Below are 72,089 nucleotides of genomic sequence, written 5' to 3'. Positions count from 1 at the left end.
CTCCTCAAAAATCTTAATACGAAGTTGTTCTTTATTTCTCTAAAAGCTAATGCAAACTTCCCTATTGGTACCCAACCCTAAAAAAAGCAATGTTATTAATTCTAGAGTGCATAAACCAGGTAACAATAGGTTTGATGATGTGTGCAATTACATTTTAATATATAAACTAGACCAAGATCTGTATTTTACCATGTTCAACATTATATACAACTACATTATATGAAATTAATGATTAAAGTTCAAACAAATCCTTCAACTCATATAGAGGTTAAGTTAAGCCATCGACAACTGTATTTGTGTCTCTACATTCCAAAAAAATAAGATTATATGCATAAAAATCAAAATCCAACAAAAACTATCAAATTCGTCACTCCATAGAAACCGACCATCAAAATATAACAATATAAGTACAAGAACTTTCTAGAATAAACAATGATATTATAGAGAAAACAAGCCTAGGCAACCCTCTAAAAGGACCCATTTCCTCTTAAACAAAAATGGGTGACAGCTCTATTGGGCCAGCCATGAGTTTTGTAGAACTCACAGTTGGTGACTCTTTTTAGGTTAAACCATTTAGATTTGTACACAAGTATGGGCTCAACTCTTTCACCGGCCTAGAAATAGAAATTCAAGAGTTCTTTGAATAAGGAGAGGGAAGGGGTTAGGCACCCCTCTCCTTAGTTGCAAACACAATCCAGTTTGAGGTCTATCTAGGCTTCTAAGAAAAAAAAAACTTGATTTACTTAATCAACAAATAAAATTAGAACACAAGAAAGGTTAAAGGAATTTAAGGTTCAGAAGGATTCTTTAGTTTTATCAGCCATGGTACTTAAGGGAGAGAGGTGAGGGGTTTGGGGAATTCAGTACCCACTCCCTTAAAATATCCCCATTAAACCATGGTTGACATTTTTTGAAGAAATCATTTTCCATGAACTTTACAGTTCTTCAACCCTTTTTTGTGTTATAGTCTTGTTTGTTGACTGAGTAAATATAGTTTTTTTTTCTTATAAGCCTAGATAGACCTCAAACTGGGTTGTGTTTGCAAATAAGGAGAGGTGTGCCTAACCCCTTCCCTCTCCTTATTTTGGTTAACTTAAGAGAAAAATTAATAGCTAATCAAATCAACCGGTGTTATATTCATTATATAGTTAAATATAAATCTATATCACATTTTTAGTCTATTTATAATATATTAAATAAATTATATATTTATAGTATTTATAATATAATATACATATTTATATAATTTTTTATAATACATATATTAAAATATATAAAAAACAAGAAAACTGAAAAAACTGAATCGGTTAAAAGTGTTGAGTTATTGCCTAAACTAAAAAACCGAATCAGTCAAAAGTGTTGAGTTATTGCCTTTCTTTTCTTGTATTTGGTGTTGTATTGTAGTTGTGGTGGTTAGAGTCCATCATTTTTCGTATGCTCTATAGTTGGTTTTGATGTTTATTCCTTTTTTGTATGATTGGGATCGGTTTTTTGTTTTGAATTTTCTTTTCTCTGTGTGGTTAATCGGGATTGGTTTTGTTTGTATTGGTTGTTTAGCGAGTGAGGTTCTTAATTACCAAAATAAACATACACAATTGAGTAGCCCACCCCTTAAATCCCCAAACCCCTGGACCTTGATTGAGGTGGGATTCAATCCTAAGTCTCCACTATGATCAGCCAGCCATAAGCTTTACTATCTGAGCTCATTAGCACCTTGAGGAATATGTAATTTAAGTTGTCCAACTTGAATTTCAACTACATTAGGCCTAGTTTTAGTTTCAAATCCATTTAAAATTTGACAAATCCTAAACCCAACCTAACCCAAATTATCCTAATTTAGGTTGTGCTTGGTTGCAATGCAAATAAATTTGCCCTTATGCAAAACTATGGCAATGCAAATGGCTTGATTGTAAATTCTGCCATATTTTTGTTTAAAATTTTAGCTTATTTTGTTTGATTGCAGTACGTGTGAAGTGAATTAAGGCATGAAGCAAAATAAAGTAAAACCCAACACAAAATTAGATGAGAAATTGTATTTTGTTTTTTTTTTTTTTTTTTTAATTTGAACTCCCTTGCATTTGTACTAGTGCAAATAAAATACTCTTCAACCAAAAACAACCTTAGGAACACGGATTGTGCTCTAGATATTTTCCGGGTCATAAGGGATGGTCTCCAAAAGTAAGAAACCTGATCTTAAGGCTGTAATCGACTTAGATTCAGATCAGATCCAGCTATATCCACATCTGATAATATTATCAAAACTATAGACTAGAATCCAAATAGTAAATTCAGACATCTCCACTCAGATCATATTCAAATCCTTATTCATGCCAATATGCTTAAAATGGAAAAAAAGAAAAATAAAGAAAAACTAATTAAATATAAAATATTATAATTATTAGTTATAATAATAATAATAAATAGTAAGCTTTTATGGGACTCAACTTTTAATTGGATGGATGTTGAATCGGGTAACAGACTTTGGAGTCCATTAACAACCCTACCCAATTTGGCATTTTCATTTTATTACTCGCATTCAACTGATGTGGATTTCACTCACATCCAATTTGATTAAAACCCAAATCCAAATAATATATAAGATAGTAAAGAAGGTCTAATATAAAAATATAAAATATATAAGCATATACAATAAATTCAATATTTTATATTTATATAATCTTTTATATTCATATAAGAAGTATTCTTTTTAAATAAAACAACATTGGAAAGAATCCAAACCAACTAATTTCTTAAATTCTTAAAGCACACAGCTTTCGAAGCAATGTTGGTTTGAATTACATAAATTATTAGAAGAATATAATTTCTTATGTTGGAGATAATCCTTCTACCGGTGCAAAAGAGAACGCAGCCCCACGTGAGGAACAACTCCCTATTAATGTCACAAAATGTAAACGAGATGTGTGAACATAGGGTGTTGTGACCGGTTCATATGAATGCAATTCAATCTCCTACATTTATTGCGTTTGTACTAGGCATATACTAAAAAATTAAAATTTATCCCAATTCATGCGGGTACTATTAACTCACATATTTCAGAATGCGTGAGAAAGAAACATCTTCATTTGAGAATTTGGCCGATCAAAAATCACCCCGTGAGCTTTGATAAATTTTTATTGGTTATGACTTAGTACAAGACGTATGTGTGTAGGAGGTTTGGAATAGTGTTGTTAATGGTTATTAAATCTATACTACCGGAGGCCCGTGCGATGCATGGGATGGGGCATTTTTCTTTGTCCCTCACCCTCGTAAGTCAAGGCATTCTACTTCATTCCCATCTCGATCTCAATGACGGGGCTGGTTCGGGGCAAGGCACTCATTCCCCATTGGGAATAGAGAATCCCCAAAATTTTCTCACTTTGTGGCAATAATAAAAAAAAAAAATCTAATTTATGGATATTTTATAAATAAAATTATGGGATCCTAAGATTATAAGAATATGAGGAAAACTTAGAGATATTTTAAAAATCAATATTAAATCTACGAATATTTTACTAATTTACTATCAGCTTTGGGGAATTATATGCAAACCCCATCCCTAATTTGGGGAAAAAATATTTTTCTTGTCCTCCACCCCGTCTCTACCCCGTCCCCATTTAAGATTTGAGAAAACTTGCCCCATTTGGGATGGGGTAGGGTAGGGCCCTAGTTTTGTAGGGAAATTTGTCATCCCTATAATTCTAAAAAATTTCTATAACTAATTAACTAACAATAGATTACAATATTTTGTGATAATTTCCAAAAAATTATTGAAATTTCTATTGATTAGTAGTAATGTATAGTAAATTAATTATTTACAATAACAATAAATTAATGTAAATTATTTACTTTTTAATCCTAAATTGTTTACTATTAATCAAAATAAATGTAATTATGATAAAGTACATTATTTTTAATTAAAAGTAAACCATTTATTGTTAATTAATGTAAAACCAAAGTATGTTCTAAGTCAACCAAGTGGTCAAGATTGGTGTGGATAGACTTAATAATTTTCTTAAATTATTTAAAATTTATTTATTGAAATAATAATAATAATAACAATTATTGATTGTTATTTAAATAATTATGAAATGACTCTGAAAGATTAATTTCTTAATTTAATTTTCCTAAATTTTTAATAATTATTTGTTGAATAATAATAATTGATTATTATTTAAATAGTTTTGGAGAATATTTTTTCATAGATCAATTTCTTAATTTTTAATTATTTTTAAAAAAATAATTATGGATTATTAGTTAAAGAGTTCCCTTAAATTATTCGATATTTGTTAACTATAATTATTGATTTTATAGAAACTATTAAATTACGCTAATTAGTAGTATCTTTTATCAATAAATTATTATTGTAAAAATTTAATGAATTTTTATTAATTACAATGGTTAATGTAAATTACGCTAAATGTTGAAAATTTGAACATTTATTAATAACCAATAATTATTAAATAATGGATTATTTATTAATTTTCGGTAGAGTACTACATTATTTAATATTTGTTAAATGATGAATTATCTCTAAAATAATTATTTCATAATTTTTTATTAAATATTTTCAGAAATTTTTAATAATTTTCATAACTAATGGATTATTTAACAAATAATTATTTAACAACAATGGAAGATGCCATTGATATATAAGAAACATCGAATTCCCCTTATTCCCCTTTCTTTGCTTGAAATCACGTCTATAGATATAAATATTGTTTGAATTGGAAAACCATATCTTAATAAATTATGGCCCTATTTTATGGGAAAGTGGAGAGAATATATAGTAATTAGAGATAGAAGTGAAGAAGAGGATAAAACATGTATTTAGCTAATTAAGGAGAGAAGTTAGGTTGTTATAGAAAGTGAGAGATGTGAGTTGTGGGGGGAGAAAGGAAACCCAATGGGAAGGGAGAGGAATGAAGAGACAGAGGAGAAAGAGTCAAGGAGAATGCAGGGTTGGGGTAATGGAGCAAGGAGAAGCAAGGTGACATGGACTGATCTGACACAAATTTCTTTTTTGCAATACAAAAATAACAATAATTAATTTTAGCTAGGGTTGTTCATGAAATTTAAGAAACTAACCAATTTGACCCAATTCGACATGAGCTTGTTGGTTTCTAATATTTCCGGTCGGCTTTGGTTCAACAATTTCCCAACCTGATCAGGTTGGATAAGTTTTGGTTTGGCTATTTGTAAACCAACCAAAACTGAACTAACCTGCATATATATATATATATATATATATATATATATTTTATATTTTAAATATATTTTTGACAGGAAAAGTGGTAAAAGTCATGTATTCCTTAGTCTAAAATATTTTGTATCATAAATTTATTTTTTAATAATATCACTATAATTTATTAAATTTAAATTTAATTATTAAGTTTAAATCTTTTGAACAAACATACCAAACCAAAAATAGACCCAAACCAATATAACACGAGTTTGAAGGTTTTCACCAATCCTTCAATAGGTTGATTTGGTCAAGTTGACTAAATTCGAGTGACAAAATCCTGACTTGTCCAAGTCGATTTGGTTAGCAAAATAGCCTACAACTGAACTAAACCAATACTTGAACACTCCTAATTTCAACTAAATTAATAGTTTAATATCTAATAAATAACAATAGTTTAATATCTAATAATTATTGAAAATTTATAACAAAAGTACACAATAATTGAAAAATAAATTTATAATGAAAATATAATCAATATCTAATAAAAATACAATAATTACAAAAATACAATAAATAATGAAAATATATTAAATTATTCAATAAATAGTGTAATCTAAAATAATAGTATAATCTCTAATAAATATTAATCTATAAATCATAAAAAACATATAACTACTAAAAATAAATTTATAAGAAAAATACAATAAATATGATAAATTAAATTTCAAAAGTTAAAATAGTTGTTTAATCTCCAATAATTATTGACAATTTTCTGTTAAATAACAAAACAAAAATAGATTTATAAATAATTATTGAAAACATATCTATCAAAAAATACAATAAATAATTACTGAAAATAAAATAAATATTAATTTTATTTTTTATAAATATATAATTCATATACACTATTATTTTAAAATTATTAATAATAACTATTAATTTTTTGAAGGTTATTATCTATAATTATTAATTATATAATTCATATACACTATTATTTTAAAATTATTAATAATAACTATTAATTTTTTGATATAAGTGAAATTAGTTATTTAGAATATTGTTTAGTTATTTAAATAATATTGTTATTTAAAATTTTTAAATATTAGTTATTTATTGAACTTAATAATCCATAAAATTATAATTAGTACTATTATACATAATTTGTTATTAATTGTGTAAAATATTATATTATTATTAATATGAATATTATGAGATCTATTATAATTAATTTTCTATTTTATGAAATCTCTTAAATTTATTACATAATTTCATTATTTTAACTATTTAAAATTTAGTCATTTTAAATATTTTGTTATTGAAATATTTAAATAATATTTTATTTTTAATGTTAAATTTTTATTATTTGAATGTTATTTAAATTGAATAATTCATAAAATTATAATTTATATTGTTACTACATAATTTGATGATGAATTTTGTAAAAATATATAATTATCAATAATATGAATATTATTAAATCTATTATAATTTTTTTTGTTTTGAATAAATATTTTAAATTTAGGATATAATTTTATTATAATATTTAAATAATCTAAAATTTTTTAATTGAAACTTTCTTTAGATAAATATAAATAAAAAGTGAGGGAGAGGATAAATTGGAAATAGAGATAATCACTCTACTAAATTAGAGATAATTTAAGAGATAAATAGGATTCAAAGACAATTTAGGAGATAAATAGGAAATATAGTCAATTTAGGAGAATGTGGGGGAGGGAAATGGTGCCACTTGGCTAAACATTAGAAAAGCAAATCCTCTTTCTTTATGGTTTTTATAAATAGTTAGGTCTATGTGATTTCCTTATTGGCTTAATGGGTAATTATGTGGAATTAAAAAAAATAAAAAATTCAAAAAAAGGGAAATTAGGGAGGGGGGTTTGGAGCAAGGAGAGGCATGGTGACGTTGATTGTATTTCTAGTGGGGACCCATGTGATGTATGGGCTTTGTTAAGCAAAAGTTAAACAATAGAAATATATAAGAGTATATAATTGTTTTTATATTTTAACTTTTTAATAACTAATCATAACAAACTCGACTTGAGTTTGTCGGTTTTCTAGTATTTTTTATTGGCTTTGGCTTAGCAATTTTCCAACTCAACCTAGGGCTCATTTGGTGCATCTTTCTGCACGGTCTTTCGGCTGTTTACAAACCAAGAAGAGCGATTTTCGGTCTATTCCCGTTTGGCTCACGGAAGATCTAGCCGCCAAAAGACAATGTGTCGAAAAGACGCGAAAAGCCCATAAAGACGAGTGTCTGCCAAATTGTCTTCGGGCTGTCCATATCTTATGCCAAAAGCTCAATGCATCCGTTGACTGTTAGAGTTACAAGAAGATTTCTCAAAAAGATGCGCCAAACGGGCCCCTAGTTAGCTCAGTTCGATTTGTCCATTTATAAATTGACCAAAATTGAACCGACCTGACTATAGATATATGTCATTATTTTATATTTTAAATATTTTATATCATAATTTTAATATATATTTTTTTATTTTTTAATAATATAATTTTAATTTATTAAATTTAATTTTAAATTTTCAGTTAAAATCTTTCGAACAAACAAACCAAACTAGAAATAGACCCAAATTGATGCGACTCGAATTGGCAGGTTTTCACTAATGGTCAATCGATTTCAGGTGACAAACTCCTGACCAGACCAAGTCGATTTGGTTGGTGAAATAGCCTGCAACTGAACTAAACTAATCCTTGAACACTTCTAATTTCAATTAAATTAATAGTCTAATATTTATTAAACAACAATAGTGTAATTTCCAATAATTATTGAAAATAAATTTATAATTAAAATACAATAGATATCTCATAAAAATATAATAAATACTGAAAACATATTAAATTAGTCAATAAATAGTGTAATCCCAAACAATAGTTTAACCTCTAATAAATATTAATCAATAAATTATAAAAATTCATAATTACTAAAAATAAATTTTTAACAAAAATACAATAAGTACGATAAATTAAATTTAAAAAGTTAAATAATAGTTGTTTAATCTCCAATAATTACTGTCGATTTACTATTAAATAACAAAACAAAAATTGATTTATAAATATTTATTGAAAACATATTTTTCAAAATAATACAATAGATAATTACTGAAAATAAAATAAATATCAAATTTAGTATATAAATAAATATATAATGACTATACACTTTTATTGTAAAATTATTACTAATAAATATTATTTTTTAAGTTATTTTATATAATTATTAATTGATTTAATAGAATTATTTATTTACAATGTTATATAGTTATTTAAATAATGTTGTTATTTAAATTTTTAAAATATTAATTATTTACTGAATTTTATAATCCAGAAAACCATAATTAGTACTATTACTACCTAACTCATCATTAATTCTGTAAAATATTAAATTATTATTAATATGAATATTATGAAATCTATTATAATTATTTTTCTATATATTTTTAATTTATTACATTATTTCGTTATTTTAAGTATTTAAAATCTAGTCATGTTAAATATTTCGTTATTTAAATAATATGTAAATTATTTAATTTTTTTCATCATTTGAGTTTTATTTATTTTAATTTTTTACGTAATATTAAATATTTTGTTATATAATTATTTAGCTATTTTTAATGTTTTGTTATTTAAGATATTTAGTTGTTGAAATATTTAAATAATATTTTATTTTTTAATGTTAATTTTTTATTATTTGAATAACATTTAAATTAAATAATTTGTAAAATTATATTTTATATTGTTACTACGCAATTCGATGATGAATTTTGTAAAAATATAGAATTATTAACAATATGAATATTATTAAATCCATTATAGTTAATTTTTATATTTTGAATAAATATTTTAAAATAGTATATAATTTCGTTATAATATTTAAATAATTCTAAAATTTTTTAGTTGAAACTTTCTTTAGATAGATTTAGATAAAAAGTGGGGGAGAGGATAAATAGGAATTTGAGATAGTTTAGGAGGGAATCTTTCTACTAAATTAGATATAATTTAAGAGATAAGTAGGAGTTAGAGATAATTTAGGTGATAAATTGGAATTATTGACAATGTAGGAGAAAGTGGTGCCACTTGGCTATACGTTAGAAAAACAAATCCTTTTTTCTTTATAGTTGTTTGAAATAGTTAAGCCTATGTTATTTCCTTATTGGTTAATGGGTAATTATGTGAAATTAAAAATGAAAAATCTAAAAAAACAGGAATTAGGAAGGGGGTTTGGAGCAAGGACAGGCATGGTGACGTGTACCGCCTTGCTATATATATAGATAGATATAGATTACTCATTTAAAATGTATGGATGCATCCTCTTCGTTTTTTTTTTTGTGCCTAAAATGTCATTTGTTGTTAACTTATCCCATATTAGGGTTGTCAATGGACCAGATATTGGTCCAACTTGACATGGTTTCATCTGAGTCCATTATAAATGAACCAAGTCCAGTCCAATTTGATAAATACTTTGGATTGACTGGTCCAATTCAATATGTTTTATAGGGCCGATCAATCTATTTAAATTGGTTTTAATTCAGATTGGATCCAACCCAAACTTGGTCCATTGGCATCCCTATTCTTATCTTAATGTCAATAGACCTTATATAGGTCCCATACAATCTAGTTCAATATAAATTCATTATAGATGGACCAGCTCCAATACAATTCAATAAATAGTTGAATTCAATATATCTTATTGGATGTCCATTTCAAATTGATTTTAATTTGGGCATGTCCAATTCAAACTCAGTCCATTTGACACCCCTACTCCGTTTTATTCACCACTTGGACATTGGACCTTAACAAACTTCCCTCTTAAATTCAAAAACATGCAAAATAATCGAAATGAGCATATAAAATAGGGTAAAATATAAAAAATCTCCCATGGAGTTTCTAACAATCATAATAACCTCCCTTGATATTTCACTTTAACAAAAAACCTCCTCTACAATCTCACAAAAGCATTAGATTACTTCCTTTCTATTTTGTCTCAGTGATGAATATTTCAAAGTTACAAAATTACCCTTACAACTTAGTATGGCATCTTCCAATATAATTCAAAATGTTAGATTTGCCATTTTAAACTTCACTAGGCCTAACATTTTTATAGAGTAAAATTACTTTATTCTTTTCAATCCAACTTAGAGATTTTTTTTTTTTAATTAAAAGTGAAAAATTCTTGTAGGGGTATTTTAATAAGTTTTCATTTGAATTGATAGATATAACGGTAAAATGGATAATTTTGAAAAATTAATGCATTTGGCCAACGTTTTTAATCAAAGACAATAATAAAAGGGAGGTAATTGCCTGTTTGTTCATTACTATAGAGGAGGTTTTTGTGAAAATAAGACCTTAAGGGAGGTTTTTGTATTTTGCCCTATAAATTAATCCAATGAGTGTCCCAAGTCATAATTAGCAATCTTAAATTATTAATTAGTTAATAAGTGCATCAAAACTAGTGACTCTCATAAGTAGGTAAGGCTTTTGGATAAACTAAATACCTAAAGGAAAAAAAAAGGATTTGGATAAGCTTGACCTTTGGGATGTTAAAATTAAAATTGAACCAAGAAAATGTTTTTGGGTGCTTTGAAGACATTATGATATGAAGTCAAAATATATTTTAACTCCAAAAGCACAAAGCCTATAGTTGGCACTTTATGCATTTGTGGCAGCAAGGGGTGAGCATTTGGTTTATTCGGTTCAAAACAAATAAAAATTATTTTTTTACAACCGATTTATCATAGGCTAAAATCAAATTGAAACCAAAATTGATTAAAATCAATCAAATTGAACCAAAAATTTATTCGGTTATTTTGGTTAAAAACCAAAATAGAAATACACCCCAATCAAAACAGAGAAGAAGAAGAAGAAGAAGATCTCTGAAGATGATTGCAGGTTGCAGCCTCTCTCGCTCATGGTCTATCTGTAGTCTTCACTCTTCACTCTAGGTCGATTATGACTTAGGAGACTTGGATTCTTTGAAAGTTTGAGAGTTTGAGATTGGAGGCAGAGGAGTTTGAGGAAGAGAAGAAGAAGACAAAGAGGAGAAGGTTAGAGTCTAGAGAGTATAGACTAATGTGCTCAAGAAGAAAAAGACTATGTAGACCACACTCTAAAGAGTAGAGACTGACGTACTTAAGAAGAAAATGAAGGCTTGAAAAGTTTTTTTTTTATTTTTATTTTATTTTTTATTTACTCTTTTTAGGTTTTCCTTTTTAGTTAAACTTTATATCTTGTCATAGTCTCAATTCCTCTACCACAATCCACAATCTATTTAGGAAATAATGATATATTTGATACATGTGCAAATAAGCCCTCCCTACGGCTCATCGTGAGTAGTGCGATTGCCTCTAGGGTCCATTTGTTTGTCAGCCCATAGAAAATGAATTTTCTTTGCAATAAATTTTTGTACAATTTTATCGGGTTAGTTTTACCCTTATCTGAAATGAATAAAATCACTTACCCATTGAGGAGTCAAATTAAACAATCTATCTTGACAGTAAAATGCCTGTAATATAACACACAAGCGAATTATTTTGGAAAATCATCTTATTTATCCAACTAATATTTCTCAGCAAAAAACACAGATAAATTACCTCGTTAAACAACACGAACGAGTCCTAAATTCAACTGGGTTGGGTAAATCATGTCATGCATTTGTTGAAAAGTTTGGGCTGGTTTGGGCCATGCTCAGCTGATAGCCGGAATCCAAACGAGGTAGACCAGGATGAGGTCTAGAGTCTAAGTCTAGACTGAGATTGGGCTGCCCCCAGCTTGCTCGTATCTAACCATTGGGGTTTCAGCGGATGTGCAGTACTGAGTAGTAGTAGAAGATACGGATCACTCTCAAGAATAAAAATGGTTTATACCCAGTCAACAAATCTGATGGCCTGGAATCATTTAATCATGCTGATAGTTGTTCTAGTCTCTCGTACATGGCAACAAAGTTCCAATAGGATCGACCCATATGATATAACTGATAAGTTCATAAGGGCACCTTTCTTTGCAACACTTTTTCGTAAGGTGGTTTAACTCGGAAGTCGGAACTCGGTCCAGGCAGAGAGACGGAGTCACATTTTCGGACAGACCCAATTTGATCATAATCTTATCTGTTAATGGAGGCAAACGTGTTTGTGCTAAGGTGTGTACCTCCTCCAGGTCCCGCTTCAAACTTCACAGGGACAAAAGTCATTTCAACTTCAAGGGCGGCTGCTTTGAAGACGAACTCTAAACCTGGTAGAGGTAGCATTCAGCACATAACGAACATTCGGAGCTCTTGGACTCGTGTATTCTTCCTGAGTTTTCTTAGTTGCCATCTCTCGCCGGCTCTTTTCTTTCTTATTGTTTTTAATTTCCCTATTCCTCTTTTCTTTTCTTCTTTTTCTTGATACTTGATAGTCTTGCGGAAGAACAAGAGCAAGGAGGAACAAGACTTATACGGGCTGCTCCCCAACGAGTATTACGACGACGTATGTTGATTCTCAATTTTCTAATAGCTTACTACATTTTTGATTCTGTGCTTTTGCTTGTTCGGATTTAATATGATTTGATGTGCAGTCTCCATGCCACTATGTTTCAACTAGTTCATTTTGCTGCATGGTCTATTTGGAATATTAGCGTTAACTTGATCTGCTTTAGGAATGGCAAGCCCGACAATGGGAAAAGACAAAGGAGTTGCATCGAAGACGGCAACAGGAGGATGAAGAAGAGGAGAGGAAGATTGAAGAGTATCGTGAAATTGGTACACGATTGAAGGGGTACCCTGAGGAGGAAGTTCGAAAAGCAAGAAAATTGATTTCAAGTTTTATTAGATCTGCTGAGGAAGTCGAAGAGGTAACTTGTCATAGAGGGTTTGTTTTCATTTCACAATGAAGTTTTAACTTTCTTTCCTGCTGAAGCAGTCTGCAGAAAATAAAAATCTTTAGCTTGTCTTGGAGAGTGGATAAGCACAAGAGCTTTTCAATTGAGCCTTAGCTTAGAACGTTTCTTCTTCTATTGAATGCGGAGAGATTGTTTTTCTTTGAGTCAACTTGCTTTCCTACATTATATTAGTAAGGTCTATTTTTGTGAGTTAGACATGTAAAATAAAAGCAAGAATTTTGACTAAAACTTAAAAGCATGCATGAGTGCTATAATGATTTTATACATATCATTATTTACCTTACATTTAAGCACCTCCTTAGATGGTATTTGACATTGATGTGTTTCTTGTCTGATGCATTTAAATAACTTGCCAGGTCTGTATTTTAGCATAAGCCGACAAAAATCATGTTTATTAATGTCTATTAGGCAAAAATGTCAATGCAATGGTAGTGCATAGATTTCTATAATGTGGCACATTGAAAAATGAAAAGCAGAATGCTTTTCTGAGATGTTATATTCTAAATTCAACAAACTTTTTTAATGAAAAACCAGAATACTTTAAAGTTTAAACACCTAGTCAGCACATGTTTCTACTAAATAATTTGCACAAGCAAGAAGGGGGTTACATTGCTGATTATGCTCAAATGCTGTGGCAAAAAACACCATGATGCCAAACGCCATCTTAATTATGTACTTCCTTACTCATCCTGGGGAGATCCTTCCCTTATCCTTGCATCTACAAATGTTCTGTAAGAATGATTTAGATCCCACTCATCCCAGTGTTGTAACACTTATCAGAATGCTTTGGCTACATTCTTTGTCTTTCTTTCTTTTGTCCTTATTATCAACACACTTTTCAAATTTGTAGAATGTTTTATTTATCTCAATGCCTACTCTATTTATTACCCAAAAAGTGCAAAATAATGGAGAAAGAGAAGCAAAACAAGTAAATTTTACTCTCCTCAGCTAGGTTATGCAGGATTTTTTGTTTGTATTTTTGTTTTGATATGAGCAAGTTCTCTTACTTTATCATACTTGCATCATTACCATGCCTTTTGAATCTTGTATTTTAGATAGAAAGTAATTTGTTAGTTATTTGTGCCTTTCTATTTGATGTAGTTAACTTTCATGTCCATTGTTTTGCTTCTATATATGTAGAAAATTGAGGAGGCTGCAGAAAAGGGCGAACTAACTGAACTTGTTCTACTGGTGTTATGGAATCGCCTTGATCTTGCTCGACGTGATGTACGTCTTTCTTTCCCTCATTCTTTCTTAATTTGTTTATTGTATATGCCTTTGCCTTTGTCAATTTTATTACTCCTTCCCTGGCTAATTTGCGTTATCATATTTTATGATGCAATTGAAGGTTTATCTAGTTCTTATAAAGTTAAAAGTCTATATCTTGGTTGGTTTGTATTGTTTATAAATTCCATAGGAGATGCCTTTGAAAATTCGGCCCTATGGGGAAGGGAGGAAAACACTGTTGCCCTTTCTACTTTCTATTTAAGTCGTGTGGCACTCATTTGGTCCTCCAAGCAAGTCAGCCAAATTGCACGTCCAAGACCCTTCTTCCTAGGTTGCTTAAGTGCTAAGGACACACACCAAGACACACAAGAGCACACTAAGTATTGTAGGAGGAAGAGATTGTATTGCACTAGAAGAAAGTTTACAATTCAAAGAATGCTCTTCCAACTTGGATGCCTGTTGCAAATGAAAGAGGGGACCCCTATTTATACACTAACCCCCTCAAGGAATCCTCTAGAACTATGTACACTTGGCATCATCTAGAAGCACCTCTAGAACATTCTACCTTCTACACTCTTCTAAGGGATGCCCATTCCATAAGATATAAGAACACTCTTAGAGTAAGTTTAGATTGCTCCCAACCCCTTTAGGGCATCCCACACAAACCCGGATTGTTCCACATGATTCTAGAGAGTTTCACCAACACCTAGCCCCTTTTAGACACATGGAGAACACTCTAGAACACCCCAGAACAGCCTAGAAACATGCAGAATTGGCCAGGAGCATCAGAAACATCTAGAAAACCTTAGCCAAGCAACCTATTATGTCATCCCATGACATTCTTCCCTACCTGATTGTGCAACGCTCTCATTGCACTCAGTTGGCTTGTGCATCCCATTGCCTGATCAAGTCCTCCTGGCCAGCCGCAATCAACTCGTTTGCTTGTACATACGATGCTTTTGATGCAGGCAACCCCTTCGACTTGACTGCGTACTCCACCCATGGAGTTACCCTGGGAAAAGTGGCCATGGTTTCAACAATAATCTCCTCAGGTTCTTTGCCCTTTGGATATGTAGCCTACATTGTTGCTATAGCTGCCCATTTGCTCCAACCTTGATAAGTTGCCTGGCCCCTACTAGTGTCTTTGTCTCAACCTTTGCCTTGACTTGTGCCTGCATACACGACTTTGTCCTTGCCTTGGACCTGTTTGTTGTGTTCTGCTGCCCTTGGTTGCTTGTCCACCCCTGGACTAGATTGGCCCCCATGGCCTTGCCCCACGCCCAGTTGTAGGGCTGATAACTCTTCATTGTTGCACATGTCCCATCCACCAAAGGGACCATGCATGAGGCCTCCATGATGCACAACACCCGCACATAAGGTATGGGCATAGCCCGCACATTGTTGAAGAAGTCCATACCTAATATCATCTGGCAGTCATCCATTGGCACTACAGTATGGCACCTTGCCAGCTCCCTAGCTGGATGCTCACCCCCTGAGCAACACCCTCGATTTCACATGCTTGGGAATTAATGTCTTGATCATGCCCGTGCTCTTTGTGACCTCTAAGCCCAAGCGCTTTCCCTTCCTAGTTGAGACAAAGTTGTTAGTCGCCCCTGTGTCAATCATGGCCTAGGTCTTCTCACCATTGATCAACTCCTCCACATACACCAGCCTTGACCTGTCTGTGGTCTTGGCTGCACCCTTAGTCAGCCCTTCCAGCTTCTTAACATTGCAAAATAATTGTAGTGACCCAATCTTAGCCTCCTCATGGCCGTCTTCTTGCTGCCCCATCTATGCCTCCAGTGCACCAAGCGCCCTGCACTACGGACAATCACGAGCATAGTGGTCCCCTTCACAAATGAAGTAGCTCAGCTTTGCCTTGCCCTTGTCCCTTGACTTAGGCGGATTGGTCTTGCCATCCTAAACTTTGGTTTGGGCCCCCTTGCCCTGGTAATCACTCTACATGCTCCGATCATCCCTATAGCTATGGTGATCTCCCCCACCTATGCTGTGGCCACCCCTTGTAGACTTGGGCTCCATTGAGCTAGCCATGTTGCTCTCCCCCAACTTCTTCGCCTCGGCCATGGCAGTGGCTAGATCCTGCACGCCCTTGTGTTGCAGATCAGTTTCCGCCCACGACTAAAGTCCATCATGGAGTTGAACAACAACTCCTTGTCAGCCATGTCGGGTATCTCAAGCATGAGTATGGAGAACTCCCGTACATAATCCCTAATCGACCCAGTATGCTTCAACTTCCTCAAGTTGTGCTGTGCAAAGTACTCTACGTTCTCCGGATAGAATTGGCACTTGATGTCCCGCTTGAATTCATCCCATGTGTCAATGTGACACTACCCCTTCTCCATGTCTGCACAGTGCTGCCTCCACCACAAGACAGTTGTATCAGTCAAGTACCTAGTGGCAACACGTACCTTGGCCCACGTACCTTAGCCTGCTCATCCCTTATGTGCATGACTTCAAAGTACTGCTCCATGTACCATAGGAAGTTGTCCAATGCCCATGCATCTCTAGCACCATGGAAGTGAGGTGGCTTAGGTGCCCTTTCCTTTGGTATGTCCTGTAATGTCCTCACCTCGTCCCATTTTAACAACTTCTTGCAAAGCACCATGCCTACCTTCAGTTCGTCTACATTAGCTTGGACCTTGGCCAGGCTTCCCATCAGCTTGTCTTCTAGCCCTTCCCATTCTTTGTCTTCATCATGCCAGGCAAGATTCATGACCTCATCCATGGTTGCCTTGAGCTCCACCAGCCTGCCCTCCATGCCATCAACTCAGCTGCCCATGCCTGTGAACTTGTCTTGCATTTCTCCCATGGCAAGCTCCAACCTCGCCATCCTGGCATCCAAGGCAGCAAGGATGTTCCTCGACGCTTCCCTTGTCTTCTTTGAGTGGCCCTTCTCTCGCTCATGTGTCTTGCTATTGTCGAGTCCGTCTGACATCATGTCCACGCACAAGCTCTCACACGCCCCTAGCAAAGTTGCCCTGATATCACTTGTCACGACCTGATTGCTCCCGTTGGCTAAGTCGTGTGGCACTCACTTGACCCTCCAAGCAAGTCAGCCAAACTGCACACCCAAGACCCTTCCTGCTAGGTTGCTTAAGTGCTAAGGACATACACCAAGGCACACAAGAGCACACCAATTATTGTAGGAGGAAGAGATTGTATTGCACTAGAAGAAAACTTACAATTCAAAGAATGCTCTTACAACTTGGATGCTTGTTACAAATGAAGGAGGGGACCCCTGTTTATACACTAAACCCCTCAAGGAATCCTTTAGAACTATGTACACTTGGCATCATCTAGAAGCACTTCTAGAACATTCACTCTTCTAGGGGATGCCCATTCTATAAGATACAAGAACACTCTTGAGTAAGTCTGGATTGCTTCCAACCCCTCTAGGGCGTTCCACACAAACCTGGATTGTTCCACAAGGTTCTAGAGAGTTCCACCAACATATAGCCCCTTCTAGACACGTTGAGAACACTCTAGAACACCCCATAACAGCCCAAAAACATGTAGAATTGGCTAGGAGCCTCAGGAAACATCTAGAACCTCTAGCCAAGCAACCCATCATGTCACCCTGTGACATTGGATGGCTAAAATAATCATCTTTTCCATCATGGGAATCCCCTACCCAATGTTTTAAAATGCAGAGGCGTGACATGATGCGTTCCACTACCTGAAGGCATGAGGTGTAGTTCAGAATGTAAGAGGCGTAAGCCTCCCAAACACAAGTAGGGCTGTAATTGGATTGGATTTGGATCGGATTCAGCAAAATCTGAATCTGATCTGATTACTGAAAAGTTGCATCCAAATCCGATTGGATTTGAAGACCTTGGATTCAAATTTGAATCCTAACAGACTCAAATTGGATTCAGGTTTAATCTGACTCGGCTTTAATTTTTTAAAATACAAAAGAAATTAAAATTTAATTACTTTTCAGCTTTTATATATAATAAACTAATGTAAATATAACATATTGAATTTATTATATATATAAATTCATATAGAATATAAAATATATCTTTTTATAATTTTAAACATAACTATATAAAATTTATATATATTAAAATCAATAAATATTATAATATAATCAGATCAGGTGTCAGACTGGGCCTTGCATTTTCGGGTATCATTAACAGGCCTAAACACAAGGAAGCATAAGCCTCCTTAAGAGGAAGGGGATGAGGAGTAAGAAGAAGAAGGAGGATTTCATTTTTCTCTTTCCTTCCCTTCCCTTTTCTTTTCTTTCTTTTCTTTTTTTTCTTTTTTCCCTTCTCTTCCTTTCTTTATTTTTTCCTTTCCTTTCCTTTCTTTTTTCCTTTCTTTCTTTTTGTATGAGGTGTGCGTGAGGTGCATGAGGTGTATGCCTCTAGCATGCCTCATGCAAAAGGTGTATGAGGCGTACACCTCTTGCACCAGAGGCATATGCCTCAGGGCATTTTCTTTTCTTTTCTTTTTTTGGCTATGGAACTGTTGTTCTTTCAGGCTTATATTTTGCAAGCAAAGATGCCATAACATCAAAGAATGTAGATCCCTGTGGTCCTGCAGCCTATCAAGAAAAAGTTGATCCCTTCTATATGTTCAGTCCAAACAGATGATGGACATTATCCCTAGGAATGCTCATTTTAAAAAATAATATCATTTTAGTTTCTCACTTGCCATTTCTGGCAATGTTGCCAATACTTGATAGTTGATGGTTTTCAACATGGTTCTATTTAATCTTTATTTTCTTACAAGAAAGCAACTGTATATTTTCATTGAGAGAGGGGGGGGGGGAGATGATATTCATTAGGCGTCTTTCTGAATGCCAAAAGTAATCTAGACAGGAATACCTATCTACCCTTGTTCCTCTTCCAAAGCAAGGAAGAAAAATGTAAAGAAGACACTGAAACATATTAGAGACAATGAAGGAGAGAGAGTTGATTATTCTTTTACCAATTGATTTGCGATTGGAATCCACTATGTCCTTATTCTTACTCTGCATTAGCATGAATACTGTTTGACTAGAATTACCCAGGCACTTCATACTAGTTCAAGAGGTGTCTGACAAGGCAACTTCTAAAACTCCCGGCACATGGACATGGATATCTAAAAAATGTAATATAATTGACTATATAAATAAAAACAGAAAATATGAGAAAGCAAGTATATTGCAGGATGCTACTGTAGAGATCCACTTCTGAATCCTTATTTTGGTCATTTTTTGCAGAATCCTATTTGGATGTAAAAAAGTGATATAAATCACATGTTGATGACATGAGACAGGTGCCTTACTCTTCTGTGACAGCTTGGCACCTCTGCTATAGGTGTCCTGTCCTAGTGTCTAATGTCCATGTTGACACAAGTCAAGCAGTTTATGCAATGTCAGGGAGTGTCATTTGGTGTCTGGCATTCCTTGAACCCTTAAAAATAGGGTATCCTGGACTTCCTGGTACAATTGCCTTTGACAATACTCAATAGAATGGATCTCTGGAGATTGTAGACAATAAAGAGAATTGGTGATTAGCTCAGTGGGAGCTCCTCTGACAGTGGAGATGGTAATTGAAGATGGGATTAAATCAACTTAGATTTCTTACTTATTTAAAATGTCTTCCCCCCCCCCCCCCCAGTGACACAACGACACCTAATAGTTTGCTGTTTCTTCTGTTGCACTTGGATAGTACCAGTTAGGCTGGAACATCACTGACTGAACAGTCTGACTAGCATCACTGAAAAGAAAACTTCTTAATGTCATCTGTTGGTTGTTTTGATGTATAGTGCTGGTTTGCTGTCTGTGAAGTTCATACAGCTTCTTCAGAATGTGGATGCAGGCCTTTCCATATTTGATGTTTGTTAGGATTTAGGAATCGCCTAACTCTGGAACTTCAATGAGGGAAGTTCAACCTCCATTCTAGAACAGAGACAGGAAGTACAGTTAGGAAGCAGAAGAGAAGGGAAGAAGGGAAGAGAAGGGGGGAGAGAGAGAGGATTAGCTCAATTAGGGTTTACCCCATTCTACCATCCGCATCCTTACATAGGCTAGTACATGCAAATATCTCCATAATGGAATTAGTTAGCCATTGTCTTATTTGAGTTGCTGACATGGCTTCCTAAGTCCTAACATAGGACTTAGTAATATGCTGCTGAGGGAGCTCCCCTGCCTTCATGTTGCATGTGATGCCCATGCTAGGGTTGGGCTCATGTACCAGATTACCAGTAATTAGGGCTGCAAGTCGGGCCGGGTTAGGTCGGGTTAAGGCCAACCCTAAGTTCTAAACCCCCAACCCTAACCCTAACCCAACCTGATCTTCAACTCGACCAACCTAACCCTAACTAAATTCCTTCAACCCTAACCCAACCCAATCAGGGATGGGGGGTGTTGCAGAATGGGGTTGTCTTAGCCATGTTTTCAGGCCCAATTGGAGTGGGTGACTCTCTCAGAGCCGATATCCATGCAGTTATGGAAGGTGTAAACTGAGAAGCTGAACTCGAAGTAGTAAAGAAGAGGATGAACTTCTTAGATGCAGGGAATGTCGAACTGTGTTAGCAGTCGACCAGGCCTTTATTTAAATATAAGTGAAGTACAAAGTACAATAAAATTACTGGTATACCCCTGATTGGTAATGGGACAACCAGAATACTTAAAACATAAACAGGATTAGGCCCATTAGCAAAGGCCCAGTTACAAGATAAAATTAACATAAGAATGGGCTAATAGGAGATCCTATCAGCCGAACACACTCTAGCATTCTAACACTCCCCCTCAAGCTAAACATGGATATCAATCATGTTCAGCTCGCCAAGTATGTCCTTGAACTTTGTAGTTGCCAGCCCTTTTATTAATACATCTGCAATTTGCATTTCTGATGGAGTATAAGGCACACAGAGTTCCCCTGAAACAATTCTCTCTCTGACAAAGTGTCGATCAATTTCAATATGATTTGTCCTATCATGTTGCACGGGATTGTTGGCAATGTTGATAGCTGCTTTATTATCGCAATACAACTTGAGAGGACCTTCAGTCTTGATACCAAGCTCATTAAGGAGAGTTCTGAGCCATAAGAGTTCAGCCACCTCATGTGCCATAGCTCGGTATTCAGCTTCTGCACTTGATCTAGCCACAACATTCTGCTTCTTACTGCACCATGTAACTAGGTTTCCTCCCAAGAATGTACAGTAACCTGAGGTTGATTTTTTGTCTCCAACAGGCCCAGCCCAATCAGCATCAGTGTAGGCTTCAATTTCAAGTCTACTGTTCTTCTTGAATAGAATTCCTTTCCCTGGGCAAGTTTTCAAGTATCTGAGAATTCTTTCCATTGCTCTCATATGAGGAGTCTTTGGTGAGTGCATGAATTGACTGACAACATGCACTGCATAGGCAATGTCTGGCCTAGTGAGGGATAAGTATATCAGTTTTCCTACCAATTTTTGGTACCTTTCCTTATCACAGTATTCCTCACCCATTGATTCTTGTAATCTATGGTTCGGTTTTATTGGTGTCTCTGCTGGTCTGCACCCCATCATGCCTGTTTCTTCTAGGAGATCTAGCACATATTTTCGTTGACATATGTAGATTCCTTCTCTTGATCTGGTAACTTCAATCCCGAGAAAATATCTCAGATTTCCCAGGTCCTTGATCTCAAATTCTGAAGCTAAGAACTCCTTCAGCCTCTTCATCTCTTTCACATCATTTCCAGTAATCACCATATAATCCACATAAACAATGAGAGCTGTAAGTTTCCATTTTGCCTCCTTGTAAACAATGTATGATCCGCACTGCTCTGAGTGTACCCCACTTTTTTCATGGCTGTACAAAGTCTCTCAAACCATGCCCGGGGAGATTGCTTCAAGCCATACAAAGCTTTCCTTAATTTACACACCTTCTTTCCAACATTATATCCAGGTGGGGGTTCTATGAATACCTTTTCATGTAGATCACCATTTAGGAAAGCATTCCTCACATCCAGCTGATGGAGTTCCCAAGAGAATTTTGCAGCTAATGACGGTAGAACCCCGATTGTGTTGAGTTTTGCTACCGGGGCAAAGGTTTCCTTGTAGTCAATTCCTTCCTTTTGTGTAAATCCCTTTGCCACAAGTCTGGCCTTGTATCTTTCAATTGACCCGTCTTCCCTGTGCTTTACTGTGAATACCCACTTGCACCCAACAATGCCTTTCCCTTTTGGTAGGTCCACAAATTCCCACGTTCTTGCTTTCATTAGGGCTTTCATTTCTTCATTCATGGCTTCTTTCCATCTTGGATCAGATACCGCCTCTGAATATCTGGAAGGGACACATACAGAGGAAAGAGCAGACACAAAGGAATGATAGGCAGGTGATAAATGTGAGTAAGAGACATAATCAGCTATGGAATGCCGAGTGGTACAAGAACGAACAGGCTTACGGAGAGCAATAGGAAGATCCAAATCTGAATTGAGAGAGTCAGAAATACCTTGGATTGCAGAGACAGATTGATCTGAGTCCAACTGGTTGCAATCATGAGGTTGAGGGCCCTTCTTCCTTCTACTGTATGTGAGTATCTCTTTCTCTTGCCTGTTGGAGTCATCAGAAGCATCATCTGAAGCTGGAGTCTCACTAGGTTGACCCGGAATGCTACAACTAGGTGATGAAGGGGGAGTGGAAGGTGATGAAAGGGGAACAAAAAAGAAGGGAGACTGAGAATCCTCTTCCATTCCACTAGTCTCCCCCTGAAGAGGATTCTGGGAAGACTGGAAATATGGTTGAGACTCAAAAAAAACTACATCTCTGGTGACATATTTTTTCTTGGAGACAAGATCATAACACTTATACCCCTTTTGTGTAGGAAAGTACCCCAAAAATATTCCCTTTGTAGCCTTAGGATCCAGTTTGGTTTTCTTTGGATCCTTCACATGTATGAAGCATGTACATCCAAAAACCTGTGGGGGAAGAGGAAAATTTGGAAGAGTGGGACATAACACAGAGAAGGAGGTCTTCATACCCAGTACCTTAGATGGCATCCGATTTATCGGGTATGATGCCGTGATGACAGCTTGAGACCAATATTGCTTGGGCACATTGTGCTGGAAAAGTAAAGCTCGAGCTGTTTCCATTAGGTGCTTGTTCTTGCGCTCAACAACTCCATTTTGCTGAGGGGTGTAAGCACATGATGACTGATGTAACATGCCTTCGTCTTCCATGAATGAGTTCAGGGATCTTTCAAAGTATTCAGCTGCATTGTCTGAACAGAGTTGTTTAATCTTCTTCCCGAATTGTGTTTCAATCATCTTGCAAAACATCATAGTTATTCGTGGAACTTCTTCACGTCATTTTAACAGATAAATCCAAGTGCACCGAGAATAATGGTCAATAAAACTGATAAAATAATGGAAGCCATCAATGGAAACAATGGGTGAAGGACCCCAAACATCAGAATGGACCAAATCAAAAGAGGCTTGTATTTCATTACTAGAAATTGGATACATTGATCTGCATTGTTTTGACATTTGATACACATCACAAACTAAACTTTGATTTGGAATTCCCTTACATAAATCGGGAAACAACATAGCTAAAGAAGAAAAGGACAAGTGACCTAGCCTAGCATGCCACAAGTGCAGCCTAGCTCTTGACTCCACTGGACTAGTAGTAGCAAAAGCTTGTAGTGCTGAGTTGACATCCGCATCAAAATAGTAGAGGCCCTCATACTCACGACCACTCCCAATCGTTCGCCTCGTCAATCTGTCCTGGAAGACACAGTGAGAGGGAAAAAAAGTTATACTGCAGTTCAAGTTTCTTGTAAGCTTTGAAACAGACAACATATTTGATGTAAGACTAGGAACATGTAAGACTGATTTAAGAGAGAGATCCTTGCTTAGGTCAACCACTCCCTTTCCCGAGATGGTGGAGAGTGACCCATCAACTATTCTCATCTTATCCTGGCCAGACAACAAAATAAGGAGGACATGTGTGTCATATGGTCAGTGGCCTCTGAGTCAATCACCCAAGAGCTAGAATTAATGGAACTAGTTGCACTAAATGCAGAGGCTGTACCTAATTTGACAAGAGAGGTGGAAGCTAAAAGATTGTTCTTCAGACGGGCAAATGCCCGACTGAGAACCTCTACCCCACTAGCTGTAAAGCCCAAGGTACTTGGTCCGGCAGAATCAGCAACCTGCTTTGTGGTGGAGGAAGACACTGGCTGAGTACTTTGTGAGATGTCACTACTGCTGTTGGTGGCAAGATTCCCACTTGCCGTATGACCCTTGTGTTGCCTTTTGTCCTTTCTCATAGCAGCTGACTTCAGATGAGGGTACAATACCCAACATTTCTCCTTTGTGTGTTTCTCACCACCACAATGGGTACACTTGAGGGTCTTCTTGTCTGAAAATCTGTTTCCCTTAGTGGAGACTAAAGCTGAATGTTTTCCAGATAGTTCTGTTGCTTGTGTCTGGGAATCAACTTGCATCCTCTTTCTCCTTACTTCTTCATTCCTCACAAGATAGTAAACATGATGAATTTCAGGTAATTCGTCTTTCCCTAGAATCTGTGACCTTACACCTTCATATATAGGGTCTAAGCCTGCCAAGAACTTGAAGGCTCTGCCCTCCTCAATTTGCTTGTCATGCCTCTCCTTATCCTTTGCATTTTCTCAATCCAATATCAAGTGATGGTCAAGCTCTTCCCAGAGGCCTTCCAGTGTTGCAAAGTATGTTGCCACAGACATGTCTCCTTGCCTTAGGGCTGCAATGTCTTGGTTCAGCCTGTAGATTCTGGCATTGTTCTTCTTTTGGCAATATGTCTTAGATACTTTCTCCCAGATTTTTGCGGCTGTAGGGAAGTGATGAACAGTTCTGGCCACCCGAGGAGTCATGGAGGCCAGCAACCAAGACATGACTGTGGCATTTTCCTTGCACCACACAGTGTATTCAGGGCTGCTGATTTCTGGTTCTTTTTTGTCTCCATCCAAATAGCCTGTGAGGTCACGAGAGGTAATGAACAGTCTTGCTGAGACTGACCATTCCCTAAAGTTATACTCATCCAATAGCACACTTGTAATCTGCAAGCTATGCAGATTAGGGTTCTCCAGGTTTGAGGACCTTGTTACAAATCTGTTATCTCTAGAAGAAACTTCACCAGAAAGTGATGACATCCTAACTTCGGTCAAAGAGTTTGTTCACAGTGCTGTAGGTGGTTCTGGTTAGGGCTGGCCGAAGTGGTCACAGGGTTCACAGTGTTGGTAGCACACCGGATAGGTTTCACTTAAGACTAAACCAGTTCGGGTACAGTAGCAAATGAAGGTCTGTAACTGAACCAGTTCACAGAGCAGAAGTAGTGCTGATACCAGAAGAAGGGCTGATAACCGACCTGGAAATGATCTGTAACTGAAGTTGCCACAGTTTTGTAAAGGTCTTGCTGATGTACCGAAGCTGCAACTGTAGAGGAGGCTATGCCTTTACCACTGTTCTGCACAAATCTAGCAGGAGCACCAAAGTTGTAACTGTAGAGGAAGCCCTCCCCCTTTCGGCTAGTGCTAGGACTGCTGGAATCAATCCTCAACTAGGCCTGTCTTGTACAGACCTCTCTTAGTAGCCAAATAGCTACTACTTGCTAAAAAAAAACTAGTAGGACATCTATTTCTGGGTCTTACTTCCCTTGAGTCCTACAACCAAGAGAAACCCTAGGTTCGAACTTGCTGAGTTCCCTTACACTCCTAGGTCTTCACTGCAGTAACCCAGAAAGAAAGGAGAAGATGAAGGAAGGCAGCAAAAGAAGATAGTGCACCGGTTGAAACCAGGAAGGAGCTAATGCTCTGATACCATGTAAACTGAGAAGCTGAACTCGAAGTAGTAAAGAAGAGGATGAACTTCTTAGATGCAAAGAATGTCGAACTGTGTTAGTAGTCGACCGGGCCTTTATTTAAATATAAGTGAAGTACAAAGTACAATAAAATTACTGGTATACCCCTGATTAGTAATGGGACAACCAGAATACTTAAAACATAAACAGGACTAGGCCCATTAGCAAAGGCCCAGTTACAAGATAAAATTAACATAAGAATGGGCTAATAGGAGACCCTATCAGCCGAACACACTCTAGCATTCTAACAGAAGGAATCCAGAAAGCTAGGGAGATGAATATCAACAAATTCATAATTGAGGGGGATTCGGAGGTGGTGGTAGGATGGCTGAATAAAGACAACAGTGGTTTATGGCATTACAGTAATGTGAGGAGGAAATTTAGATGGCTGGTTCGAGGAATGGAAGTTAAAATCATTTGGGTAAAAAGATCAGCTAATTCTTTTGCTGATGGGTTAGCTAAACAAGGGGTGGAGAGGGAGTCAATGTTTTGGGCACAGCTGTAATCTTATTCTTCTTTCCGTTTCTCTTTCTCTTTTTTCTCTTTTTTTTTCCCTTTCTTGGGGCTCAAACTGTATTTGGAAGATAAGAAAGTTTGTCTCCCTAATTGTAATTTTTATTGAAATTACATAATGAATTGTGTTATTGATCAAAAAAGAAAAAAACCCTAACCCAACCCGAAGTCAGTCTAAGGTTGGGTTGGGCCCATCCCTTAAAACCTTGTAGAATTTCTCGATTTTAGATCTTAACTCAACTTTCACTACATATATTAATCCTATGTTTCATTATTATTTGTTTGTTGATGCTTTTTTTTTTGTTCTTTTGGTACAAATTTCAGAAAAAAACAAGTGTTAGAAATGACTATAGTTTATTATGAGTTATGACTTATGATAGATCTTTTATGGGTGGCAAACAACAGAGAGGAGATGAAGAATAAAATTTTCAAAAAACATAAAATAATGTTATTAAGGTTTTAGTCTTTTTGATTAGGATGAAGTGAAGTGCTTATCTTAAAAGAAATACACGATACTATGTGGTGGGGAATATACAAATATCATGCATCTAAACAAATCAATGCATGCTATATATTACATATAACATATGTTTATATATATGACATATACTATAGAGTCGGGTTCAGGTTGGGTCGTGTTGCCTAAGGGGTCAACCCTAACCCAACCCGAAGTAAAGTCGGGTTCATGAATTTCATCCCTAACCCTAACCCGAGCATCAACCCGACCCAACCCAACCCAACCCAACCCAACTTTTTGGGTTGGGTTAGGGTTGAGTTCGGGCCATCCCGGCCCAAGTTGCAGCCTTACCAGTAATGGGCCTGGGATAAGGAGTATTTCCAACATATGCCTAGGTGCATTGGGGATGATTCAAGGTGATGTTAGCAGCAGTTTTCTTTAAAATAAAAATGGCATTAAATCATCAATGATCTAGAAGATATCAAATCTTATTTATTGATAACTATTCCAATCCACTCACACTCTACAATTTAGTTGGCAGAATTTGTTTGTAAATGAACTTGCTTTCTTGAAGACCTTGCTATCCTCGCTGCATAAACAAGGTGAGAAAACCTGCATGATAACTATGTTTAAATCTCAACTTGATGGCAAACTCCAAAAAGAAAGGAGCCTAATCTGTAAGGTTGGGGTCAAATTTTCAGTCCCTGCCAATAAGAGCCACAGTCTTGTAAGACATTATCTCAGGGACCATCCATATGATTCTGTTGAAGGCCTGATTTAATGATAATAAGGCTGTTATTCAGTGCTGTGATGTAGGAGAGAAAAAGAGAGGAAGAAAGAAAGAGCCAAAAAGCATGCTGGCGGCGCCAGCTTTTTTTATGTATACTAGGGCGACAACAACTAAAAAACAAAAGAGGAGAATTACAATAGCATCCCTGCGGTACTATACTTAGATAAATAACAGCTTTTAACACTCCCCTCAAGTTGGGACATAGATGTCAATCATGCCCAACTTGTCACATAAATCATGATTTCGCGAGTGGTGTAGCCCTTTTGTAAAGATGTCTGCAAGTAGATCTTTAGAGCTAACATAAGGAGTACACACTTCCCCTGTGACAACCTTTTCTCTAATAAAGTGTTTGTCAACTTCGATGTGTTTAGTTCTATCATGTAGCACTGGATTGGCATCAATGTTTATGGCTGTTTTGTTATCACAGAATAGTGTCATAGGTCTGTCCACTAGAAAACCCAACTCACTCAACAAATTTTTTAGCCACATAATTTCAGTCACTCCATGAGTCATTGCCCGATATTCAGCTTCAGCACTAGATCTAGCTACCGCATTATGCTTTTTGCTTCTCCAGGTAACTAGATTTCCTCCTATAAAGGTATAGTAGCCACTAGTTGACTTTCTGTCATTTAGGGATCTTGCTTAATTTGCATCAGTGTACACTTCAACTTTCAAATGCCCATACTTTTGAAACAACAAGCTTGCACCTGAGAACTTCTTAAGATATATAAGAACTCTTTCTACTGTTTCAAGATGAGTGGTCTTAGGCGCATGCATGAACTTGCTAAGAACATCCATTGCATAAGTAATGTCGGGACGAATCATAGAAAGATATAACAATCTTCTTGTAAGTCTCTGAAATTGTTTTACATCATTGATAGGTTCACCTTGGCAGTCACCTAATTTATGGTTAGGATGTTATGGACGCATTCCTCGGGAAGAAGTATCATCGCTGCCGGCAGCAGCAGGAACCTGACCCACCGCTGGCAGCAGTAGTGATTCAATGATTCTCACCCTACTCAGTTCGGCAACAACAGTCTCATCCAGATTAGATTAGATCATCTTGTTCTCATCTTATTGTTCTTATCTTATTCTATTGCTCTTATCTTATTTTATCTTATTAGTGGATTATCAGATTAGGATTAACTTATCTTATCCTCCAGAATTGGAAGTCTCCCTATTCAACAAGGAGACTCCCTAAGATTAGGACTCTTGTAATCTCCTATTTAAGGAGACACCTTTATTGAATGAAGATATTGAATATTCAGTTAAAGAAGTGAGTTAGGAGAGTTGGTGATCTCTTGAACAAATCACCAAGGCGCCAAGATAGGTTCATCAAGAGCAGGAAGGAACAAGGGAAAACAGGAGGTTTTCCCCGTGGACCGACCCGTGATGAGATCCTATTCTCGGACCCTCAACAACTTGGTATCAGAGCAAGGCGTCATGGGAGATCTGGAGCAGCTGCCATCCAGGGTCCACGACCTCGAGCACCAACTCGTGGAGACCAGTTCCGTAGTACGTGAGATCAAAGACGAAGTACGGGAGCTGCGGCGTCTGATGGAGATATTCCTCTCTAGCAAGGAAAGGAACACTGAAGGGGGGACAACCACTAGCGGCCGCTGACCAGATCTGCCGGAGTCTTCCGGCGAACAGCAGGTCGTTAGCCAAGGAGCCGCACTCATCCCCAAGTACAACATGTTAGAATTTCCGTCGTTCAACGGCAATGGAGACCCCTTAGGCTAGCTGTATCGGTGCGAGCAGTTTTTTTGGAATCAACGGACAGACGACCGGGATAAGGTAAGTCTAGTCGCCTTTCACTTAACAGAGGAAGCACAACTTTGGTTCTATTGGTTAGAGAAAGAAGAACCTGGGCTCGGTTGGCCCCAGTTTAAGTTCTATTGCCTTCTTAGGTTCGGACCCCCATTGACTAACAACCCCCTAGGCGAGCTGATTAAACTTAAACAGACCGGAACGGTGGCAGAGTACCAGCGCCAATTCCAAACCCTCCTCGCAAGTGCATCCTCAGTGCGATCAAACCAGCAGGTGGACATGTTCACGACAGGGTTAGCAGAACCCCTACGGGTGGATGTTGAAATGCAGAATCCCCCAAATTTGTTTACAACCATGAACTTAGCCCGCGCGTTCGAGCGCAAGCTGTAGCTCAGCCGCGGGATCTACAATGTGGGTCGCCCACCGAACTCATGGACACCCCCAAAATCAGCAATAGCGACCCCCTCCTCTGCAACCAGCAGGGAACTGAGATCTCACACAACCACCACCTCTAGATCGATGACAAGTGCAGGTGGGTCGCTCCACCCATTAAGCATTTGACCAGGGCAGAAATGGTAGAACGCCGAGCGAGAGGCCAATGTTTCAACTGTGATGACCTCTACTCGGTAGGACATAGGTGCAAGAGGCTTTTTTGCGTCCTAGTCGATGAGCAAGAGGAGGAGGATGACGAAGAACCCGTCGTGTTCGAGCCATAGATCTCTCTCCATGCGATCACCGGTATTAAAACCTCTCAGACCATGCAGTTACAGGCACGGATAGCAGGTCAACCAGTGTGCATTCTCGTCGATTCAGGGAGCACACACAACTTCATAAGTGAACATGCCGCCCTCCAGTTAAAACTACCAATGGAACACCGGCCACAACTACAGGTAGCCGTCGCAAACAGTGAAAGAGTCCACAGTCCGGGAATTTGTTAGAACATCCCGATACAGGTCAATTATGAACTATTTTTTGCTGGTTTATTTGTGCTCTCCTTGGATGGGTTCGATTTTGTTTTTGGGGTCAAATGGTTAATTACCCTAGGCCCGATTTTATGGGACTTCAGCGCACTCACAATGACATTCCACTTAAATGGGAAGCAAGTTTCGTGGCACGGTTGTAGGGTTAAAGAAAAGACACCACAGGTCCATGCACTTCAGACAGAACCGACGGCCATGGAAAGACTCCTCGCCGAGTTTTCAGATATATTCCAGGAACCCAAAGGACTGCCTCCTCCCCGAGCATGCGACCATCGAATTCCTTTGGTGGTGGGTTCGGAACCAGTAGTTGTTCGACCTTATCGCTACCCTCACCTACAGAAGGACGAGATAGAAAAGCAATGTACAGAGATGCTACAACAAGGGATCATACGCAAGAGTCACTCCCCTTTCTCTTCGCCGGTTCTGTTGGTGGCGAATCAGGATGGAACTTGGAGGTTTTGTGTTGACTACAGAGAGCTCAACGACCGGACATCAAGGATAAGTTCCCTATTCCCGTCATGGACGAACTACTGGACGAGCTGCATGCTGCTCAGTACTTCTCTAAGTTGGACCTCAGGTCCAGGTATTTCTAGGTCCGCATGGCTCCCGGAGACGTGAAGAAGACTGCCTTTCGGACCCACCACGGCCACTTCGAATTTTTAGTCATGCCATTCTGTCTCTCCAACGCCCGTCCACATTCCAGTCATTGATGAATGAGGTATTTCAGCCCCATCTGCGCAAATTTGTTTGGTTTCTTTGGTGACATCCTCGTTTATAGCAAATCATGGGTAGAGCATGTGCACCATCTGCGGACCGTTTTCGAGCTGCTGTGCCAACACAAACTCTTCCTCAAGCGGTCCAAGTGCTCCTTCGGGGAGCGACAGGTTCTTTATCTCGGCCACGTCATACACGGGCAAGGTGTGACGATCGACAGTTCCAAAATTCAGGCTATCAAGGAATGGCCCAAGCCTTAATCAGCCAAGGCCTTACGCGGGTTCCTCGGATTAACGGGTTACTACCGCAAATTTGTTCAGAATTATGGACTGTTGGCTGCCCCATTAACCAACCTGTTAAAGAGAAATTCCTTCCGGTGGGACAACACAGCCGATGTAGCTTTCCTAGCACTGAGAGACGCCCTGTCTTCCACCCCAGTCCTGCAATTACCAAATTTCGCTCTCGAATTTACAGTCGAGTGCGATGCCTCTGGAATGGGTATCGAGGCCGTGTTACAGCAGCAAGGGCACCTGATTGCTTTCTTCAACCGCAGACTGGTCGATCGGCATCTGAAGCTTCCAGCCTATGACCGCGAGCTAATTGGCCTAGCCAGAGCTGTCCAACACTGGCGGCCGTATTTGTGGGGGTGGTCGTTCGTCGTCAAAACTGATCATTACAGCCTCAAATACCTGTTGGAGCAACGTTTCACCACTTCCCCTCAGCAGCATTGGGTTAGCAAGCTGCTCGGGGTTCGATTTCCGGGTGGAATACAAGGCGGGAACCTCTAATCTCGTGGCTGATTCCTTGTCTAGGCGAGATGAAGACGCGATGGCTCTGTGTGGAATTTCCCAACCCCGGATCTCTCTGTTAGACGACATTAAGAAGGCAACACCACAGTCTCCGGAATGGTCGCTCCTGGTCCAAAAGATTCAGTCCGGCGCTGCCGACTCCAATTGGTCACTTCAGGACGGGTTGGTACTATATAAAGGCCGGGTACATCTTCTGCTGGACTCCCCATTGATTTCCACCATCATCACCAACATCCATAACTCCACCCATTAAGGCGTTTAGAAAACGCTACACCACGTCTGGGCTGATTTTCATTGGCGAGGTATGAAGGCTTCTATTCGGGATTTTGTCCAAAATCGCTCCACGTGCCAACAACATAAATGGGAAAACCTACACCCGACAGGCCTCCTTCAGCCCCTTTCGATCCCGACATAGATCTGGGCCGACATCTCCATGGACTTCATTGAGGGACTTCCCAAGGTAGGTGGCAAATCGGTCCTCTTCGTGGTAGTAGATCTCTTTTCTAAATATGCCCACTTCATTCCGCTATCACATCCGTACAGTGCCACTTTAGTTGCCCTCGCCTTCTTTACACATGTTTTTCGCTTACATGGGTTACCAGAATCCATCGTCAGCGATAGGGACCTGGTTTTCACTAGTGCCTTCTGGAAGGTGTTATTTCGGCTGCACGGCACCACCCTGGCCTTCTCCTCAGCCTATCATCCACAGACCAACGGTCAGACAGAGGTGGTCAACCGCACGATTGAGATGTATCTCCGTTGCTTCGTAGGGGATCAACCACGACGGTGGGTGGATTGGCTTCCTTAGGCTGAGTATTGTTACAACACGGCCTACCATTCTTCCCTCGGCATGACTCCCTTTTGCGCCGTTTATGGCTGGGATCCTCCTCTCGCTGTCCTATGAGCCCGACTCTACTCGTTTGGAAGAAATTGATCACTCCTTACAAGAACGTGACGCCCTCCTAGCCGACATCCACCTTCGCTTACAGCAAGTCCAGCTCCGCATGAAGCTCAACTATGAAAAGTACCACAGGGAACTGTCGTTTGAACCAGGACAATTTGTTTGGCTAAAACTCCAGCCCTACCGGCAACGCTCATTGTGCCATCGGGCTGCCCCAAAACTGGCCCCTAAGTTCTATGGGCCCTTTAAGGTCCTACGGCGGATTGGTAGTGTGGCCTACCAGCTGGAATTGCCGGATTCATGATGTTTTCCACATCTCCTTGCTGAAACCATTTACGGGTGTTCCTCCGAACCAAGTTCCCTCCCTGCCACCCTTGAAAGATGGCAAACTTGTTCCCCAACTTAAGGCTCTCACACCCGCTCTCGTTTCAATCGAGGAATTCTTGAAGTCTTGGTGGAATGGAGTGGCTTACCATCGGCTGAAGCCTCCTGGATCCCATTGGCAAAGTTCCAAGCCACGTATCCGGAGTTCGAGCTTGAGGACAAGCTCTTAGTCCAGGAGGGGATTAATGTTATGGACGCATTCCTCGGGAAGAAGTATCATCGCTGCCGACAGCAGTAGGAACCTGACCCACCGCCGGCAACAACAGTGATTCAATGATTCTCACCCTACCCAGTTCGGCAACAACAGTCTCGTCCAGATTAGATTAGATCATCTTGTTCTTATCTTATTGTTCTTATCTTATTCTATTGCTCTTATCTTATCTTGTCTTATTAGTGGATTATCAGATTAGGATTAACTTATCTTATCCTCAACAAGATAGAACTGGAAGTCCCTATTCAGCAAGGAGACTCCCTAAGATTAGGACTCTTGTAATCTCCTATTTAAGGAGACACCTTTATTGAATGAAGATATCGAATATTCAGTTAAAGAAGTGAGTTAGGAGAGTTGGTGATCTCTTAAACAAATCACCAAGGCGCCAAGATAGGTTCATCAAGAGCAGGAAGGAACAAGGGAAAACAGGAGGTTTTCCCGTGGACCGACCCGTGACGAGATCCTATTCTCGGGCCCTCAACATAGGATCAATAGGGGAATCAACTGGCTTCACTCTCATTTTTCCTGTATCCTGGAGTAGATCTAGGACATACTTTCTTTGGGAAATGAATATACCCTTTTGTGAGCGGGCAACTTTAATTCCAAGGAAGTACCTTAGAGGACCTAGATCTTTTACTTCAAACTGTGTAGCAAGAAAAGTCAACTTTTGAATTTCATCCTTCCAATCGTCAATGATAATTATATCATCAACATATACTATCAGTGCTGCAATTTTTCCTTCCCCTCTTTTCACAAACGTGTGATCAGATTGACACTGCTTGTATCCCTTTTGCTGAACCGTTGCATGGAACTTGCTGAACCAGGCTCTTGGTGATTGTTTCAGCCCATATAATGATTTCTTCAACCTGCACACTTTTTGTTCATTACCTTGAGCCTGAAAACCAGGGGGTTGTACCATGTAAACTTCTTCTTCAAGGTCACCATTTAGGAAGGCATTCTTGATTTTGAGCTGATGCAGATTGTAGTCAAGATTAGCAGCAAGGGCGAAAAGGATTCTAATGGAGTTCATCTTGGCAACAGGTGCAAATGTTTCTACATAATCAACTCCATGCACTTGTGTAAACCCCTTTGCCACTAAACGAGCTTTATACCGCTCTGCCGTGCCATCAGCCCTATGTTTGATTGTGAAAACCCATTTACATCCAATTGGGTCCTTCCTTTGGGAAGATCTACTAGTTCCCATGTGCCATTTTTATGTAGAGCATTAATTTATTCCTTCATAGCATCTGTCCATTCAGGCACTGAAAGAACTTTTGCCACATTCTTAGGGATGGGAACACTATCAATGGAAGTGAGAAAGGCCTGAAAAGAGGGTGAAATGTTTTCATAGGAAACAAAGTGGGAAATGGGGTGTTTAGTGGTGCAAGATCTAACACCTTTTTGGTGAGCAATAGGAAGGTCAAGGTCATTAGCAACAGAAGTATCAATAGCAATAGGGTCAGAAACATTGATAGGAACCAAGATACCTGAGTGGGTGTGATTCGCCCCTGGAGAGTTTGATGGCATTGGAGGTACAACTTCTAGGTTCTCCATAGCTCTTGAACATGGTTGGCCTTTGTGACGACAAAAGAAGACACGAAAAGGAGGAGGACCAGGAAGAGGAGGGAGCTTAACCAGTTTCTCCTCATTCCTACACTCCCCCTGAGGAGAAACAGGGAAAAAAGGCTCACCCTCAAAGAAAGAGACGTCCATGGAAACATAAAACTTCTGAGAAATAGGATCAAAGCAACTGTATCCCTTCTGAGTGAAAGAATACCCCAGGAAGATGCAAGGAATAGCACGAGGGTCTAATTTTCCACGAGTGGGTGACAGATTTTGAACAAAACAATGGCAACCAAGCACATGAGGAGGAATGGAAAGAAGGGGAGCCTTAGGAAAAAGAAGCTGGTGTGGGGCTTTGCACTCTAACCAACGAGAGGACATACGGTTGATGAGATAGGTAGCACAAAGGATAGTCTCAAGCCAAAAACGTTTTGGGACATTCATATGAATTAGTAAACCTCGGGCCACTTCAAGGAGGTGTCGTTCTTTCTTTTAGCAACACCATTTTGTTGTGGTGTTCGAGCGCAAGAGCTACGGTGAAGTGAATCACTTGAAGCAAAAAATTCTGTGAGATCACTATGAAAATATTCTTTGGCATTATTTGATTGAAAGGTTTGGATTTCAGTTTGAAATTGGGTGAAGATCATCTGTTGAAAATTTTGGATAATTTTTGGTACTTCATACCTGGTTCGCATGGGATATACCCATATATATTTAGAATAATAATTGATAATGGTAATAAAATACTTGTAGCCACTCTCAGATGGTAAAGTAACAGGGCCCCAAACATCAGAATGAACAATGTGGAAATGAAATTTAGATTTATTATTCTTTGAAGGAAAATGAGTTCTACACTGCTTACTTAGTTGACAAGTTTGACAAGAAAGTTCTGAAATTGACACAGACTTAAACAACTCTAGAAACACCACTTTTAAAGACTCAAAAGATAAATGACCAAGACGACAATGCCATAAATAAACCTGACTCTTACAAGACTAACTCTTAGACTCTGTGACTTGAAGACCACCTTATTCTCCAGCATGTAAAGCCTATCCACCATACATCCTCTACTAGTCGTCTTCCCCGAGGCTAGATCTTGGATCGCACAGTAAGAAGGGAAAAAGGTCACTGAGTAGTTTAAGGAATTAGTAATATTACTAACAGAGAACAAATTAATGGGAAATTTCAAGACATGTAAAATATCAGACAGGGTAAGGCCAAAAGGAAGAGAAATGGTTCCTTGACCAGCTATGGTAGTGTATGATCCATCAACTAGTCTCACCTTGTCTCTTCCAGAAAGGAGGTGATAGGTTTGAAAGTAAGAGGATGTACCAGTCATGTGTTTAGACGCTCCAGAATCAATGATTCAAGGAGTGTCAGGGGTATGGGATGCTACATGGAAAGTTGTGGTAGAGTTACCTGATGTGGACGCAAATGAAGTTGAGGGAGGAGCATCCATCTGACGAATTGCTCTACCATAGAGCTCTAAATGGTCACAGAAGGAATTAATAATATCCTCCATTGGGTCAGATCCAGAGGTGTGAGTTGGAGTCACAGTAGTAATGGGGGGCTGATTCTCCTGAGAAGCCATGTTTGCCATAGTGTTCTTTCTTGTACTTTGCTGTCCTGACTTTTTATTCAGATCTAAACTTTACTTCTTACTCAAATCTTGAGCCCATTTCGGCTTCCCATGAAGATCCTAGCATGTATCTTGGGTGTGTTGGGGTTTCTAGCAATGAGTACACCACAGTTTGTCTTTGTCATCTGCCCTTTTTTGAGAGTCCCCCCTCTTAAGAGGTATTTCCACCACTTGTGATCACACTCCCTTTTGCTACCAACCCAACTGTATCCTCACCAGAACTATTCATCAAATTCCTTCTACTTTCTTCTGATTGTACAAAAGCATAAACTTCCTGGACAGAGGGAAGATCCTTATTACCTAGGATCTGAACTCCGATAGATTCATATGTAGGATTCAAGCCATGTAGGAAAGCTAACACTCTCTACTGAGAAACAAGTTTCTTGTGTAATTTTGCATCTTCATCACACTTCCAGTCCACACTCTAATAATGATCTAGCTCATTCCAGACAGAGGTCAAGTCTGAGTAGTACACAGAAAGGCACCTCTCCCCTTGTTTACAAGTGGTCGATTCTGCCTGTAATTGATAAATCTTGCATAGTGACACAGCTCAGAATATGTTGATTTTGCTTGTTCCCAGATTTCATTTTTCGTTTCAGCCCACATAAAGTTCCTTCTTATTTGAGGTTGCATAGACACCAAAAGCCAGGACATGACCATGCTGTTTTCCTGGTTCCATCTGTCATATTCAACACTCCCAGAATTGGGTTCTTTAATTCTCCCATTTATATAACCTATCTTTCCCCTTGCAGTAATGTACAACTTGATCCCTCTTGACCATTCTAAATAATTTAAACCGTTGAGAGGAACAACAGCCATGGGAAAGGATAGGTCCGCACCCCCATTCATTCCATTCTGCATTGAGGAAACACCGGGCGTAGCAGAATCTTCACCGCTCATGGTTACAGATTCAAAAAACTCTTAAAGTGGGAGCAAAACCTTAAAAAAAAGGCTAACACCAAGGGAGAAAGGAAGCCCCTTTTTTTATTTTTCTTCAGAAACGCAACCCCTTTTGATAACACCAGGTGCTGTTACCCCCGTTTTTTGATGAACACAGGTGCCGTTACAGCACTAACAGGCCATTTTTTGATAAACACAGGTGCTGTTACAGGGCGGACGGGTCATTTCTTGACCTACCCATCAAACATAGATGCTGTTATAGCAAGTACATGTCATTCTGACCTTCAGGTTCAGCATCAAAGCTGCTATCGCAGCACATAAAAGGTCTTCACCGACCTAAAGATTTTTACAGGGGTCAGTCAACCCCACAAAAAAGGAAAGACAGAGGTGCTGGTCACCTCACATCCAACCAGCAAACCTAGTACAGGTTCTGCCCTGGCGCACGACCAGAAAAAAGAGGGAAGGACAGAGATTACTTCAGGCGTGAGGAGACTTGATCTTCAATCACTCAAACTGTAGATGATGGTGGCAGATCTGGAAGTCTGGTGTGGTCTCTTCTTTTCAGATCTGATGGTCCTGCTCTGATACCATGTTATCAGTGCTGTGATGCAGGAGAGAAGAAGAGAGGAAGAAAGAAGAGAGAGAGAAGAAAGATTTGAGAGCCAAAAGCATGCTGGTGGCGCCAGTTTTTTTGTATATATTACTAGGGTGACAGCAACTAAAAAATAAGAGAATTACATCAATACCCCTGCGGTACTATACTTAGATAAATAACAGCTTTTAACAAAGGCGATTGCCCAATGTTGGTCCCAGCTATCTGGAGTCTTGGGAGGACTGGACTAGATACAGACCTGACATTTGGCATTTTTTTTTGCACAAAGTGGTCACTTTCAGGCTTGAACCTGCATTCTCACACTTGTCAGCCTGAGATTTTAGACTAGAATCCTAATCCAGAACACAGATGTTACTACAATTGCTTTTTATTACCATATTACTGTAATTGCTTTCTGCTCATACTTGTCTTTTACCAACAATGTTTATAATAAGTTTGATATGGTTGTTATAAGAGTTTGTTCTTTACACTATTACCACATTGTCTAAGTTATTTATGTCATTATTTTTCCAGGATGAAAAAGATGTGATTAGGAGTCTGGACCTCTTATACAGGAGGATTGAGGTACACATTTGTTTGGCCATACCTGTTTCCCTGTCTTAAAAAGTTTTCCAATTTGAACCAGTTGATTGCAATGATGGATTCTAGTGTTCTAGTGTGCCTGCAAGCATTAAGCAACCTTTGGATGATGCAATCAATGCACTTTGTGCTATTTTCTAGTTTGTTATCTGGGTTCGTTTTGCCTTTCGAGAAAGGATACTCTTCTAATTTGTGCCATCTGCAAAACAACCTGATCCCCAAAATTTGTAGCATATTTTAATTTATTCTATCTAGTTTTGTGCATGTTAAATATGGGCCTCTAGTCTTTTCATGCTGATTGTGATATGCTTTCTGCATTTAATGTATATTTTGGTATTTGAGATCATCCATGCCTTATCCCACCTATATGGGGTCAGCTACATGAATCCCTTATATTTTTAAATAGTTTGCAGTTTTGATTTAGTTGGTATATCATTCATTAGCTTTCCAGTTATTTGTTAGACAGAGATTTTGAAATGGGAGGCTACTCCTGCAATGAGACTACTCAATGATCTTCTGAATCTGCATGATGGATTTGATGATGAAAGATGGCTTAAGGAGTGCAGAAAGCGCATGGTTGATACCTTTCCACAAGAGGATCCATTTAGTATCCTAGTCCCAGCAGGATTTGACATCAATATGGTATGTGGCAGATATGCATCTTTTGTAATTGTATAACATGATGCAACTTGGCTAGTTGGCCCTGTGTTCGGTATATTGGATATATTCAGTATATCAGTTTACCGAAAAATGTATGTTGGTTTACAACATTTTAAAGACTTAGCCTGTTCATATTAATTCTTTTATTTAACTATCTGATAATGGCAGTTATTTGCTCATTCTTGAATATATTTAATATGATATGTTGGCATCATTTATACGTTGCACACATGCATTGTTTGTAATTGCTTCACATCAATATGGTATGTTGCATCAAGTTAATTTTCATGGAATCATATAGAACACCACCTACCTTGCCTCACATTTTTTAGGTGAAGGATGCTGGAGTTCTTTATCGCCTCCACTGTGGCATGGTTTGTGGGTTTTCTATAAAGTGCCAGAGTGTTCCTTAAAGTTGGTAAATGCTAGCTGTCCTGACATTCCTTTGTTCCATATTCCACTCATTTGGTGCCTTCCAATATTTTTTTTTGATAAATGGTACTTTCAATATGCTGTTCATCCACTTCTTGTTTATATTCTTTTGTCTTTAAGGCTGTCTGCACTGCCAATACTTTTCATTTGCCAAGCAGGATTTAACATTCAAAATCTAAGGTTCCATGTATGCAATAGCTTATGATTGGTACATGCTTTGTACTCATGTTCAACACAGTTACTAAGAAAGAACATACTAGCTGCCAGAACAAAAGTTTGTGATTAATAGAAAATTAATCTTTTCTTTTTGAAAGAATAGAAGATTAATCTTACTCTTTTTTCTTGGTCTGTAATCGATTATTTTGCTCATCATCAGTAAGAAAAATTTTATGAATGGCATTATTTGTGGGCACCGGTTCAGTATGTATTAGGTTGTTACATGATATAATTCATTTTCCAAACCATGCATGCTACTTATTTTCTCATTTATTTTTCCTTTTGTCAGCACCAAGGCAAATTGCGACCGCCATTAGAGGCTGATGATGTGCTACTGAGAGTAGATTTTGTCAGAGAAGTTGATGCATTGCTACAAGAGGTTCGGTCTGAACAAACTGAAGCAGAGGCTGCAGAAGGGTTTGATCCTGAATCTGTTGCAAGTAGATTGAAGCAACAGGAGAGGCAAAGGACTATACGCCAAGTAGAAGCCTTACTGGATCTTGCAATAACATTGAAATGGTAGCAGGGATATGATCCAGTGATTGCAAGAAAACCTTGATCATTGTTTCCCTTTCCCCAAGGTCATGAAGAAGAATTGAATGGGTTCACCAATGTCAGGATATTTCTCTGAACCTAGGCAAATCCTAACTTCACTGACCTGGTAATAGTCTTGATAGGGGCTAAATTAGTTTAGCTTGGGGGTCAGGGAGAGAAGTGGCACACCCAGCTCGTCTGTCTTGGGTTTGGCTTTTGCATGGATTGTTGGAGAAAGATCTACTTGCAGGGAAGAAAAGAACCGGAGCATAGCGCTTGCCATTTGGAAATTCTGTTCAGTTGGAAGTCCTGTTATAGGTTACTCAGTACAAAGGGTCCTAAGCCTCCTGGCCTCCTAGTGCAGTTAATTGCACTGTATACTGCATCCATGGTGTTTGAAAGTTCATTTTCTGTTCTTAATTTTTTGTATACTTGTTAATGTGTGGACTTTCTTGGGGAATCTATAGATACATCTGTAGATTATTCTACGATTTCAAGAACAGATGTACTCAGCAGCTTTGTCTAATGTAGGCAGAGGAATGCTTGTTTCCATCTTTATTTTCTGCACTTGTTGCCATCGCTAAAGTGCTGGAATCAAAACCTGCTAGTGCTGGATGTCCGTGGGAAAATGCCAAGGTTTAGCACATGCAAGATGATCCTGAGCATGTATGGTTAATGTTTCAATTTTTATACAATTAAATTAGCTTCTCTGGGCTCCCAATTCTTAAGCCAGTTTTTATACATACAATGCAACCACAGGTTAATACTTAGTAGACCATCTCTCGCAGGGTACCTCAGGCACACACTGACGCACATTACCCCCCTGGCTGCTTGTCCACATGAAACAAGTGTGCATTACGCTTTTGATCAAACATGCTCAACTCAGAGTCTGATGTTAAGTTATGACTCTTGTGCACTCAAGTTTTAACATTTATGTACTTAACTGATATTTTCAATCGCTACTATATTTTATGTGCCTCAATCTCTGTTCTCTACCAAATTTCTTTCTGATAACACACCGTCTACCGTGGCTCTGCCATTTTTTTTCCCACGAGTTCAACATGACCAACCAAATAAGACCATCTTCATTACATACAGAAAGCAATGTCTCCAATTTAATTCAGTTCTTGTATCTACAATCTCTTCGAGCGCCAGAAATCTATATTACATATTACATCACAGCCAAACACATCATCACCACATAGGCCTAAAAGAACTCACGATCAGGAAAGATAAGCGAGGCCACAAGTGTCCAGACGTACAGTGCTGCAGTGACCCACTCAGTACAGATCCTGACCCAGACTGACGTCCAACCAACATCAATCAAGTCTGAGCTACCTGATGTTGAGCTGGTCCACCCTGTAAGAAGCATGGCTGAATACATGCTAGCAAGAGCAAAAATCAGATGAAAAAATGTGTAGTTGTAGCTAACTGGCTGGGCTTCGGTTTCCTTCTTTTCCTTTTCTTTTCCTGCCTCTAATTCATCAGATTCAAGAAGAGGCTGTTTCCCACCTGAAACCAGCATGTTAACCACCATTTTAAGCACTCTATCAAAAAAAAAAAATAAAAGAAAAGAAAAAAAAAACGCCATTTTAAGCAACTCCAATATTATATTGGTCTTTGGGAAAAAATGAAACTCAGGCTCAGGATGGCAGAATGCTGTAAGTGGTATTATGCAACAAGTACCTGACTTGGGGGAGGATGGTGGGGAAAGGAAGGTTGTAGATGATCCAGCTCGGACAGCAGAGTACAGGACAGAGAGAACTGTTGTAAGCATGCCAAGAATGAGGGTGCCTGTGGACACTGCTTTGGAATTCTTATGAAGACCATTGCATATGTAATCTCGAGGCTCACTTGAGAGACCAGTGTAGCACAAGTATGCACAATACACAGAAATCACTGATGCAGGCAAGAGGCTGCCATTCACCTGTTTATAAATGGTTCTTGGATTCATCATGTATTTCTCTTTTTTTTTTTATCTAAATATAATATCCCATTTAATGACAAAAATGGTTTCCTTACCTTTGGATGTAGTGCAATAACTGCAAAAGAAAAAGCAAGAATAATTGTCATGACAAGGAAAAAAACATTGAGGCTGCAGTCATGGCCTGAGGGGTTGAACCAAATGAATAGAATTCCTGAGAAAGTAAATGCTGCAAGGTAGCAGCCGATTGATACTGCAAGTAAAGCAATGTACCTGTGGTACCCATTGATAAGATTAGAATTAAATGAAAATTCAAACCAATAAAAAATAATAACAGAGAGAAAAGAAATTAGCAAGTTTCTATCAACCACTTCTGTTCATCCTTCACAACCCATGCATCATTCCATGAATGTGTGAAGTCTAGTAATATAATAACTTGAACCAATAAAAACAACCCGGATCCAAATTTTGATAGTGTTTCTGCAAATAGAGTAAAGAAGCAAATATCAGATTATGGAAAAAAATGATAATTACCAAATTGCAACAGGAGAAATGGCACCAAAGTGACGATACATGGCACATGCAATGCAAAGTGGGACGAGGACCAGCCTCTTGGTTGGTACAACCAAGAGGATATCTTGGTAAAAAAATGAGTTAATGGGGCAATTTTTGACCAATAAAATTTTCTTGGTAAAAACTACAAACACCAATTAAACATCACACAAGGTGCCATATGTATGGCAGGCCCGGGTGAATTTGTTTCCTGTACTGACATCTGATCGGGTTTGGGTCAGGAGATACCTTAAGTGAAAAAAGAATGGTATACACCTTAAAGAGGAGGAAAAGACCATTATAACTTTATTCCACAAACTCAATTCCAGTTACTAAAGCATAGAGGGAGAAAGCTGACCATAGATTGTGATGATGGCATTTGGAACAAAAAACATGAGGATGATGAGTAAAACCCACACAACAATCTTCAAGATCCATCCACCATGGTGCCATGAATCACGCTTGTCATTCTGGTCTTTGACACCAATCATGACGAGGGCAAATACCACAAAAAATAAGAAATTTCCCAAACTGACACGAAGAACTGCATTTGTTTGGAACCACTCCTTTGAGGGAGTGTGAGCATAAGTATTTATCCCTGCAAACATTAAACAAGTTGGCATACCATCAATAATCCCTCCAGCATCACATAAAAATATTGAGGAAGTCTTAATAGGGAATTTGTTTAATGGATAGACACAAAACATTCTATTTAAAAAGCAACTCATATAGTAACCACCACAAGTGCCTGGTCAAACACATCTTGATTTTCTCCTTCCCCCTCTTCTGTCCATGAATATTCTTTTAGAGAAAAAATACTGAAAATGTTTACTCAAATAAGGATTTATAAAAGGATTAGGGCTTAGGACATCTTTAGTACAGAACAAATGATAAGAGCAATATTTGCCTTTTGACACCCAACTTATTAAATATTAATTTCAGCCAACTAGACTCTGAACATAAATAGGGCACAACTGTGAGCCTTCATTTCATAAGCTACTAATCCTGCAATCAGCTCAGACCGCCTCAGACAAAGGGTTTGGAAAAGGAAGGGCCATGTCAACCAAAAGCCATGTGGACCCTTTTGAAGGTGAAGGCAGAAAAACACCATCTGAACATCTACTGACATTTAAGGCAATAAACATAGTCACCTCAGATTTTCTGTCTGATTGGTTATCCTCTTCCACCTTCATGAAGCTCCTTGTTTGAAGTAACTCACTTACCCTCATTCCAAGTGAACTAGGAAATGTAGCAAACTGTTCTGTTTGAATGCTAAAGCCTGTCCTTAAGCTTCCCAATCAAAAGACTTCCTGTCACATATGAGGGGGAACCACTGAAAGATTGGCCACACGTCTCCCATATTAAGGATAAGAACACCAAGTGAAATGTAAAATGTGGATCTGTTTAGGACACCTTTCAAAGGAAATGGTATTGTTTGTTCGCCTTTTTTTTGGAGATGTAAATTGTGGATCTGTTTAAGCCACCTTTCAAGTGAAATGGTATTATTTGTTGCGCCTTCTTCCCCATGGTTCTAACTTCCAACTCAACTGTAAAGACAGCTTATTGATGCTAAAGCTGACCAATCCACAAAGGAAAACCTGAAGTTCCTTGTGATAAGATTAAAAGGGAATGCAGGTCCCCGCCCTTACTCCCATAGAGACAAGTTACAAGGTCACTATCCTCAAAAATTCTTACAAGAAAATATCTATTATTAATTTCCGCATGTTGTTTCCAATAAAAGAAACTAATGTGTAACATGTCACACAGGTCCCAGCAGTCTGGTATAATCTCTGCCTTAGAAAGTAGTGGATCGAAAGTAATTGCCTCAACCAAAGGAGGCCAAGATAAATACTCACTGTTCAACCCTTTCAATATCAATAGAAGAAAAAGCATTCATTAAACAGAACCCACCAACACGAAACTAAGTCACCCAATGTTGAAGGCTGGCCAAAGTCAACTGCTAGAAAATGGGTCTATATTGCACTTCAAGGCATTTCTAGTACCTGATTGTGCATCTCACAAGTCACAATTAACTAGATAATGAGCCAAGTCAACAATTCCTTGGAGCAACATTCTAGCATGAAAAGTCTCCATCCTCTGCAGTATGGGTGAAAAAACATCCAAGTTCCAATAAAACCTCTAATTGTTATGCAGTCTTTACACCATCTTCATGGCATAAATGGTGGATACACACCATCATGAGAGGGCCCATATAAGTCTGTTGGTGAAAAAAAGGGCACATAAAATTGGTTTTGATAAGATTACATTCATACCAAGGCTTTTTAAGGTGGTGCAATTTCTCAATCAGGTCAGAAAGGTCTCTGCAACATCAGCAGGTAATTGACTCGATATGTCCTTGGTAAAACAGCCCATGTTTGGTCAATAAACCATGAGTTCCTCCATCTCCAAGCAAGGGCAAACTTCATCACTCTAATCAAAAGCAGGAGATGTACATATGTGACCAAGCTGCTTCAGATGTGAATAAGTCTCTGAACAATTATGAATTCTTCTTCCAAGAGTCTTAGCATATTTGGTCCAAAATAATAGTGTGCATTAAAGAAATATCCCTTGCACCAATAACCAAAGTTGACATATGATGCCACACTTTCCATTGAGACATGCCAAATATTTCATGTTTGATTAATATTTGGATCTAAAGCAATTTCCAGACAAGACTTATTGGTCATCTCATCATTCAACCATAGAAAATGCTTATACATTTTCTGGGTTCCTCAGGAACATAGCAAAATTCATTGATCTATCATTAAAAAATGGACACCCAATGGGTGAAGGATACCCTGAACTGGTTGATACCAACAGGCAGTCAGACACAAAAGTTTGCCTTCTGATAGTGGGTTAGCATATGCTGGTTATAGTGTACCTATTCTTGAATTTTTTTTCAAGAATAGGGGTTTTTCTACTATTCTACCACTTTTATTAATAAAATCTTTTTGACTTCCATAACTGATAAAAAAAAGTTTGTTTTCATATGGCTTCTTATCTCTGAACTACTTGTGGCAGTATCACATGCAAAATGCAGCACAAATGAGAGATGGAATGGAGTTTGATTGACTCAAATTACAGCTGTAGGAAATACCTGCCTAAAGATTTCCACACAAATGGAGCTTGATAATGCCGGAACTGGTTCCAGGAGCCAAAAATTACAAGCCTGAAGTGTTGAGCATGAGAATCAAATCTAAAAATTCCCCAATTTAGGATAAACTCAACAACTTATTTTCACTACTTCACTGTGGCAAGGATGGAACTTAAGTATATACTACATACTTAACATTTTTTTCCCAACAGTTAACTTCACCTGAACTGACACAACCCATTCCTGTTTTGGATAAATAAATTGACTCCTCTACTTCCTCAGTCTCAATAACTGCATCCAATCTTGGTCTGAATTGATGAAAAGAACTCCGTTATGCAGCAAATATTCCCAAATCATAATATTGCTGAGAGTTCTTGGTTTTATCTCTTACACAACTATAATTTGGTTTCTTCTGGTGAGTTACTGCTCACCTCAGGGATCCCATTGAGGGAGACCCGACCTCCTAGAGTGAAAAGAGGAAGAGGGGAATGTAACGGAAGAAATGACCTAATTCTCATGCCGCTTCATTAATAAAAGTGCCATATAAATAGGCATTGTTACAAATCATGCAAAAGGGACGTGCTTCTAGAAGGGCTGTGGATGTGGCTTTCTGGTGTAAAGATATTTTATGGGGGGGGGGGGGCGTATTGCACCAGAGGTGCTACCAGGTGGTGTATGCTAAGGGCCCGTGAATAGGATCTCGTCACAGGTCGGTTAATGGGGAAAACTTCCTATTTTCCCTTGTTTCTCCCTTTTCTCGAGGAACCTATCTTTAGTAACTTAATGGTGATTTGTTAAAGAGATCACCAACTCTCCTCTGCTCTTTCTTGATTGGAAATATCGATAATTTTATTGAATATCATCTGCTCTTTTAAATAGGAAATTACAAGAGTCCTTTAGGAAAACTTCCTAACAAACATTTATCTCTAAATAGGAGATAATAATGCTACTAAATAGGAACACTGAATCTAGCTAAGAGATAAGATAGGAACACTGAATTTAACGCCCATTACTGCTGCTGTCTGCGGCTGTATTTCTTTCCAATAAAAGCATCCGCAATATTACTCACTCTTGGACTAAGAGCTTGTCCTCAAGCTTGAATTCAGGATAGGTGTCTTGGAACATAGTCAAAGGAATCCAGGTAGCTTCAGCCAATAGTAAGCTGTCCCATTCCACCAGAACTTCAACAACACCTTGGTTAATTCTGGAACGAACAATAGACTGAGGTTGGGGAATGATTTTGCCCTCCTTCAAAGGTGGTAAGGAGGGAACACTGATAGGAGGAACACCAATGGCTTGAGCAAGGAAATGTGGAAAACATCATGAATCCTACCGTGCTTTGGAAGTTCCAGTTTATATGCAACCTCACCAATTCGCTGCAAAACCTTGAAAGGCCCATAGAACTTAGGAGCTAATTTAGGAACAGCCCTGTGACTCAAAGAGCGTTGACAATAAGGCTGAAGTTTCAACCAAACAAACTGCCCAGGTTCAAACGACAATTCCCAATGATGCTGGTTATAGGCTTGCTTCATGCGGAGTTGTGCCTGTTGTAAATGAAGAGAAATTTCAGCCAAAAGAGCATCTCGCTCTTGTAAGGAATGATCAATCTCCTCCAAACGAGTAGAACCAGGTTCTTAGGACAACAAACGAGGAGGTTCACGGCCATAGACAACTCGGAAGGGTGTCATTCCTAAAGAAGAATGATAGGCAGTGTTATAACAATACTTGGCCCAAGGAAGCCAATCAACCCACCGTCTCGGTTGATCCCCAACAAAGCAACGGAGATACATTTCAATCGTTCGATTCACCACCTCAGTTTGACCATTTGATTGATGATGATAAGTGGAAGAAAAGGCTAAGGTGGTATCACTTAACCGAAACAATTCCCTCCAAAAGGTACTACAAAAAACCGGGTCCCTATCGCTGACAATAGATTCTGATAACCCGTGTAAGCAAAAAATGTGAGTGAAAAAGACATGGGCGACAGAAGTAGCGCTATACGAATGAGAAAGAGGGATGAAATGGGCGTACTTAGAGAAGCGATCCACCACTACATAAAGAACTAATTTTCCCCCAACCTTGGGCAGTCCCTCTATGAAATCCATGGAAATATCAGCCCATATCTATGTTGGGATCGAAGGGGGCTGAAGAAGACCAGCTGGATGCAGATTTTCCCATTTGTGTTGTTCACAAATAGAGCAGTTTTGTATAAAGTCCCTAATAGAGGCCTTCATACCTTGCCAATGGAAATCAACTTGGACGCGATACTGTGTTTTCTAAATGCCTTCATGGGTGGAGTTATGAATACTGGAGATGATGGAGAGAATCAAAGAGGAATCAGCCAGGAGATATATTCGACCCTTATACATCACAAGCCCATCTGTAAGGGCCCAATTGGAGTCTGCAGTTCCAGACTGAATTTTCTGAACAAGAGTTGTCCACTTTGTTGATTGTGGCATCTCTTTCTTGATGTCATCCAATAAGGTGACTCGAGGACGTGAAATCCCACAAAGGAGCATAGTGTCCTCTTCGCGCCTAGACAATGCATCTGCAATGCGATTTAAAGATCCCGCCTTGTAATCCACCCGGAAATCAAACCCAAGTAGCTTGCTAACCCAATGTTGTTGGGGAGAAGTAACAAGTCGCTGCTCCAACAAGTACTTGAGGCTATAGTGATCAATTTTGACAACAAATGATCTTCCCCACAAGTATGGTCTCCAGTGTTAGACTGCTCTAGCTAACCCAATCAATTCGCATTCATAGGCCGGCAATTTCAAATGACGACCAACTAGTTTACGGATGAAGAAAGAGTTGAAAAACAGTCCTAGAAGTATGGGACTGTGCTAGAAAACCAGAAAAAACTAACAAGAGAAGATTAGAGAAGAAGAGAGAGAGAGAGAACTGCGGCAAGGAGAGTTAGAGGATGAGGTGTTCGAACTTAACCTCCCTCTAACACTCTAATACTCTTTTATTAAGTTAATCTTTGATAAATTACAGGGAGGCCCTTGAGTGGGCAGGAAAATACAAAAAGAACACTACAGAGTATGGGCCCAGAATAAGGCCCATAACAGAGAGAAACATAACATAACATGAAGTGACAGTCTATGGGCCATTCGACCCATCTCCTTTACACAACCCCTCAAGCTGAGCATAGATGTTAATCATGCCCAGCTTGCCAATGTCATGATGAAGCCTTGCCTTGGAAATTCCCTTGGTGAGAAAGTCAGCCAATTGTCCTTCAAAGGAAAAGAATGGAAGGCACACTTCTCCGGAGGAGACTCTTTCTCGGATAAAATGTCTATCAACTTCAATATGTTTGGTTCTATCATGTTGTACCGGGTTGTGAGCAATGTTGATGGCAGCCTGATTATCACAATACAACATCATGGGTCTGTCATGATCAATCCCAAGTTCTTCCATTAATGACCTTAGCCACAACAATTCCGAGACCCCATGTGCCATGGCCCTATACTCTGCTTCTACAGAAGATTTGGCCACAACAGATTGTTTCTTACTCCTCCAAGAGACAACATTACCAGCCACCAGATTGCAATATCCTGAAGTAGATCTTCTATCATCAATATTTCCAACTCAATCAACATCAGTATAGGCTTCAAGTTTCAGATGACCATGCTTGGTAAATAGAATTCCTTTCCCTGGAGAGCCTTTCAGATAGCACAAAATCCGTTCTGTTGCTGCCATATGAGTATCTCTAGGAGCATGCATGAACTGACTAATGCAACTGACAGCATACGCAATATCTGGCCTAGTCATGCACAGGTACAGAAGCCTCCCAAGAAGTCTCTGAAAGACCCCTTTGTCTTCCAACAAAGTTCCATCTGAAGTTGAAAGTTTGTGACTCATATCAATGGGAGTTGTAGCTGGTCTTACACCCAGTTTTCCAGTTTCAAACAACAAATCAAGAACATATTTCCTTTGGGAAATAAGAATCCCATCTTTGGATCTGACAACTTCTATGCCAAGGAAGTATCTCAACTCCCCCAGATCCTTAATCTCGAATTCTGTACGGAGGAAAGACTTAAGGGCCAGAATGCCTGAGGCATCATCACCAGTCACTATAATGTCATCAACATACACAATGAGAAACACTGCTAGAGATCTACTTTTCTTCACAAACAGAGTATGATTTGACTGTGTCTGAACATAGCCGAATTTAACAAGTGCAGCTCTAAATCTCTCAAACCAGGCTCTAGGAGATTGTTTGAGACCATAAAGTGATTTCTTCAATTTACATACCTTTCCTTGCATATCTTTCCCATACATCCCTGGAGGAAGACACATGTAGACCTCCTCATGTAAGTCACCATTTAGAAATGCATTCTTTACATCTAACTGATAGAGAGGTCAATCAAAGTGAGCTGCCAGAGATAAAAGAACCCTCACAAATGTCATCTTGGCAACAGGGGCAAAAGTCTCCAGGTAGTCAATCCCATATGCCTGTGTGTAGCCTTTTGCAACAAGTCTGGCCTTGTACCTCTCAATAATTCCATCAACCCTGTATTTAATGGAAAAAACCCACTTGCACCCAACTGGATCCTTCCCTTCAGGTAAATCCACCACCTCCCAAATACCATTTGCATGTAGAGCATCCATTTCGATCTCCATGGCATCTCTCCATTTTGGAATCCCAAGGGCTTCTGAGACAGACCTAGGAATGGGGTTAGAAGCAACAGAAGAGAGATAGGCAAAGTATGAAGGAGAAAGCAGGTCATAAGAAAGGTGTTTGGAAATGCAGTGTGCAGTACACTTCCGCTTCCCTTTCCTAACAGCAATGGGGACATCAAGGTCTGGGAAAGATGATTCCAAAGGAGTTGAAGCTGTACCTGTTATCTCATCTGTGATTGGGAATGTATGAGCCTCATCTGTTGTAAGAGAAACTACTTGCTCATTCCTGGATCTCTGCCTTTGATACACTTTGGGATTATGGATAGGACGAGGAGGTAAAAAAATAGGGACACTAGGACAAGAAGTATGAAGTGATTGATCCTCCTTTGATTCATTTGGTGAGGATACAGGTTTGTCAAGAGACTCAACTGGGACAGGAAGAGGAAGGGCAAAAACTTATGACAGACTCTCCCCCTATGGACAATGTCCTTCCTGAGAGGAACCATAAAAAGGAGAAAGTTCATCAAACGTAACATCCATAGAGACATGTCGGGTGCCAGTCTTTGGATCAAAACAACAATATCCCTTTTGTGTGGGGGAGTAACCAAGGAAGATGCATTTGTGGGCTTTCGGTTCAAACTTGTGTCTCTGCAGACTTGGAATGTGAACATAGCAGGTACATCCAAACACACGAAGAGGAATTGGGAAGAGATTCTTGTCTGGATGAAGAAGACAGAAGGGGGATTTAAACCCTAAAACCCTGGATGGCATACGGTTTATGAGATAGGTAGCAGTAAGTACAGCATCACCCCAAAATCTTGTCGAAACATGTGAGGCAAACAAAAGGCTCCTGGTAACTTCAACAATATGTCTATTTTTTTTCTCAGCAACTCCATTTTGTTCAGGGGTTCTAACACAGGAGCTTTGATGAATAACCCCCATGTCAGAGAGATACAAGGATAAACTCTTCTCAAAATACTCTTTTGCATTGTCGGATCTGAAAACCTTAATTCTGGTATCAAATCGAGTTAGAACAAGCTCATGAAATTGCCTCACAAGTCTTGGAACTTCATCCCGGGATTTCATTAAGTATATCCAAGTGAATCTAGAAAAGTTATCAATAAACAAAATAAAATATCTGTAAGCCCCCATAGAGGATAAGTGGTAAGGCCCTCACACATCAGAGTGCACAATATGAAAAGAAAAAGAGGATCTTTTATTGCTCACAGGGTAATTTTTTCTAGAATGCTTTGACAACTGACAGGGCTCACAATTGAGACTAGACACACTGACTCCCTTAAACAGTTTTGGAAACAAATGGCTTAAAGCAGAAAAAGGTAAATGACCCAACCGACAATGACTCAACATAATTTGACTAACAGACTGAAAAAGTAGAACCAAAAGCAACATTCTTGGGATGATCAAAGCATTGGCCAGGGGTGTCGAGCAAATATATTCCATTCACTTCATGGCCACTCCCAATCACCTTCTGAGACTTCAGGTCCTGAAACACACAGTGAGAAGGGAAAAAGGTTACACAACAATTCAATGACTTGGTCAGGCTACTTACAGATAATAAGTTGGTATTTAATTTAGGCACATGAAGAGCGGAAGATAAGAGTAAGGAGTCTGTAGCCTTGACAGTTCCCTTGCCAGAAATAGGGGCAAGAGAACCGTCAGCTAAGGTGATTTTGCCACGACCAGGAAGTAAATCATATGAAACAAACAAAGTGGAAAGGTTGGTCATGTGATCAGAAGCACCTGAGTCTATGATCCAAGGGGTTTTGTGATTACCTGAGGTGGGCTGAATGGAGGTGTGCTTTGAATGCTTTAACAATCCTCCCAAATAACAAAAATAACTCAGCAAAGAACTAAGAAAACAACTTATAGTATCTCTGGTTTGAACTTCAAACCAGGCTGAACTCTTTGCTCTCTGAGCTAGCTTCGAAATCCCTTTTCTCTGATTTCAAACTAGGCTGAAAAAACTTGCTCTCTGATTCCTCCTGGTCACCAAACCCTTCTCCAAGTGTATAGAAACTTGGGCACCCTCCAATGACCTCCAAGAACCAAGTGAATGACTGTAAACATTCAGCCCTAGAACCTCCTCATGCAGTTGGCTGAACTAGAACCACATGAGGGACATGCCAAGTAACGACCCGCTCTGATACCAAGTTGAAAAACAGTCCTAGAAGTATGGGACTGTGCTAGAAAACCTGAAAATACTAACAAAAGAAGATTAGAGAAGAAGAGAGAGAGAGAACTGCGTCAAGGAGAGTTAGAGGATGAAGTGTTCGAACTTAACCTCCCTCTAACACTCTAATACTCTTTTATTAAGTTAATCTTTGATAAATTACAGGGAGGCCCTTGAGTGGGTAGAAAAATACAAAAAGTACACTACAGAGTATGGGCCCAGAATAAGGCCCATAATAGAGAGAAACATAACATAACATGAAGTGACAGTCTATGGGCCATTCGGCCCATCTCTACAGAAAGCAATCGGATGCCCTTGTTGCTGTAATACGACGCCAATCCTTATTCCGGATGCATCACACTTAACTGTAAACTCAAGATCAAAGTTTGGTAATTGCAAAACTGGAGTGGTGGAGAGGGCATTCTTTAAATTTGCAAAAGCCGTGTTAGCTGCATAGGCATTCTTCCTTAGCAGGTTTGCTAATGGGGCAGCCATCACGCCATAATTCTGTACAAATTTGCGGTAATATCCTATCAAACTGAGGAACCCGCATAGAGCCTTGGCGGATTTGAGCTTGGGCCATTCTTTGATCGCTTGAATTTTGGAATTGTCCACTGTTACACCTTTGCCATTAATGACATGACCCAAGTAAAGGACATGGCGCTCTCCAAAGGAACACTTGGAAGCTTGTGTTGGCGCAGTAGCTCAAAAACAATCCTTAGATGATGCACGTGTTCTATCCATGTTTTACTGTAAACCAAAATGTCGTCAAAGAATACTAAAACAAATTTGCGAAGGTGGGACTGAAATACCTCATTCATTAAGGACTAAAATGTGGATGGGGCGTTTGTGAGACCGAACGGCATAACTAAAAACTCAAAGTGGCCATGATGAGTTCAGAAGGCAGTCTTCTCAACGTCTTCGAAAGCCATTTGAACCTAAAAGTATCCCGACCTTAGATCTAGCTTTGTGAAATACTGGGCACCATGAAGTTAATCCAGCAACTCGTCCACAATGGGAATAGGAAATTTATCCTTGACAGTCTGGTTATTAAGCTCCCGGTAGTCAACACAAAATCTCCAAATACCATCCCACTTTGCCACCAATAGGACCGGGGAAGAAAAAGGGGAACGGCTAAGGCGGATGATCCCCTGCTCCAGCATTTCATCACATTGCCTTTCTATCTCATCTTTCTGCAAGTGTGGGTAGCGATATGGCCTTACTACTACTGGTTCTGAACCCGTCACCAGAGTGATCCGATGATTGCAAGCTCGGGAAGGAGGAAGTCCTTTGGGTTCTTGGAATACTTCTGAAAAATCATTGAGGAGCCTTTCCATGGTTGTTGCGTGTGTCATTTCATCTTGGAGCACATGAACCTGTGGGTATTTGGCCTTCACCACTTTACCCTGCCAAGTGACTTGCTTTCCATTCAAGTGGAAGGTCATCGTTAGGGCGTTGAAATCCCATATGATTGGGCCTAGAGTGATCAACCATTTCACCACAAGAACTACATCAAATCCATCCAAGGATAGCACAAGCAAATCAGCAACGAAGGATTCAGAATTAACCTGTATTTGGACTCCCTTACAGATGCCCGGGCTGTGAATTCTTTCACCATTTGCTACAACTACCTACAGTCTCAGTTTGATTTCCATTGGCAGTTCCAACTGGAGGGAAGCTTGTTCACTTACAAAATTGTGTGTGCTTCCTGAATCAACAAGGATCAGTATTGGTTTCCCTGCTATCCGCGCTTGCAACTGCATAGTTTGAGAGGTTTTTATTCCAGTAATTGCGTGGAGAGAAATCTCGGGTTCCAATGAAGAGGGTTCATCCTCATCTTCCTCTTGTTCATCCACCAGGAGGCAGAAAAGTCTCTTGCACTTGTTCCCTGCTGAGTAAAGTTCATCACAATTAAACACTGTCCCCTCACCCTGCGTTCCGCCATCTCAGCCCTGGTCAAGCGCTTAATAGGGGGTGCAACAACGCTGCTGCCCACACTGGATGTCAATCTGGAATTGTTGCTCGTTTGTGGTTTCTGTTCTCAGCTGGCTGCTGAAGATGGAGCCATTCCGAGTGGTTTCGGGGCTGCCCATGTTGTTTGAGGCCGCCCTATACTGATACTTCCGCGGTTGAGTTGCAATTTTCGTTCAAAAGCTCCAGCCAAATTCATAGCAATAACCAGATTGGGGGGATTTTGCATCTCCACATCCACCCTCAAAGTTTCCACTAATCCCGCGGTGAACATGTCAACCTGTTGATCTGGTCGTACCGAAGATGCTCTTGCAAGGAGGGTCTGAAACTGACACTGATACTCATCCACAGTTCCAGTCTGTTTGAGGTTGATTAGTTCGCCTAATGGATTGCTTGTTAATGGGGGCCCAAATCTGAGAAGGCGATAGGATTCGAATTGGGTCCAACTTAGCCCATGTTCCTCCTGCTCCAATTTATAAAACTAGAATTGCGCCTCCTCTGTCAAAATGCGGCTAATCCGACCTTGTCCCTGTCCTCTGTCCGTTGGTTGCGGAAAAACTGCTCACATCTGTACAGCCATCCCCTAGGAGGGAAAATCCAGACTGCTATATTTGGGAATGATCGCGGTTCCCTGGGCAACGACCTGTTGCTCGCCAGACAATTTTGCCATATCTGGTCGATGGCTGTCAGTGGTTGCAACCCCTTTTGAACACTTTTCTTTGCTGGAAAAATATAAATCCATCAAGTGCCTCAATTCTTGGACGTCGTCCTTGATCTCGCGCACCTCCTTGCTGTTTTCCACAAGTTTGTGCTCCAGATCATGAACCCTAATCTTCAATTGCTCAAAGTCACCCATGACGCCTTGCTCTGATACCAAATTGTTAAGGGCCCCGCGAATAGGATCTCGCCACAGGTCGGTTAACGGGGAAAACTTCATGTTTTCCCTTGTTTCTCCCTTTTCTCGAGGAACCTATCTTTAGCGCCTTAATGGTGATTTGTTAAAGAGATCACCAACTCTCCTCTGCTCTTTCTTGACTAAAAATATCGATAATTTTATTGAATATCATCTGCTCCTTTAAATAAGAAATTACAAGAGTCCTTTAGGAAAACTTCCCAACAAACATTTATCTCTAAATAGGAGATAATAATGCTACTAAATAGGAACACTGAATCTAGCTAAGAGATAAGATAGGAACACTGAATCTAGCTAAGAGATACGATAAGAACACTGAATTTAACGCCCATTACTGCTGTTGTTTGCGGCTGTATTTCTTTCCAATAAAAGCATCCGCAATAGTGTGCCCTTACTTGGCTCCTAGGTTTGATCAATTGGGCTTCTGTCCACCGAATATGAATGGGCTAGGGCTCTATCAACTCGTCTGCCAATGAGAACAACCTTGTCCTCAAGGTTGAATGATGGATATTACGCCACGAATGTAGAGTGGGCTTCCTAGGTGGCGTCTTCTGGTGGGAGATGCTTCCATGCAACTAGGACTTCCTTGACCACCTTCTTGCCGGTCTTGACCCAACGATAGTCCAATATCTGGTAGGGCTCTGACTGTAGAGCGCCCTTTGTGGTGAGCTCGGGTAGGTTGGGAGAAACATGGATGAATGATCCAACACACTGTTTCAGTAAGGAAACATGGAAAATGGGGTGTCACCTGGATGAAGGAGGTAAAGCCAGGCGGTAGACCACGGGCCCGACTTGTTTAATGATTTGGAATGGGCCGAAGAGTTTGGGGGCAAACTTGGGCCATTTGCGGTGGGCTACCGAGAGTTGTCTGTAAGGCTGCAATTTGAGGTAGACCATGTCCCCAACCTAGTAATTAACTTCTCGATGCTTCTGGTCGTACTAGATTTTCATGTGTTGTTGGGCCCGACTCAGGTGCTCCTTCAATGATTTAAGGATTTCAAAACGCTCTATTAGTCTTTCTTCTACCTCTACCACGACAATGGAGCCTGATTCTATGGAATTAGTGTTGGTGGATCTCGTCCATATAAGGCTTTGAATGGATTGGTGCTCGTTGTTTCGTGGTAGGTAGAGTTGTACCACAGTTCGGCCCAAGGAAGCCACTTGACCGATTGCTTGGGTCTCTCCTCTGTGAAACACCTGAGGTAAGCTTCGCAGCATCTATTAACGACCTCAAATTGCCCATCCGTCTGTGGGTGGTAGCTGGTTGAGTGTCCAAGCTTGGTGCCCTGTGCCTTGAAGTACTCTATCTAGAAGCGGCTCATGAATGCTAGGTCCCTGTCGAAGATGATGGATGAGGGGGTTCCATGTAGTCGAGTTACTTTCTGAATGAAAACTCTTGCCACCTGTGCTGCTATGTAAGAGTGGGAAAGAGCTGCAAAATGTGCATATTTCGTGAGAAGATCAACAATGACCATAATAACCACCTTACCAGTTGAAGTGGGAAGATTAGTGATGAAGTCCATTGTGATATCTTTCCATACATGGTTTTGGATAGGTAGAGGTTGCAAAAGGCTTGTTGGGGCCTGGGTGCTAGCCTTATACTATTGGCAAACAGAGCATTCAGACACAAATTTCTGAATTTGCTTATTCATTCCCGACCAGTAGTTGTAGAGAAGATGGGCCGAATGGCCCATAGGCTGTTACTGTATGTTATCTTTATGTTCTACTCTGTAATGGGCCTTATTCTGGGCCCATACTCTTTTATGTTCCTCTTTTGTAATTTCTTATCCAACTAAGGACCTCTCTTGTAATTACTAAAAGATTAACTTAATAAAAGTGTATTAGAGAGTTAGAGGGAGGTTATGTTCGAAACTCTCATCCTCTAACTCTTCTTGCCGCAGCTCTTTCTTCTTCTCTAATCATCTCTTGCTAGTTTCCTTTGTTTCAAACACAGTCCCTACTTCTAGGACTGTTTTCAACTTGGTATCAGAGCAGGCCACTGCTTGGCGTGTCCCTCATGTGGTTCTAGTCCAGCCAACTACATGAGGAGGTTCTAGGGCTGAGAGTTTACAGTCATCCGCCTGATTCTTGGAGGTCATTGGAGGGTTCCCAAGCTTCTACACACTTGGAGAAGGGTTCGGTGATCAGGAAGAATCAGAGAACAAGTTTTTCGAAGTCATCCTAGAGGACAAGTGTTCGGCCTGGTTTATTGTACAAACCAGAGACTCTCTTATTGTAAGTCTTTGCTTAGTTGTTTCTGGGTTAATTTTTCATTGTTCTGGACTGTTAAAAGGGCTGAAGTTTCCTTGGAAACAGTGCTACTATTCGGCTATCCTCTGGTCTGACTTAATCCAGAGATTTTTGGGTTGTTTTTTATCTCTTTTCTGGATTGTCAAGTAGCCGAAATACCCCTGGAATCACTGCTGCTGAGACTACTTCATTCGGCCACTGTTGCTGGACTGCTCCTACCTAGAAATTTCTGGGTTGTTTTTGGAGGTCCTATTCGGCTGATTATTGGGTTGGGAAGTTGCTGAGATTGTTAAAACTAAGAGGTACTAGTCTCATCTACATTCCAGCCCCTTCTTGAAGGCTGAAACAGTAAACAGTGCCCTATACTTTGAAGGCTGAAACAGTAAACAGTGGGCTGTTAAGTATTGCACACTGAGTGTTCGACAGAAGGTCTCTCAAGGACTGTATTTCTTTTGTCTTCCTCTTGAGACATCGGCTGTTAGAATCAGAAATATCTTGTGTTTGGAGGTTGCTAGGTGTCTTTTGAAGGCTGAAACAGGAAAAGAAAAGAACTATCACCGAACTTTGCATGATGGATTTCTCAAACTTTGAAAACAAGAACACTACTGAATATGGGCAGATGTTGGGAACCCCAACCGATTCTATGCTAGTTGTAACTGCAGTCAAGCTTGATGGGACAAATTACTTAGCTTGGTCACAATCAGTGAAAATCCATATTTGTAGCAAAGGAAAGTGGGGTTTTATTTCTGGGAGCAAGAAGGCTCCTCCGGAGGATGATCCATCTTATGAGAGATGGGTACAAGAGAACTACACTGTAATTGGGTGGCTTGTGAACTCAATGCAGCTACAGATCAGTCAACATTATCTGTGGATGAATTCGGCTAAAGAGATCTGGGATAGTGTTGCAGAGACTTATTCCCAGAAGTTGAATGTTGCTAGAGCTTACAAACTAAGAAGTGATGTGAAAAATCTAAGACAGGGGGAGAAGTCACTTGCAGCATACTTCTCAATCTTAAAATCTATATGGCAAGAGATTGATTTGATAGAGGTTGTGACTTAGGATACCCCTAAGGATGCTGAAACATACAGGAAATTGGTTGAATGGAATAGGGTGTTTGAGTTCTTGACAGCGCTGAATTCTGAATATGATATTACAAAGCAAAACATCTTGTCCAAGGAAGATGTTTCATTGTCACAAGCATATACTCTGGTCAACAGTGAAGAAAGTAGAAGGCAAGTGCAGGTTCAAGGAGTTGGTATTAATGATCATTTTGCAAATATGGGAATTAAACCCAAAGGGGTTACAGAAGCTCACAGTGGCTCAAGAAGGAAAGAAGTGGTGTGTGGATATTGTAAGAAGCCGAAACATTCAAAGGACAAGTGCTGGAAGTTGCATCTCAATCTTGTACCTATCAGATTCCAGAAGAAGAATGATAGTAGAAAGACAAGAAGTGCACATGCAGCCACAGGCACAGATACAGAGGTTGAATCTACCAGTGCACAGCTGGCAGCCATGAAAGCTGAATATGAGAAGTTTGGAAAGATGATCAATCAGCTTGAAGGTGCATCTTCACCATCCATCCCTTTTGAAAGTTCAGCCACCATTGCCTTTGCTCACTCAGGTATAAGGGCTTCCGCTAACCATGCATCCACCTCAGGTAAACACAAAACCCCTTGGATCATAGACTTAGGTGCTTCTGATCACATGACCAACCTTTCCACTTTATTTGTTTCATATGATTTATTTCCTGGCCATGACAAAATCACCTTAGCTGATGGTTCTCTTGCCCCTATTTCCGGCAAGGGAACTGTCAAGGCTACAGACTCCTTACTCTTACCTTCCACTCTTCATGTGCCTAAATTAAATACCAATTTGTTATTTGTAAGTAGCCTGACCAAATCATTGAATTGTTGTGTAACCTTTTTCCCTTCTCACTGTGTGTTTCAGGACCTAAAGTCTCAAAAGGTGATCGGGAGTGGCCATGAAGCGAATGGAATATACTTGCTCGACACCCCTGGCCAATGCTTTGATCATCCCAAGAATGTTGCTTTTGGTTGGGTCATTTACCGTTTTTCAGAGTTTGTTAGTCAAATTATGTTGAGTCATTGTCGGTTGGGTCATTTACCGTTTTCTGCTTTAAGCCATTTGTTTCCAAAACTGTTTAAGGAAGTCAGTGTGTCCAGTCTCAATTGTGAGTCCTGTCAGTTGTCAAAGCATTCTAGAAAAAATTACCCTGTGAGTAATAAAAGATCCTCTTTTTCTTTTTCATATTGTGCACTCTGATGTGTGGGGGCCATACCATTTATCCTCTATGGGGGGTTACAGATATTTTATCTTGTTCATTGATGACTTCTCTAGATTCACCTGTATATACTTAATGAAATCCCGGGATGAAGTCCCAAGACTTGTGAGGCAATTTCATGAGCTTGTTCTAACTCAATTTGGTACCAGAATTAAGGTTTTTAGATCTGACAATGCAAAAGAGTATTTTGAGAAGAGTTTATCCTTATATCTTTCAGACATGGGGGTTATTCATCAAAGCTCCTGTGTTAGAACCCCTGAACAAAATGGAGTTGGTGAGAGAAAAAATAAACATATTGTTGAAGTTGCAAGGAGCCTTTTGTTTAAATCACATGTTCCCACAAGATTTTGGGGTAATGTTGTACTTACTGCTACCTATCTCATAAACCGTATGCCATCCAAGGTTCTAGGGTTTAAATCCCCCTTCAGTTTTCTTCATCCAGACAAGGATCTCTTCCCAATTCCTCTTCATGTGTTTGGCTGTACTTGCTATGTTCACATTCCAAGTGTGCAAAGACACAAGTTTGAACCGAAAGCCCACAAATGTATCTTCCTTGGTTACTCCCCCACACAAAAGGGATATTGTTGTTTTGATCCAAAGACTGGCACCCGACATGTCTCTATGGCTGTTACCTTTAATGAACTTTCTCCTTTTTATAGTTCCTCTCAGGATGGACTTTGTCCACAGGGAGAGAGTCTGTCACAAGTTTTTGCTCTTCCTCTTCCTGTCCCAGTTGAGTCTCTTGACAAACCTGTATCCTCACCAAATGAGTCAAGGGAGGATCAGTCACTTCATACCTCTTGTCCAGGGGACCCTATTTCTTTACCCCCTCGTCCTATCCATAATCCCAAAGTGTATCAAAGGCAGAGATCCAGGAATGAGCAAGTGGTTTCCCTTACAACAGATGAAGCTCATACATTCCCAATCACAGATGAGATAACAGGTACTGTTTCAACTCCTTTGGAATCATCTTTTCCAGACCTTGATGTCCCCATTGCTGTTAGGAAAGGGAAGCGGAAGTGTACCGTACACTGCATTTCCAAACACCTTTCTTATGACCTGCTTTCTCCTTCATACTTTGCCTATCTCTCTTCTGTTGCTTCTAACCCCATTCCTAGGTCTGTCTCAGAAGCTCTTGGGATTCCAGAATGGAGAGATGCCATGGAAACCGAAATGGATGCTCTACATGCAAATGGTATTTGGGAGGTGGTGGATTTGCCTGAAGGGAAGGATCCGGTTGGGTGCAAGTGGGTTTTCACCATTAAATACAGAGCTTATGGAACTATTGGAGGTACAAGGTTAGGCTTGTTGCAAAAGGGTATACACAGACATATGGGATTGACTACCTGGAGACTTTTGCCCCTGTTGCCAAGATGACATCTGTGAGGGTTCTTTTATCTCTAGCAGCTCACTTTGATTGGCCTCTCTATCAGTTGGATGTAAAGAATGCATTTCTGAATGGTGACTTACATGAGGAAGTTTACATGTGCCTTCCCCCATGGATGTATGGGAAAGATATGCAAGGAAAGGTATGCAGATTGAAGAAATCACTTTATGGTCTCAAACAATCTCCTAGAGCCTGGTTTGAGAGATTTAGAGCTGCACTTGTTAAATTCGGCTATGTTCAGACACAGTCGGATCATACTCTGTTTGTGAAGAAAAGTAGATCTTTGGCAGTGTATCTCATTGTGTATGTTGATGACATTATAGTGACTGGTGATGATGCCTCAGGCATTCTGGCTCTTAAGTCTTTTCTCTGTACAGAATTTGAGATTAAGGATCTGGGGGAGTTGAGATACTTCCTGGGCATAGAAGTTGCCAGATCCAAAGATGGGATCCTTATTTCCCAAAGGAAATATGTTCTTGATTTATTGTCTGGAACTGGAAAACTGGGTGCAAGACCAGCTGCAACTCCCATTGATATGAGTCACAAACTTTCAGCTACAGATGGAACTCTGCTGGAAGACAAAGGGGTTTTTCAGAGACTTCTTGGGAAGCTCTTGTACCTGTGCATGACTAGACCAGATATTGCATATGCTGTCAGTTGCATTAGCCAATTCAAGCATGCTCCCAGAGATACTCATATGGCAGTAGCAGAACGGATTTTGTGCTATCTGAAAGGCTCTCCAAGGAAAGGAATCCTTTTTACCAAGCATGACCATTTGAAACTTGAAGCCTATACTGATGCTGATTGGGCTGGAAATATGGATGACAGAAGATCTACTTCAGGATATTGCAATCTGGTGGCTGGTAATGTTGTCTCTTGGAGGAGTAAGAAACAATCTGTTGTGGCCAAATCTTCTGTAGAAGCAGAGTATAGGGCCATGGCACATGGGGTCTCGGAATTGTTGTGGCTAAGGTCATTAATGGAAGAACTTGGGATTGATCATGACAGACCCATGATGTTGTATTGTGATAATTAGGCTGCCATCAACATTGCTCACAACCCGGTACAACATGATAGAACCAAACATATTGAAGTTGATAGACATTTTATCCGAGAAAGAGTCTCCTCCGGAGAAGTGTGCCTTCCATTCTTTTCCTCTGAAGGCCAATGTCACCTGTGTAGAAAGAGCTTTATTGAAGAAGGCAATGGGCCTTCCATTTTACATGAGAACTGCTCCAATGCCACCTTTAGATGCATCATACTCAATAACAAAATCTTGTGAGAAGTTCGACAAGCTAAGGGTGGGGGAGAAGAAATGACCCTCTTCAAGTTCTTGAAGGTTTCCTGGGCCTGAGGGCTCCACGAGAAGGAGTTTTTGCGCAATAACCAGGTCAAAGGACCTGCAACGAGTACCTGCTGTGGGATGAACCGCTGATAATACCCGATGAGGCCCAAAAAGCCCTTGAGGCCCTTAACAGAAGTGGGCTTGGGCCAATCCATAATGGCTTATATTTTATTCGAGTCTACCATAACCTACCCGTTTGAAACAATGTGCCCAAGGTAGTGTACTCGGGTTTTACTAAAAGTGCATTTGTTGGGCTTAACAAATAGCTTATGGGCCAAGAGTAAACTCAAGTTGACCTCGAGATGTTTCAAGTGTGATGCTCAGTCAATACTATAGATCAAGATGTCATCAAAGAACACTAGAATGAACCGTTGCAAATAGGGCCTGAGGGGGCATTGATCAAGCCAAACGGCATGACCGGGAACTCATAATGCCCTTCATGGGTCCTGAATGCGGTCTTGTATGTCATCCGTATGGACTCGTATCTGGTGGTACCCTGCCCAGAGGTCTAGTTTGGAAAAAATGGTGGCCTCCTTCAACTCATCGAGTAGTTCATCTATTATAGGGATGGGGATATGATCCTTGACTATAATTTTCTTGAGGGCTCGATGGTCTATACAAAAACCCCACGAGCCATCCTTTCTCTTGACAAGGAGGGCATGAGCTAGATTGAATCAGCCCCTTGTCCAACATTTTTGCGACCATCTTCTCTATTTCAGCCTTTTGGAAGTGGGGGTACTGATATGGTTTGACGTTGGCTGGTATGGACCCGGGTAAGACGGGGATGTGGTGCTCCTGGGGTCGAGTGGGGGGAAGATCAGTGTTCTCTTTGAACACATCCTGAAACAGTGGTCGAGTAGAGTTGGCGGTAGATAAAACAGTGGCCGGCTGGATGGTCTTAACTTCGATTCTAATGTCTTCCCGTAGCCCCCCTACAAAACTCCCTACTAAAGCTTTTTCTGGCCACCCATACACACGAGAAGCAAGTTTCTTGAATTCATTCTGGTATTCTTTCTTTTTTTTCTTATCGATAAAAATTTGGACCATTTCTCGATTTGTGCATGTCATCCTTGTGCAGGGGCCATGCTAATCTTCTCTGTATCGTTCCAATTTTATCAGATGTCTCCGAAGAGACTTCATTTTGGTATTCTTTTACTGTGCTGGTTTGTTTAAGCTTGGCTAAACTCTAATAAAAATCCTCATGGTTGGAAGGCCCAAAGCGAGAGCAGATGGCCTCGGTGAAGTTTGTCCAACCTATCTAGGGGTGTGAACGCTAGTACCACAGCATAGCATTTCATTCCAAATAAACAGAGGCCAATGCTACTCTCTGATGTCCAGGGACATCGTGAATCTCAAAGTATCGCTCAGCTCTAAAACACCAAGAGATAGGGTCGTCACCTGAGAAGGAGGGAAAGTCCACCTTGGGAGGTTTGCCCGACCTGAACTGTGGCCTGCGTGCGTTGCCCTGGTGTGAGCTCTCAACTTCTCCGTCCTTCTGTTTGGTTGACGCCACCTTCTCGAGGTTAGTTGTCATCACAAAGATCGCCTCTTTCATCTCTTTGAGATCTCCCAGCACCTTGTGCATATCTGTCTTGAGCTTATCCATGTGCTCCTCGATGGAAGATGACCTGGTGGATGGCATGGTGGGTTGTCGATTCCTTAACTGAAGCTCTAATACCAATGGGTGAGTTACTGCCAATTGCAGGGGAAGAGGGGGAGTGGAACGAAAGAAATGACCTAATTCTCATGTCGTTTCATTGATAAAAGTGCCATATATATAGGCATCATTACAAATCATGCAAAAAGGGGTGTGCTTCTAGAAGGGCTGCGGACATGGCTTTTTGGATATATATATATTTTGGGGGGGGGGGGGGGCGTATTGCACTAGAGGTGCTGCTAGGTGTTGTACCCTTACTCGGCTCCCGGGTTTGATCAATTGGGCTTCTATCCACCAAAGATGAATCGGTTGGGGCTCTATCATCTTCCCACATCAATTCTCTTTACCTTGTGAATGCATTTATTTGGATCATAATAACTGGTGGCGTATTGCACTAGAGGTGCTGCCAGGTGTTGTACCCTTACTCGGATCCCGGGTTTGATTGGGCTTCTATCCACCAAAGATGAATCGCTCGGGGCTCTATCATCTTCCCACATCAATTCTCTTTACCTTGTGAATGCATTTATTTGGATCATAATAACTGGTGGCAGTAGTGAAATTTGTCCTGACACAAAATACAAATACCACGTATATCTAGAAAACTAACCTGATAAAGAAAACCAGCTGAAAGACAAAGCAAATGGAAAGGGACTGTCACAATTATAGCAGCTGATCACTGTGGTTGCTGGTTCCATTACTAGTAACAGTTTGACAGTAATATTTGAATTGGCAGAACCTCAAATTAAAAGAATTGAATGAAGAGACAAACTGAACCATCACTGGCAGTTGGAAAGATCTTAAAATGTTATGATCCAACTTAAACAGAATCAAACTGAATCATTGCTCGCAGTTGGAAAGATCTAAAGAATCTGCCAACATATTGCACTTCTGGACACCCATTTGAATGAGTTCAAAATAGTGCCTAGATGATGTGCCTGTCTGGCCAATGGCTAAATTTCCAGGGAGTTGATTCTTGGGCTCTCATCCAGCATATGATAGTTTGTCATTCTCCTAATTTCTCCCTCTTCATCGGTGATTGATACAAAGTAATGAAAATAGAGTGCCTCCTGATCATCAATCTTAATTGCACCACCATTATTGCTAATATTTTAATTGAAAATGCAATACATGCACTAAATAATAGTCTGGCTTATCTTGAAACCTTTTACTTCTAAAGCATATCTGCTATCTCCGTTGTTCTAGCTTGCATTCAGCCCATCTCTAGATTTATCAACCAATACCATATCATCTACAAATAATATGAGAGAGGTGCAGAGAATATAAATGGTTTGAGGAAGTGGCAGCAAGTGTCCATGGGTTGAGATATCAGTAAATGGTTAGGTGTCTAGCAAGATGTGCTAGCTAGAAAAGGCATTCACAATTCACAGAAATCAGTTATGTTGGGGCATTGTTTCCTAGGGAGAGTGATTGTAAGGAGGGAAGCAAGTTGTAATGGGCTGTGTAGGTAGGCTGGGGCCTAGTCTACATAAGCAGGGTGTTCTTGGCATAACAAAAACTTATTTACATTGTAACAAGTGGTGGAGCCAGGAATTTTTCCCTTGGGGACTGAGTTATATAACATTTTTTTTGGCTTATGGTAATGAAAAAGTTATATAGCTTTATACTAAACCCTCTATACAAAAGGAATCTGTACAACTGAGAATCCATTACAGAATTGAATAGGGGTGTTTTTGTTTTTCCATGGGGTGTCTTCTTGGCAAGAAGCCAAGAACAAGGAGATGAAATAGGGAGTAGAGGAGCTGGGTTTGGAGAGAAATAGGGTGGGAGGAGATGAAAAGGGAGAGGGAGGGCCGGAGGATTTGGGCTGATTATAAAAGGTTTGTTATTATTTTTCAAAATAAAAAAAAAACAAATAATTTTTAATTTTGGGACATTAAGTGAGTGGGATCTTAACATTTTAATGGGGAGGACATGCGTGATGTGAGGTTAATAGGCGATTGTCAATAGCCAAAGTTTTCCCATCTAGTCTAACAAAGCAGAAAACTATAAAAGTTTGGTGGGGAGCAAGGACCCCCACTCTGCCCTTGATTGTAGCATACATATTTGTTTTGATAATTAATATTTGATCTTTCTGGTTGCCAATAAAATAAAAACACACACACATACCAATTTCTAGTTAGGTCATCTATAAATTATTCAAAAAGATATACACGAAGTGCTGGCCTTTGGTATAAGTCCATTGTGATTGGAAATTTTCCTATCTTCCCTTCCTGAGTTTTTAAATCAGCTATTGCCCCATCATAGATATCTCTAATATCAATTTTTTCCCTAAGTCCATTAGATAACTTCTCTAGGGAGTAGAGACCCTATTGTATGCATTTTCTAAGTTGATAAATACCAAATGGAGATCTCTCCCTTGTTCCTTACTATTAATCTCCTAAAACAAAAGACAGCTTCCAATGGTTGATCTTCCTAGAATGATGCAAATTGGTTTTCTAATGTACTAGTTTGATGTCCTTGTCACTCAATCACCATTTCCCAAACTTTCCTAGTATGGTAACCTTAATTACACAGTAATAATTATAACTTTGTAATATTACCTTTATTCGTATATAGGAGCCTTTATACTTCACTCATTTTGTTTTAAGTCATAGTCAACCATAAAAAGCTCCCAACCAAAAAACCATAATAAGGACATCTCAGCCATGCATTTCCCAACTTATATTGTGATACCATCAAGGTCCCAAAGCCTATCCTACCTAACTCTTCTTAAGGCTTCCTTAACCTCCAAAGATTGAGTTCTTCAAATATATCTATGTTTTTTTATAAGAAAAAATAAAAATATTAAAGGGAAAAAGAAGCTACAGCAGGAGGTGACAAGTCATTACCTGAATACAAAGACCAAAATTCAGATTAAAGAACATTCTCCACAATACATATCTGAAAATCCAGGATTTCTCCTAATCTAAAACCAAAGTCTTCTCTTTCTACTTGGCTGAACTCTGGAAGAATCAGTAACCAATTTATCACTGATCTGCCCACAACTGCAACCATCTTGTCCATGCTGCAAGCTTTATCTTCGAGATCCTTCTGTTCCTCTCCTTCCAAATGTTCCAGCAGATTGCAAATGAGATACAACTCTACAGCAATTTTACCTTCTTACTCCCACTCAGCCTGGGCCAAGTAGAGAAAATCTCTGCTGCTGAAATTGGGTGAAAGCCTGAGACCCTGAACATAGATGTGAACACTTTCCATAAGAAGCTTGAGAACTTACAAGATATGAATAAGTGAGTAGTATCCCCTTCCTGCCCCTCACACACACAGCATCTGTTAGCCATGCTAAAACCTCTAGATTTCAGATGATCAACTGTTAATACACCGTCCATGGCTACCAGCCAGGTCAAAGCCTCAACTCTTGGAGGTACTGGATTTCCCCAAATACCTTTTATGACTTGAATCTAAGATGGATCTACTGAGAGCCATATAACATGACTTGTGAATTCAAATATATCTATGTTCTATACTCTCTACAAAGCTCAAAGATTTTCAAAATTTGTGCTCCCAACATGTTCTTCATTTTATAATATCTGAAAATAGCTTCTCCACCTCTCTGTTAATCCCTTTATCTTTTATTAGAATTCTTTGTTTTTCACTTCTGATGAATCTAAGGTGATCTGAAGTCCTTACTTTTCTTCCTCCTAATCTATGTCTCTCTTTCACCTTCTCTACCAGGCTTCATTGAATATCTTAAGTTTAGCTTCCCTTACTGAATTCTTAACTTCTATTCTGACATTTATATGTCTTTAACTTTTTTCCGTTTCTATTTGTTTGAAAGTCTCGTAACAAGAAATCTTAGTTATAATGGCTTGTTGAACTTTTTGGTTTCACTACCAAGTACCAAGTTTCTTTAGATAATTGTCTTTTACTTTTGTTTCCCACAGATTTTTTTTAGCACTTTCTAATAAAATTTTCCATCTGAAGCCACATTGGGTTAAGTTGCTTCCCCTCTATTCCGTTTTCCTTCAACTTTTAATTTGTCTTTAAATTCTATTAACTTATATCCCACATGCATATGCGTAAGAAAAATCACATATTGCATTTCAAAACATCTCTCAGAAATAATCTCTGAAGCAAGACACTAGGGAAAAAGTACAATATCAAACTAGAAGCCAAAACCAACCAAGACAATCCTATTTGTATACGAAAGGTTGAACTCATTTTCTCCAAAAGCAGGGCCTTGAGCATTAAATCTACGAAACTGGACTTCTGAAACAAATCAAACCAAAGAAAATTCCAATTCAGAGGCTCCAAGACAGTACAAAGGACCCAAATCGCATAAGAAATTGTACACGAAATGGTCATCAACAATTACACCCTAAAAGAACCCAAGTGAAACCCCAATTTAGAAAAAATCGAAATGATAAAAACGGTAACATTGATTGGCTTCTTTCCGAAACATATTTGATCTAGCATCTAAATTACTCCGCTTTAGGATGAAATTAAAGAGGTAAGAAAAGGAGAAAAAATGAAGCTAACGTCAACGGAAACAGCAAGACAAACAAGACCCGATTGAGAATATGAAGGGTGGACTCACATGGGATCTTCTCCATCAGAGGAGCTGCAACCTCCCTGAGAATCCATGAGACGATAAGAGATGCACCAAACAGACCACAGTAGGCAAGCCTAGCCGAGCGCCTTGAGATACCAGAAGCCACGGAACTGCAGAGGCCACAAGTACAAGACGCGCAGCACGACAGCAAGCACGACATTCTCTCTCTCTCTCCCGAGACGCTATGAAGTATGAAGCAATGAACCACGCGGATTACAAGAAGGTCGGTTAAGATTAATGTGGTTTGACCATCGTTTGTTCGTGAATCGTGAGCACCATCTGCCAGTCAACCCAGATCAGATCATATTGTTCATTGATTTATACTGTTCAAATGATGGCCCCACTTATTAGATGATCGTTGATGTTTTGTTCCCATTCGATTGGTTGGCCAGAATCGTTGACTGATTAGATGATCGTTGATGAATAGTTGGAGCATTTGAATTTCCGTAGACGAAGCATCATGGAGTCCCACCTCCAAATTCCTTGTTAAGCTTCGAACTCAACTACGCCCGACAAAGAGCGGGTTAAGATGACAAAACGAACATATCCGAACTTTCAAAAAAACGTGGCAATTCGTAGCTGCCGTTAACCAGCTGTTAATCACTCGTTAAGTAAGATTTTATAAGACACAAATATATTTCAAATGTCATTCAATTTAATTTTTTTATCAATTATTTAAATATTGACAAAAAAAAATTAATTGTCTCAAATTCTTGTCTCTTCTATTCAAAAAAATTGGAGTTACAAGAATGTCTATTTAAAAGTAAATGACACTTAACGTTTAGGTGATGAGATTGTTAATTTTTTGTTAATGTTTAGGTGATTGATAAAGAAAATTAAATGACACTTAACAGGCATTTGTGTCATTTTCAAATGCCGCTTAACAGTAGTTTAACTATTGATTAATGGCAGGTACTGGATTGTTACTGAATTGTCATATTTTAAAGTTCGATGACCAAAGTGGCACTAGACACAAAGTATAAGGTACTAATTGGGAATTTTCCCAAACATTAATAAAGTGCACAAAATATTAAAATAACAACTCTTTATGTAATATGATGTTTTTAGTAACACTAGGTTAGGAATGGCAACAAGGCGGGTTTGGGGTGGGGCACCCCCTCCCCGTCTCGGCCCTTAGTCAAGATACTTTGCCCCATTCTTGATGGTGGGGCGGGGCATCCACTCCCCATTGGGGACGAGTAATTCCCGAATTTTCCCATTCCAAGGCAACTTCTTAAAAATTAGTTATTTTGTGGACAATTTACACATAATATAGGAATTTGAGGGTATTTTAGGAATTGAATTATAATGCTTTGGGGGTACTTCAAAAATGGAATTATGGGATTCTAGGATTTTAAGAATTTATGGAAAACTTGGAGATATTTTAAATATCAATATTAAACCTAGAGATATTTTACTAATTTTACCTTCAGGTTTAGGCAAGTTTGGGGAATTATATATAAAACCCGTCCCCAGTTCGGGGAAAAAATATTTTCCCCATCCTCACCTCGTCCCTATTTAGGGTTGGGGAAAACCTACCCCATTCGGGGTGGGGTGGGGCAGGGTCCCAGTTTTATGTGGGAAATTGCCATCCCTACACAAGATAATATAGGGGTGAGCAAATGGGTAGGTTATACCTGGAAATGAATGGAACCGCCCTTGAACCGATCTTGAAACAACCTTACCCAATCTGTTACAGGGTACGGTCTTGTTCCAAATTCTTGGAACTAGTTCCCACCCAAGTTGGTCCCAAGGTCTAGGGGTTTACCCTACTCAAACCAACCTTGGTGGAACCGACCTTGTTGGAACTTGCTTTGGAACCAAACTTGCATTGAAATAAACCCTAGAATATTTTTTGGGGTGAGAAGATTTGAACCTAAGCATTCATGGTTACAAAGGTAATATTTTTTGAATGTGTACAATAAATAGTGTAAAAAGTAATATTTACAAAATTTAAATTTAATTTATAAGTTTTTAACCATGTATTGATAATCTACATATTAAGTTATCCAATTTAATTAATAAAGATAATATAAGTTTTAAGCTATATATTATATTTATTAAAAATCAAGTTTTTAAAGAATATGCTTTTCTTTTGTTAAGGGGGAGACTAAAGAAAGCACAGGTTCCATGGATAGACCCTGGAACCGACCCCGAAACCACCAAGGCCAGAACCGACTTTCACTAGGTAGGTTTCGGTTCCAAAAACCTGGAACCAACCTCTATAGAATAGGTTCCAGGTTCTGCAGTGGAACCAAACCAAACCGGCCGATACTCACCCCTAAGATAATATATTAACAACCACACAAAACAGAACTTTAGGTACAAGTATTAAGAGGTCTAGTGGAGTTTTTTTTAACCAAATAAATAACCCAAGAAGGATAGTTATCAAAAAAAAAAAAAAAGGACTCCACTAAACCTCTTTTTTCCAACGCATGGACCATTGTGTTTAAATATCTATTAACAAAATTCAAAGACACATTCAAACTTTTGGCATG

General features: G+C 39.3%; 2 protein-coding genes and 1 non-coding gene across 3 annotated transcripts; 1 reads left to right on the top strand and 2 right to left on the bottom strand.

The window, feature by feature from the left end:
• Positions 1 to 12,203: 12,203 nt before the first annotated feature.
• On the top strand, positions 12,204 to 41,358 carry PAC (pale cress protein (PAC)). Its single transcript, XM_088960898.1, has 7 exons — positions 12,204 to 12,442; positions 12,599 to 12,669; positions 12,839 to 13,033; positions 14,222 to 14,308; positions 38,901 to 38,951; positions 39,429 to 39,608; positions 40,564 to 41,358. The coding sequence occupies exons 1-7, from the start codon at positions 12,316 to 12,318 to the stop codon at positions 40,795 to 40,797; spliced, it is 945 nt and encodes a 314-aa protein (XP_088817024.1). The 5' UTR covers positions 12,204 to 12,315; the 3' UTR covers positions 40,798 to 41,358.
• A 512-nt stretch (positions 41,359 to 41,870) lies between these two features.
• On the bottom strand, positions 41,871 to 70,092 carry LOC148879372 (Serinc-domain containing serine and sphingolipid biosynthesis protein). Its single transcript, XM_088960897.1, has 6 exons — positions 69,577 to 70,092; positions 43,643 to 43,882; positions 43,101 to 43,212; positions 42,831 to 43,005; positions 42,495 to 42,735; positions 41,871 to 42,320 (listed from the first exon to the last, which is right to left on the bottom strand). Exons 1-6 carry the CDS (start codon positions 69,749 to 69,751, stop codon positions 42,016 to 42,018), a joined length of 1,248 nt encoding a protein of 415 aa, XP_088817023.1. The 5' UTR covers positions 69,752 to 70,092; the 3' UTR covers positions 41,871 to 42,015.
• On the bottom strand, positions 64,397 to 64,499 carry LOC148879373 (U6 spliceosomal RNA). The gene has a single exon (XR_016106215.1). It is a non-coding gene; the product is annotated as a U6 spliceosomal RNA (small nuclear RNA).
• Positions 70,093 to 72,089: the final 1,997 nt, after the last annotated feature.

This window comes from Nelumbo lutea, chromosome 1 (assembly GCF_056320005.1).
Source record: "Nelumbo lutea isolate HS-2025 chromosome 1, American lotus-T2T, whole genome shotgun sequence".
NCBI lineage: Eukaryota > Viridiplantae > Streptophyta > Magnoliopsida > Proteales > Nelumbonaceae > Nelumbo > Nelumbo lutea.
Note: the sequence above shows the minus strand (reverse complement) of the source record. Positions and strands in the feature narration are given on the sequence as shown.

What these genes read in the sequence shown, in the direction of transcription:
- PAC (XM_088960898.1), top strand. Translation starts at nt 12,316, where the DNA reads ATGGAGGCAAACGTGTTTGTGCTAAGGTGTGTACCTCCTCCAGGTCCC. An exon ending in CCAACGAGTATTACGACGAC is followed by an intron (nt 12,670 to 12,838) that starts GTATGTTGATTC and finishes GATCTGCTTTAG; the next exon opens with GAATGGCAAGCCCGACAATG. An exon ending in TCTTATACAGGAGGATTGAG is followed by an intron (nt 38,952 to 39,428) that starts GTACACATTTGT and finishes GTTATTTGTTAG; the next exon opens with ACAGAGATTTTGAAATGGGA.
- LOC148879372 (XM_088960897.1), bottom strand. Translation starts at nt 69,751, where the DNA reads ATGTCGTGCTTGCTGTCGTGCTGCGCGTCTTGTACTTGTGGCCTCTGC. An exon ending in TGCCATCATCACAATCTATG is followed by an intron (nt 43,213 to 43,642) that starts GTCAGCTTTCTC and finishes CTCTATTTGCAG; the next exon opens with AAACACTATCAAAATTTGGA. An exon ending in ACCATCCTCCCCCAAGTCAG is followed by an intron (nt 42,321 to 42,494) that starts GTACTTGTTGCA and finishes TGCTGGTTTCAG; the next exon opens with GTGGGAAACAGCCTCTTCTT.